At 40.3% G+C, this 72,089-nt stretch overlaps 4 protein-coding genes, 1 long non-coding RNA gene and 1 pseudogene across 16 annotated transcripts; 3 read left to right on the forward strand and 3 right to left on the reverse strand.

The window, feature by feature from the left end:
• Nucleotides 1–5,926: 5,926 nt before the first annotated feature.
• On the forward strand, nucleotides 5,927–32,890 carry LOC126634311 (protein STABILIZED1-like). 12 transcript variants are annotated; one of them, XR_007627285.1, is made up of 3 exons: nucleotides 5,927–9,115; nucleotides 14,211–14,991; nucleotides 32,637–32,890. XR_007627285.1 is itself a non-coding variant. In XM_050304806.1 (2 exons), the coding sequence occupies exon 1, from the start codon at nucleotides 6,015–6,017 to the stop codon at nucleotides 9,093–9,095; it is 3,081 nt and encodes a 1,026-aa protein (XP_050160763.1). In that variant the 5' UTR covers nucleotides 5,927–6,014; the 3' UTR covers nucleotides 9,096–9,115; nucleotides 30,795–31,750. The 12 variants fall into 12 exon arrangements, 3 of the variants coding, with proteins under 3 accessions (XP_050160763.1, XP_050160762.1, XP_050160761.1); XR_007627284.1 differs by lacking the exon at nucleotides 14,211–14,991 and adding an exon at nucleotides 30,802–31,582; XR_007627287.1 differs by lacking the exon at nucleotides 32,637–32,890 and adding an exon at nucleotides 30,991–31,750 and having other exon boundaries at nucleotides 14,211–14,317.
• LOC126634315 (ethylene-responsive transcription factor ERF054-like) lies at nucleotides 24,316–26,953 on the reverse strand. The gene has a single exon (XM_050304808.1). It carries the CDS (start codon nucleotides 26,417–26,419, stop codon nucleotides 25,067–25,069), a length of 1,353 nt encoding a protein of 450 aa, XP_050160765.1. The 5' UTR covers nucleotides 26,420–26,953; the 3' UTR covers nucleotides 24,316–25,066.
• Nucleotides 27,623–29,208, forward strand: LOC126634312 (protein STABILIZED1-like). The gene has a single exon (XM_050304807.1). It carries the CDS (start codon nucleotides 27,681–27,683, stop codon nucleotides 29,085–29,087), a length of 1,407 nt encoding a protein of 468 aa, XP_050160764.1. The 5' UTR covers nucleotides 27,623–27,680; the 3' UTR covers nucleotides 29,088–29,208.
• An 8,401-nt stretch (nucleotides 32,891–41,291) lies between the features above and the next one.
• On the reverse strand, nucleotides 41,292–43,932 carry LOC126634314 (ethylene-responsive transcription factor ERF054-like; annotated as a pseudogene).
• Nucleotides 43,933–50,691: 6,759 nt separating this feature from the next.
• On the forward strand, nucleotides 50,692–51,731 carry LOC126583820 (uncharacterized). Its single transcript, XM_050248342.1, has 2 exons — nucleotides 50,692–51,060; nucleotides 51,098–51,731. Exons 1-2 carry the CDS (start codon nucleotides 50,770–50,772, stop codon nucleotides 51,716–51,718), a joined length of 912 nt encoding a protein of 303 aa, XP_050104299.1. The 5' UTR covers nucleotides 50,692–50,769; the 3' UTR covers nucleotides 51,719–51,731.
• Nucleotides 51,732–63,962: 12,231 nt separating this feature from the next.
• On the reverse strand, nucleotides 63,963–64,501 carry LOC126583821 (uncharacterized). The gene is made up of 2 exons (XR_007609835.1): nucleotides 64,170–64,501; nucleotides 63,963–64,123 (listed from the first exon to the last, which is right to left on the reverse strand). It is a non-coding gene; the product is annotated as an uncharacterized LOC126583821 (long non-coding RNA).
• Nucleotides 64,502–72,089: the final 7,588 nt, after the last annotated feature.

Here is a 72,089-nt window from a genome sequence, read left to right on the forward strand (position 1 = left end):
TAGATCAAGGAATCGGGTCAGGTGGAGAAACCGGGTTGGCTGGTTCTCTCTTTCTCCTTCCCCTTCTTTCCCTCATTTCCTTCCTTTGTGATTGGTCTTTTCCCCTCCCCCCCCTCTTTTTTTCCCTCCTTTCTCTCATTTTCTCCCCTTTTCTTTAAATCCCCACCATCCATCTCTTTCCTTCCTCCATCACAACCATCCACGTGGCGTTTCTAGATTACCTGGAACTTTCCAGATTATGGTCAAATGACCATTTCACCCCTAACTTTACTCGTTCATATCTTATTTGTTATAACTCCGTTTCACAAACGATATGCGCCTACGTGTTCGTGAGATCGAGCTCTATCCAAATATGCCAAAAAAATACAATAGAATATATGAGGATAAAATACGTCCTCTTATAATTACGTTAACCAAAAAGGGCCATTTTTGTCATTTTCCACTTAACAAAAAATTATACGGCATAAATACTAATAGAATCCGGATGCGGAATTTCACATTTTCTCCCTTCGAAATTTCATAACCATGAATTGATTTGTTTTTTATTTCCTCCACATATTCATAATTATGAATATTAATTTCATATACTTAAATTTTCCAGGGTATTACAAGGACCCTACTGCATTGTAGTTGTAACTGAATAGGTTCTTCAACTACTTTTACTTAGCTTGGGTAGCTATCAAAATACTGTTGGGTATTACTCATGGTTTGTGGAAGCCCTAAAGATTATCAATCATTAATCTTCTTCATAGGGAGAATTAAAAGTAAGTTTTAATTCACAATCAATTAGTAAGAGTTACATGACCACTATCTCGATACCTAGAACCTGATGGATTTTACATTAAATAATGAAGAGTATGAAATATTGTTGGGCATAGTCAAGATGATTGAATTGGACTTTGAGTTAGTTTCATGTTTCATGGTCTAAATGGGTTTCGGTATTGTTTGGACCCAAATTTACACCATCGGCCCGTGTAATCAAGGCCGTTGAGTAAGCATAGTTCTCAACCGTCGGATGAAAAAGTGAAGATATTTTTTTTAAAGGATAATATTATGGTTTTTATCATAATTATCTTTTAAAATGAGTTATCTTGACATATTCTTAAGCGGGGATAGATAAGATGCAAATTATATTTCCAAGCAAGCAGAACAGTCCAAATTAATTTGGAGTTGTTAGTAGTGCATCGGATTAGAGCAGCTTGGATTTATCTTCCAAGTTTGATATCAAGTTCGTTGCATGCACCTGGCCTGAAAGCATAGGGTAATGCTAAGATAAAGATAAAAGATCTTTGATAATGAAGACATTTAAGAAGCCTAAGGAGGCTAGGTCTTTTTGATGATGATGGATGTTGTCAGACATTATCAAATCAAAAGATTAATCTGAAGATGAGATTGCATGCACGTGGCCACAAACTAAGCCCAAATAACATGATTTTAACCAAGTTTGAATAGTAATCCGTGGGAATATTTGAAGATATTCTTAGGAATATTATTGGCAATTTACACAGCGAATAGTTTTACAAAGCCATCAAATAGACTGCACTGCTATAGATATATGAAGGTTGTGCAGCATTCAGGAGACCTCTAATTCAACACACAAAACTGCCATGTGCAAACTCTCTCAACAACTTTGAGATTTTTTTTTTATTTTCTTTTTGGCCGACACATCTTCAGTTGGTATAAACAGCACTATGGAGGCAACTGGTGATATCTTCAGTTGGCATAAATAGCACTGTCGCCATAGAATCAACCGATCTCACAACATCTTCAGTTGACATAAATAGCATTGCGTCGAGGCCGACTGGTTACCTATCCAAGTCTCGGTCGAGAGGGATTTCCGAATCCTTGTTGGTCAAGGTCATCTCATCAGCCTTCTCGGCGAAGTGAGGTGTTACGAGTTACTACATTCGGCACATTGGAAGCCGAATTTGATATTGAACTTATCTAAGTTAGCAGCTTTGTCTTCAGGCTCTAGAACCCGAAGGCCGAGACAAGTTCCTTCCTCGGCCGCAGTCGCAAGATCAAGAAGTCAGTAGTGCACCCAATGCAACATCAACATATTTTACTCATCGACCGAGCTCGACCGACGAGTTGGCACGCTCCACACACAACCGAATGACGTAGTTAGCTCATAGATTACTCGGCCTACGCGCCACATAAGCCTAGTAGTTTTTAGGGTCAACATTTTGGCACGCTCGGTGGGACCCAGTGCTAATACTACGAAGTTCATATGATATATCAAGATTCCAATCTGGCTCAACGTAGCCGATTGTACGAGCTCCTAGAGGAATTGAAAAAACACAATGAGGAATGTAAAAATCTTTGGAAGTGGAAAAAGTTCTTCGTGGCCATAGAGAGATGCAAAAGTCCTTTGCTTACATGTTGAGAATAAAAGCTTCTGTTACCCTGCAAGAGCAATGGGTAAATGAAGACAGGGCTCGATTTAATACCTGGCTAGATGATGACCATTTTCCTTACGTTTCTGATTACAGATCAATTCAATTTGAAAAATGGTTAAGTACAAAGGCCGGGGGGCAATTTTTTGCTTCGGCAACAAACAACATTCAGCCTAAGAAAATTGTCATGATGGTCGAAGAAGAACCTAGGCCACCTGTTTTGTTGGTCGAGACTGAAAATGTGGAAGGCTTAGAAGAAAAAGTTCAAGTTTCTGAGCCAAAAATTGACTCAGAAAATAATTCGTCAAATGAAGGTTCCAATGATGAACGAGGCCGATACACGGCTTCAAACCATAAAATCACATCAATTGATATGGTAATTGAAGACATAGGCCTAGCCGAAAAAATCATGCCAATTGATATAATTATTGGTGATAAATCCGATATGGAGAAATCCCGTTCGGCTAAGTTGTTCGAGTTAAAAGTCGAAATTGGCGAAATTATTATGCCTGGGGGGCATAATAATTGTTCAACACCTTCGGCGGTTGATAAAAAGTATTCCTTCAAGCCGAACATATTTGGAGATGATCTTTTCTTCGGCTTTGGAAAATCTCAAAGTGAAAATTTTAATGTAAAAAGATCTAGGCTCGGAATAAAACATCGTTGGCCCCCTCCACTTTATAGTTCGGCCACTTTTGTTAAATAAATAATTTATTTTCTTAACCATTCGGCTGCTCGGGCCGATACTTAAGAAAATGGGGGGCAGACAAGCAGAGATTTGATTGCATTATATATATAACAGATGAATAAACATTTTCTTTGCCATTCGACCTCTTGGCCGATGCATAAGAAAATAAGGATAAAAATGTGGGAGTTCCTGCTTAAGCGATTTGTCTAAAAACAGCCGAGTGCAACAACCAAGGATAAAATCCTTGGTCATTACTCAGCTTCCCAATTTTTCGATTAGTCCTGATCACTAAGTCAACAGTTCCTGTCCTCGGCCATAGCTGTCCTTGACCACATGTTTCTTCGACCATGGCTTTAGTAGTCCTGATCACTAAGTCAGCAGTTCCTGTCCTCAACCATAACTGTCCTCGACCACATGTTTCTTCGACCATGACTTTAGTCATCACATGTTTCTTCGACTATAGTTTTAGTCATCAAGTTAGAAAGGAGTGTGATAAAGGCATGTATGGTAGACAACATCATTTCAAGCCTTGGTTTTAACAAAAAGCCATTTGTTGGCATTTGTTTGAAATTTTATAGTCATGGGCGACATATCATTTCATGGGATTAATATACACACACATATATATATATATAAATGTATATATGTGTGTATGTCTTGTCATATCAGGATGCCATAGATATATATACTAGCCGGTCAAGGGGTTATATATATATCGCTTTTCAGGATGCCATTACCAAGAAGTGATCAAAGCATTCATGATTTATGGCAGGCCCATCTACTAAGAATAAATGATTTATGGCAGGGCCAACAACCAAGAATCAGGTTTTTTTTTTCTTGGCCTTTAAAATAGACGGCCGATGATAATAGTAGCCAAATGACGGTAGTGGATGGTTGAATGACAGGCCAAACTTGGCCGAATGTAATTGTTTCAGAAAAGTGATTGCAACATCTTTGATGGATGATAAGCCGAGCTGCTAGGAGTGGTTTGTCTCGGCCTCTATTTTTTCTTGACTCTCCAAAATTTTCTCGACCTTGGCAGTCGAGAGCTATGGCAAATTTTAATCGGCTGGAGAAACTTAATTTCCTTAACCATTCGGCTTACGGGCCGAAGCTCAAGGAAACTGGGGGCAATGTTTGGACCCAAATTTACACCATCGGCTCGTGTAATCAAGGCCGTTGACTAAGCATAGTTCTCAACCATCGGATGAAAAACTGAAGATATTTTTGTTAAAGGATATTATGGTTTTTGTCATAATTATCTTTTAAAATGAGTTATCTTGACATATTCTTAAGCGGGGATAAATAAGATGCAAATTATATTTCCAAGCAAGCGGAACACTCTAAATTAATTTGGAGTTGTTAGCAGTGCATCGGATTCGAACAGCTTGGATTTATATTCCAAGTTTGATATCAAGTTCGTTGCATGCACCTGGACTGAAAGCATAGGGTAATGCTAAGATAAAGATAAAAGATCTTGGATAATGAAGACATTTAAGAAGCCTAAGGAGGCTAGGTCTTTAAGGAGGCTAGGTCTTTTTGATGATGGATGTTGTCAGACATTATCAAATCAAAAGACTAATTTGAAGATGAGATTGCATGCACGTGGCCACAAACTAAGCCCAAATAGCATGATTTTAACCAAGTTTGAATAGTAATCCGTGGGAATATTTGAAGATATTCTTAGGAATATTATTGGCAATTTACACGGCAAAATAGTTTTACAAAGCCATCAAATAGATTGCACCGCTATAAATACTGAAGGTTGTGCAGCATTCAGGAGACCTCCAATTCAACACACAAAACTGCCATGCGCAAACCCTTTCAATAACTTTGAGATTTTTTTTTATTTTCTTTTTGGCCGACACATCTTGAGTTGGCATAAACAGCACTGTGGAGGCAACCGGTAATATCTTCAATTGGCATAAATAGCATTGTTGCCGTAGAATCAGCCGATCTCACAGCATCTTCAATTGGCATAAACAGCACTGCGTCGAGGCCGATTGGTTACCTATCCAAGTCTCGGTTGAGAAGGATTTCTGAATCCTTGTTGGTCGAGGTCATCTCATCAACCTTCTCGGCGAAGTAAGGTGTTACGAGTTACTACATTCGGCACATGGGAAGCCGAATTTGATATTGAACTTATCTAAGTTAGCAGCCTTGTCTTTAGGCTTTAGAACTCGAAAGCCGAGACAAGTTCCTTCCTCGGCCATAGTCGCAAGATCAATAAGTCAGCAGTGCACCCAACGCGACATCAACATATTTTACTCATCGGCCGAGCTCAGCCAACGAGTTGGCACGCCACGCACACAACCGAAGGACATAGTTAACTCATAGATTACTCGGCCTGCACGCCACGTAGGCCTGGTAGTTTTTAGGGTCAACAAGTATATAAGGCTCATTGAACTTAAAATGTTTGACAACTTAAATAAAAATGGGCAATTAGCCGGCCTAGCCTTGGGCGTAAACACAAATCACACTCACATCTTTTTTATGAATGTAAGCCGAAAGGTGACACACTTGCGCATCTAAACAAAAGAAAGACGTAAATACAAATTACAGTCACATATTTTTTACGAATCTAAGCTAAATGATGGCACGCTTGTGCATCTAAACAAAACAAAGACCAGAAATTCTTCTAGGCGGCCAAGTACCTCCGAAAAGAGTGAAACAATTTGATCTCTAGGATTAGCCATAGGTTAACATTTAAATTCTTTGTCAACCACAGTTGAAGAGTAGGCACGTTAAAAAAAAAATAATTAGACTAAACCGACTTTCTATAAAAATCTCGTCCCATCCGACCTGAACCCGCTTTGTAGCCCGCCCATATATAATCGACTCGGCCTCACGCTTGACCCGTATTCATATTCCCCCAACTTCTCCCAAATAGTAATCGTGTCTCGCGCATAGGATCACACATCGATCTCGCCATGGTGTTCATCACATCGCCCAATCACAAAACCCTAACCCTAAATCTAAACCCTAAGACCACCACCCTCCAAGCCCTAAAGCTCCAAATCGAGCAAAATTCCCACATACCCATTCCTCTGCAGCGCCTATTCATCTCGCAAAGCCTCCAATTACTCACCCAATCCGACTCCGCCCTCCTCTCCGACCTCGGAATCCTACCCCTCTCAACCCTAACTCTTCACATCCCCTTATTCGGTGGCACCCAACCTCCCGCCGTCCCTAAACCCCGCCTCGAGTTCCTCAACTCCAAGCCTCCCCCGAATTATGTCGCAGGGCTCGGCCGTGGTGCCACTGGCTTCACCACCAGGTCTGATATCGGGCCCGCACGTGCCGCGCCCGACCTGCCTGATAGGTCGGCCACCACAATCGGAGGCGCTACTGCTCCTGCTGCGCCGCCTGGGGTCGGCCGAGGGCGCGGGAAGCCCGACGAAGAGGAGGAGGATGAAGGGGAGGATAAAGGGTACGATGAGAATCAGAAGTTTGATGAATTCGAAGGGAATGATGTTGGGTTGTTTGCATCGGCGGAATACGATGATGAGGACAAGGAGGCTGATGCGGTGTGGGAAGCCATTGAGCAAAGAATGGACTCTCGGAGGAAGGACAGGAGAGAAGCACGGTTGAAAGAAGAGATTGAAAAGTACAGAGCTTCGAACCCAAAGATCACGGAGCAGTTTGCCACTCTGAAGAGGAAGTTGTACACTGTGTCTGCTCAGGAATGGGAGAGCATACCGGAAATTGGAGACTATTCGTCGAGGAACAAGAAGAAGAGATTCGAGAGCTTTGTACCGGTGCCCGATACACTTTTAGAGAAAGCAAGACAGGAAAAGGAGCATGTTACGGCATTGGACCCCAAGAGTAGGGGAGCTGGTGGTACGGAGACTCCGTGGTCTCAAACTCCGGTTACGGATTTGACTGCTGTAGGTGAGGGTAGAGGTACTGTTTTGTCATTGAAATTAGATAGGCTTTCTGATTCTGTTTCTGGATTGACGGTTGTGGACCCGAAAGGGTACCTTACTGATCTTAAGAGCATGAAGATTACTAGTGATGCAGAGATTTCAGATATTAAAAAGGCTAGGTTGTTGCTTAAGAGTGTTATACAGACGAATCCAAAGCACCCACCTGGTTGGATTGCGGCTGCAAGGCTGGAGGAGGTGGCTGGGAAGATTCAGGCAGCTAGACAATTGATTCAGAAAGGGTGTGAAGAATGTCCTAAGAGTGAGGATGTGTGGTTAGAGGCGTGTAGGCTTTCAAGCCCTGATGAAGCTAAGTCTGTGATTTCTAAGGGTGTGAAGTCGATTCCCAATTCGGTGAAGTTGTGGATGCAGGCTGCGAAATTGGAGCGTGATGATTTGAATAGGAGCAGGGTATTGAGGAAAGGTTTGGAACACATTCCCGATTCTGTTAGGCTATGGAAGGCAGTGGTGGAGCTTGCCAATGAGGAGGATGCAAGACTTTTGCTTCATAGGGCTGTGGAGTGTTGTCCCTTGCACATTGAGTTATGGCTTGCACTTGCAAGATTAGAAACTTATGATAATGCGAGGAAGGTCCTTAATAGGGCGAGAGAGAAGTTATCAAAAGAGCCTGCCATTTGGATCACAGCAGCGAAGTTGGAGGAAGCTAATGGGAACACGGCCATGGTTGGGAAGATTATTGAAAGGGGTATAAGGGCTTTGCAAAGAGAAGGGTTGGCGATTGATAGAGAGGCATGGATGAAGGAGGCTGAAGCTGCTGAGCGTGCAGGATCTGTTGCAACTTGCCAAGCAATCATTCGGAACACAATTGGGATTGGTGTGGAGGAAGAGGATAGGAAGAGGACATGGGTTGCTGATGCTGAGGAATGCAAGAAAAGGGGTTCCATTGAAACAGCCAGAGCTATTTATGCACACGCACTTACTGTCTTTTTAACCAAGAAGAGCATATGGCTCAAAGCCGCACAGCTTGAAAAGAGCCATGGGACTAGGGAATCTCTTGATGCTTTACTTCGTAAAGCGGTGACATACCGACCACAGGCTGAAGTCTTGTGGCTTATGGGTGCTAAGGAGAAGTGGCTTGCTGGGGATGTGCCCGCTGCTCGTGCCATCCTTCAAGAAGCTTATGCTGCCATTCCCAATTCTGAAGAAATTTGGCTTGCTGCATTTAAACTTGAATTTGAGAACCATGAACCAGAGAGAGCTAGAATGCTTCTTGCCAAAGCCCGAGAAAAGGGAGGCACTGAAAGAGTGTGGATGAAATCAGCAATTGTTGAGAGAGAATTAGGGAACATTAATGCAGAGAGGAAGTTGCTTGATGATGGGTTGAAGCGCTTCCCTTCCTTTTATAAATTATGGTTGATGCTTGGACAGCTAGAGGAACGCCTTGGTCATTTGGAGAAAGCCAAGGAGGCCTATGATTCGGGTCTGAAGTACTGCTCCAGTTCTATTCCACTGTGGCTTTCTCTTGCTAATCTTGAAGAGAAGATGACTGGTCTGAGTAAAGCTCGTGCAATTCTGACGATGGCCAGGAAGAAGAATCCTCAGAACCCTGAATTGTGGCTTGCTGCTGTTCGAGCTGAATTAAGGCATGGAAATAAGAAGGAAGCTGATATCTTGATGGCAAAGGCCTTGCAGGAGTGTCCCAATAGTGGTATATTGTGGGCTGCGTCCATTGAGATGGTACCCCGTCCACAACGGAAGACGAAGAGTATGGATGCCCTCAAGAAATGTGATCATGATCCCCATGTCATTGCTGCTGTGTCTAAGTTATTTTGGCATGACAGGAAGGTTGACAAAGCTAGGACTTGGCTTAACAGGGCAGTGACACTAGCGCCAGATATTGGGGATTTCTGGGCTTTATACTACAAATTTGAACTTCAACATGGGACCGATGAGAACCAGAAAGATGTACTTAAAAGGTGCATAGCTGCAGAACCAAAGCATGGTGAGAAATGGCAACCTATTTCAAAGGCCGTGGAGAACTCCCACCAACCAACTGAAGCCATCTTGAAGAAAGTGGTGGTTGCTCTTGGGAAGGAAGAGAGTGCAGCTGAAAATAATAAACAGTAGTTCAAGCTCTTCTGTTCCAGGTCTGCTGTAAAACTTTGTAATACAGAAATAATTTTGATATTGAAGCATGCATCGCTGTAATTCTAGTTTTGCTCCTTTTATTGATAGTTCATTGCATAAATTCTCAGTATCAACAATGGTGTAGCATGTCTATATTTATTGTTCGATTTACGATGGTATGCGGCAACATATTTTTATTTATTGTTTGAATTACAATGGTTGTGCGTTTTTCTTTGGGAGTGAGAAGATTCCTGGCCACTACCGCAGCGGTCATATCATTCTTCATCACGGAATCCCCAACGGTAAGAGGACCAGTAGGGGAGACGAAGGATGGGCGCCATATGTTGTCTGGAGAAGGCGGGGCTGCCTCTTCAACAAGGTTCAAGTCAAAACGACGGTCGGAGGGGCAAGACATTTTCAAAGGTGTTGAAGAGAGAAGAGGTCGGACAAATCAAGATCTTAGAAGTGCAAGAATGGAGCTTCTACTGGTGGATATTCAAGTGTGCTTTGGAACTTAATGTCAGCCCCTATAAAAATCTGCACTCGACGAAGCTTCAGAAATCGAAGAGGCGCCTTCTCAGAAATCGAAGAGGCGTTTGCTTTCTCAAAAGCTGGGCTACTCAGAGATTCTCAAAAGCTGGGCTGCTCAAAGACCACAAAGGCCGATCTCAGAAATCGAAGAGGCTTGCTTTCTCAAAAGCTGGGCTGCTCAGAGACCACGAGGGCCAATTTCAGAAATCGAAGAGGCACCTACTTTTCCAGCCTTGTCAGCACCTGTCACACGCACACTCAGCTTTGCGGAAATTATGGGCATTCTGTCGAAGATTTCTGGTGAAGTAGAAAGCACATGAATCGTACTGTTCAATCACCCACTTCCCACACGCAACAGTAGCTCATGGGTACCACAAATAATTTTGCCAAAGTTCTCTGACAAAGTTGAGACACGTGAAGCTTGCAGCTCCCACTACATCGCTCTGACCAAGAAGGGTAAAAGAATTGCAAAGAAACAACACTAACAAAGTTTAGACACATAAATTTTGAAGGTCTAGCTACCATATTATTACCCGTAAAGGAACAGTACCACTGTTGGATAATTGGAAAGTCCCGGTGTGTCAACCTCTGTGCTTCGTGGCAAGGTAGACTAGCAAACATGCCCAACCTTTACTCACATTCGAGAAAACACTCCTAACAAGATTGCTTGCTCCAAAATAGAAGAGGCACCGCCCTCCGAATCTCGAGAGCCAGACTCCCAACATGATTACTTTCTCAAAAATCGAAGAGAGGGTAAAGGAACAGTACCACTGCTGGATAATTGGAAAGTCCCTGTGTGTCAACCTCTGTGCTTCGTGGCAAGGTAGACTAGCAAACATGCCCAACCTTTACTCTCATTCGAGAAAACACTCCCAACAAGATTGCTTGCTCCAAAATCGAAGAGGCACCGCCCTCCGAATCTCGAGAGCCAGACTCCCAACATGATTACTTTCTCAAAAATCGAAGAGACCGCTCTCCGAATCTCGGGAGCCAGACCCCCAGCAGGATTGCTTTCTCAAAAATCGAAGAAGCATCGTTCTCCGAATCTCGAGAGCCAGACCCCCGACAGGTCTGTAATCTTCACACGCAACATCAGCTTTCCAGATACCATAAACCACTTTTTCAAAGTGCTCTGACAGAGTTAAAACATGTGAAGCTGGCAGCTCCCACTACCGTGCTATAACCAAGCAGGGTAAAGGAATATCATTATTACTTGATGTTAGGGAGACTCCTATATATGTCGACTTCCATCCCTAACGGACAGGCAGACCTGCAAAAATGCTCAACCCTTTCTCTTATCTGAGAGGGCACTCCCAACAAAGCCTTTCGAAATATTCAGCTTTTTTTCCCCCCGATAATACCTCTGTAAACAAGCTATACTAGAGCAAGAATATCTCATATCATCAGGGTTAAAAGCAAGAGTATCCCATATCATGCTTTTTCCCTGTCTTTTCCTTTGGCCTTGTTCTTACCTGCAAGACAAGGAGAAAGAGAGCAATCAGTCAGCACTTGGAATCAAGCTTCCAGCCAGGAACTGACTGCCTGGAACCCCTTACCTGATTACTTACCTGGCATTGCTCTCGAGTACTCATCTTCAACATCTTATGCTTCCAGGGAAGATACCGCATCTGCCTGAGGAACAGATAGGGCAAGTGAGAATGATACAAGGAAGCATGTGGAGACAAGCGTAACAGCACACGTGCCGATACATCCACTACTCTATCAAAAGCAAAAGTATCCCATATCAGCAGGGTCGAACGTACTCTAGATTTGATGGACTTGTTTTGACCCTCAAATTCTTCAGTCGGCCTTATACTCTGGAGGAAACCAGAAAACCCTCCAGCCCAGTTCAAGAATAAGCCTGTGGAAAGTTACTTCTTCAAAAGCAAAAGTATCCCATATCATCTCTCCTCATTTTTCTTCTCTTTATCCTTCATGCTGCCTGCAAGATAGGGAGAATGTGAACAATCAGCCGGAGCTCTGATTGCTTACCTTGTCTGTCACCTCTTTCAGCAGATCCCCCAGCTCGGCGACTTGGGGGACTCCTACTACATGGTTTGTATCTCGCTTGACCAAGCATGAAACTACAAGTAAGCTTCAAGTGAAATTGATACATTACCTTGTGCATCTCCACCAGTTACAGATACCACCCCTGGATGGAGGAAGAGTACTTCCAGATAAGATGCCACATCTACCTATGAGACAGATAAGGCAAGTCAAGACGATACCACACTCCGGTACTTAGAAGTTTCGTGGCTACGAGATCATTCTCCCACAATTTTTCCTAATGTCATTTGTACTAAATCATTCACTTGTACTCACTAAAGGAGAGCTTGAACCTATGTACTTGTGTAAACCCTTCACAATTAATGAGAACTCCTCTATTCCGTGGACGTAGCCAATCTGGGTGAACCACGTACATCTTGTGTTTGCTTTCCTATCTCTATCCATTTATATACTTATCCACACTAATGACCGGAGCAATCTAGCGAAGATCACAAAAAGAGACCGTTTTCGCTACCTAGGATCTATCTTGCAAGAGAACGGAGAATTAGATGGAGATCTCAACCATAGAATACAAGCTGGATGGATGAAGTGTAAGAGTGCATCCGGCGTGTTGTGTGACCGTCGTAGGCCACTGAAGCTCAAGGGAAAATTTTATAGGACGGCAATAAGGCCAGCGATGTTGTATGGCACAGAATGTTGGGCGGTGAAGCATCAACGTACACAAAATGGGTGTCGCGGAGATGAGGATGCTTCGTGGGATGTATGGGCACACGAGAAAGGATAAGATTGGGAATTAGGATATCCGAGGTAAAGTAGGAGTAGCCAAAATTGAAGGAAAGATGAGAGAAAATCGGTCCCGGTGGTTTGGACATGTGCAAAGAAGGCCTACTGACGCTCCGGTTCGAAAATGTGACTACGGGACAGAGGTTCGGGGCCGAAGGAGTAGAGGAAGACCTAGGAAAACTTTGGAATAGACCCTAAGAAAAGACTTGAGTACTTGGATCTAACGGAGGACATGATACAAATGAGCGCAATGGCGTTCTAGGATTCATATAGCCGACCCCACTTAGTGGGAAAAGACTTTGTTGTTGTTGTTGTTGTTGTGTGTTCAGGTGTTCCCTTGTAGATTTTTTTTGAAATCTGAGTGTGCTTGATGCTCTAGCTTTCTTATTCACTTTTCTCGTGTAAATTCAAGTGTTGTAGGTTCTGTTGCATTTTTTTTTCTGATTACAGCAGCTCTTATGGTTTCCCCTCTGTGGTTGTATCCAATGGTGTCACGCTGTGTTCTGTCTTATCGTCATTTTCCGCTCTTTTGCTAGTTTATCTTGAATCTTCTTGCGCATTGATTGACTTAAACCTTGTAATCCAAGATTCAGTTGGTATAGTTGATCTTGAATCTTCTTGTGTATTGATTGACTTAAACCTTGTAATCCAAGATTCAGTTGGTATAGTTTTTCTTGAATCTCTTGTGCATTGATTGACTTAAACCTTGTAATCCAAGATTCAGTTGGTACTGTGCTTCTTAGATTCCGTACCTGAATTTTGTATGCAAATGAACAGTTGCTTGTAAGAATGTATTTCTCATATTGGATCACCTCGTTATTTAACCCTGGATTTGGCACTGAAATGAATGACTATACCTACTGCTACTTTTCTTTCTGTATTACTGCCATGCCAATTAACAGGAGCTTCTTCCATTGTTGGGAAATAACTGTCTTTGACGTACTAAGGTCTGCTATCATATTATAAGCATTTTCTATTGTGTTGTGTCTTATTGTTTGGTTTTTGGCTTGAGTTTATAGAAGGGAGTTCCCAGTTCCCTCTGGTAGGGGTTTTCTGAAAGGTTAAACTGCTGTTTTGCCCCTCCATTGTGTTTTGCAGCTCACCCCTCCTCCCTTTCCCTTTCTCACGGTTTGAATATATGCCAAGTGAACTGTATCGTACCAAATTTCTCATTCTGACATAGTTGTAGGTACTTTGTGAAGTTAGTGAAATCAGGGTGGCTTGTATTATCGTCTTCGTTTGGAGTAGGAGGAGATTGATTTCAAATAGAATTCCTCCAATCAGACTAGGGGTATGGAAGAGGACTAGAACGAGTAGGAGTATGTACAACAAAAGAGGCCTCATCGACCTGTAAGATTGATGATCGACGTGCATTTGTTTGAGTATGTACAATGAAAGAGGCCTCATCGACCTGTAAGATTGATGATCGACATGCATTTGTTTGAGTTTGAAAGGCTTGAAGGAATAGGATAGTGATATGTTAAACATTGTCAAGGAAACGCCTTGTGTAACTGATTATCCTTTTAAGATCCGAATCCATTAACCTGTTAGAAGCGGTTTAAGCAAACAGAAAGTATTAAAGAAAAGCCTTTCGCATGCGCAGTACTGTTTCCTTTATTGTAATGGATTCCTAGATTATTAGGATTCCCCATGATTGTAGGAGATTGTCTTTCCGTTAAATTCAAGTAACATAGCTAGCAGCCCAACCCTTGTAATATATACACATACTTGATATGTATCCTTGTAATGTTCATATCCAGTCGTTCAATAACAAATACCATTCAAAGTTTACAGATTCTGTTTCTGGGTTGGCGGTTGAGGAACAAGAAGACATTCAAGAGCTTTCTGGTGGTGGCCGCTGCGCTTTCAAACAAGGCAAGACAGGAACTGGAGTCGAAAGGGTACCTTACTGATCTTAAGAATATGAATACTACTAGTGATGCTGAGATTTCAGATAATGAAAATGCGAGGTTGCTGGCACAGACGAATCCGACGCACCAACGTGGTTGGATTGCTGCTGCCAGGCTGGAGGTGGTGGCTGGGAACATTCAGGTAGCTAGGTGATTGATTCGGAAAGGTTGTGAGGATGTGTGGTTAGAGGCGTGTAGGCTTGCGAGCCCTGATGAAACAAAGGCCTTGATTTCGAAGGGAGTGAAATCGATTCCCAATTCGGACAAACTGTGGAGGGAGGCTGCGGAATTGGAGCATGATGATTTGAGTAGGAGCAGGGTGTTGAGGAAAGGTTTGGAACACATTCCCGATTCTGTTAGGCTGTGGGAGGCTGTCGTGGAGCTTGCCGGTGAGGAAGATAAGAGACTTTTGCTTCATAGGGCTATGAAGTGTTGTCCCTTGCACGTTGAGTTGTGGCTTCAACATGGTGCATTGGAAACTAATGAGAATATGTGGATGTCTTTACCAAGGCAAGAGAGAAGGTATTGTGTTGTCTATATCTGACCGCTACTGTCATGCCGGGGTTTATAACCTACAGACAGTCATGGAAAACATAGGTTGGCATGTCAATGGAGTGGAGCTTCGTCCTTTGAGCAAGGGAAATAACTGTCTTTTGCTTACTCAGGTCAGCTCTCAAATTGATGTTGGTTTTCGATCAATTTGCCTATAACTATTTCAGTGAATCTTGTGTCTCATATAGTTTTCGATTTTCTCTGCTCAAACTCAAGATTACAGAATAGAGGGAGGAAGAAATGATGCAAGTATGCAAGCGGAACAGATTTATTTACTTGTATCCTATGTATGGCCTCTAAGTCGATTGTTTGAAATTGGCAATTTCAACCGTGTAGCGAGGTGCATGTGCAATTTTTTTTTTTTTTTTTTGAGTGCATCGATATTTTTACACTAGGGGGAGGGGGAGGTCGGTTAAGCCACATAATGGGCAATTTAATTTGGTATCATTTCGTTGTTTACGAGATTCGAATCTAAGATTTTTCATTTCCCAGTGCATCGATATTTTTACACTAGGGGGAGGGGGAGGTCGGTTAAGCCACACAATGGGCAATTTAATTTGGTATCATTTCATTGTTTACGAGATTCGAATCTAAGATCTTTCATTTTTCAGTGGAGGAATACCATCAAATCGTAGTACTGAAGTACATGTGCAATTTTTTAACAAAAATTTTGGTTTCAACTCCAAGCATGGGTTCATCATATGTGTTTAATTAGTGTTTTTTTTCACCACATGGACCACCAACAAAACTTGGCCTAACTTCCCTTTTGTATTTACCAATTTCAGAATAACTAGCGGCGGGAGGAAGCTATATATAGTAAAAAGGATGTGCTATCCATACATCTCATTTTACTTCTTACACATTTTTTGTTAATTTCTACCTGTTGATTTTCCTCAATTCATCCAATTCGACGGCCGAAAATTAGAAGGGTGTGAAAAGTAAAATAGGGTGTGTGAATATCACACCCCATAGTAAAACTTCTACATACTCATAAAGTTAGAACTAAATCAATTTTATCACTATAAGGTGGTTATTACAAGACAGATGTGCGGTTAAATATGTAACTTAATGAAAGTCGTACTGATACGAAAAACAATAATAGTAGTGGGGCATTTCAATTTTATGTGAAGAACTTTTGAACTCAATCACTTGCTACCATTACTTTTTAATTTTATGCTAAAGTCTGTCATGTAAAGGTAATCAAGTTGGATATCAAAAGTTCATGCCGTTAAGTTGTACACATACTTGAGAAACTATAAACATTTTTTCCTTCAACAAAGAGGAATCCATGTTGACAAGGTATTACATGTAATACTTGCAAGCTCAAAGACGTGAAATGAACTCTAAGAATTAAAGGTATTGTCCCGAATAACTTTAGAGAAATATTCTAGTTCATATATCAATAGTTTAAAAGCATTGTCCCAAAGAACCATAACCCATAATTTTCCTTGACAGTACACACTGACCGAGCTCGCATTGGTGAAGCAAGGCTCTAATGAATCCTCGAGGGGATTCCATTTCAACAACGAGTATGCAAGGTGTAAGGGATGCAAGGAGGGACTGGGTCACAATGCCTTCATGGGAGGATTTTTCGGGCGCAATTTTTATTTCCATATGACCAGGAATTCCCCCAAAACCTTCAAAGATTGCTTCGCGAATTAATCAGCTACTCCTGAGCCGATCGAGGGTTAATTGCTTTAGTTTTTTAACCTACAAATTTTGAGCATTAACACAGCGGAAGGTGTTTCGACCCACCATAAGATATAAACTCAAAAAGAGAATGTAGAGGAGGACTTGGGATTAGGGATGGGCAAATAACCATCGGTTATGAGTAACAACGGTTACCCGCCCATTTAAATTTCACGATGCCAGTTATAGGTAACCATTTAGATAAATAAACAGTTATAGGTATAACCGTTTACCCGCGAAATTTAAATGGACGGTTATGGGTATTAACCGCGGTTATAAACGAGTAATCATTTACCTATTTATTTTATATATGTAAAATTAACACAAACCATGTTTCCTTTCGGACAAAACTTAGATCAATGCTATTGACTATAGTGCATGATTTCTATAGCTAATATGCTATAGTTTTCCTTAACTACTTTAAATTTCATGGTCCATTATATATATTATGTTAATATTTCACATTCTGAGTTAAATAACCCAAAAATACTGTCGTTTAACAATTTTCATAACCCAAGAATACTTAGCATATTTTATATTACCTTCATTACTAATAGTTAAAAATATTGTCTGTAAACTATTATTTTAATTATTGGAATGGTATAAGGACTTAAAAAATTAAAATGAGAAAATGTATGATTAATGTACCTATAACGGTGTTTAATTGTTAGAAAAAGAAAATTATGACAATTTTTTTTTTTAATTTTCAAGTTGTTAAAAAAACATGTAGACGGGTGAAAAATGAGTAAATGGTAAAAAAGAAAGGATAAACAGGTTTAAAAATGATAAATGGATAAACGGGTACTAAATAGTTACGGTTAAATGGGTACATGGTTATGGGTATGGTTAACCGTTTATAAACATTTATGGGTATGGGTATAACAGTTTATGTCACGCCCCGATCCCCACATACGTCCAGGATCGACACGTGACGTTACCAAATACCCGTATCACTCACATACCCCGCCTCCGGGATATGGACAATGCACAAATCAAGATTCGAATTTCGTGATAATTTTTCTTATACTTTATGGCTGCATCTAACCTCCTCGTTAGACTGCCTACGTACCCTCAAAAGGGATCAAGCCATTTGTAGTTCACCAATCGTCAACTCTATTCTTTCCGTAAAATACTTCTAACAGAAAAATCATAATGCACCATATTACACATCAACCTTACGTCAAACAACAATTATCATCTTTCATACATGCATGTAACCCATTCTCACACAAATACATTCCAATTCCTCCATAATATAAATCACTTTGTTTCACTTAATACCGCAAATCATAGTATGTAACATATCAAAGAACCAACGAAGCACAATGTTATTCTCAAGTCACATTAATCAATTACTCTAATCATAATAATCTCAATCATACCCAACATCATTCCACAATCACATCAATTAATTAATCATGAATCAAAGATACGTGATCTTAGCATTTAATTGTTTAATCAATGAATGCAGTAACATATCATTTTATAAATTTAACCAAGGAACTTTAACAACTCCGAATGAGTCACCCAGACATCCAACGGTTCGTCTGAAACAAATCACAACAGCTCATAATCATAATCTCATACAACACCATGAAAAGTAAGGCTAGAGCGACACAGTTCGACCGAAGCCTACATCTCTGAAGCTGAAAACAAATCCAAGGGACCAAAGACAAGACACCAAAGGGATTCCAAACCACTCAACGAAATCCAGACCAAGATACGATTTCGGACCATTACTCAACGGAATCTCGAAGTACCATGCATATATAATCGAACCACTCGATGAGATACAAGCTGGATACGATTCTGGACCATCACTCAACGGAATCCGAAACAGGATACGATTTCGGAACATCACTAAACGGAATCCAAACAAGCATATGATTCCCCCATCAAATGTACCCAGTACAACTAATCCTCCTCACTTCTAGAATGCATATGGTCCCCCAACGCGAATATACCAAGCATGACCATCAATGTACAAGTACTACATAGTGTAGTAAATTCAACACCTCAACTTATCCACATCTCAACCGCTATGAGTTACAACGTAATCATATACACCATCAACTTCTCAAGGTCACCACTAATATGTCACCCAAGCATATAAGTGCTACAATACACTTCTAATAGGATTCTAGGATCACATTATCATAAAAATAATCATACACATGAATCACATTACTAAAAAGATAATTTAACTCACATATGTCACAACCATCATCAGTACCAAGCCAAATCATGTTTAATAATCATAGGCCTTTGGCTAAATATATAAAAATCACATTTATAAAACCACTTCATCTTCACAAAGGATACTAACATAGGAAATTAAGGTAATAACCATATCACATATATTCAAGTCATTTTCTAACCAATCTAGGCCCACTAGACTTCACTTAGTCCCCCGTAGTACTAATTTTAGTAATTAGGACGTTTCGAGACATGTTGACCAAAAGTCAACTCTCGGTCGAAGGTAGGGTCCACAATTCAATCCGGAAGATCCACACATTGGATTTGGGATCCGTAACTTTCCAAAGTCCACATTATGCTCAAATAACAACATACTAAAATCTCAACACGATCCGACGGTCGGATCTCCGCCAATTTCAAAATTCAAGTGGCGGTCGACATTTAATTTTACCAACTTAGAAATCTAATTAGGGAGATCCGTACGTCGGATTATCGATCCATAAGTTTCTATGATCAAAAAATATTATGTTCTATCACGCATTAAGGTTTGATGACGATCCAACGGTCAGATTGTCGAATCATATTTTGACCTAACCACGTATCGTAATGAAATTAAGTTCAAACAATCAAACCATATCATAAGGATATCAATTATCAAATCAGGGCATCTAATTGAACTTAAAAGGACATCGTCGGCCCACTGGCCAGGCCATAGCCGCACTCGCTGCCGCGGGTGATGGTTGGCCACTCCAACTTGCCGGAAAATTCAACTACTTTTAAAAATTACCAAAAATTACAGAAATGAATATCTCAAAGAGTAAAACAAACTTTATACCTGTGGCCAAGTCCAATTTGGCCGGAAAACACCTCAATTTCACTTAAACCCGCCGAAACCCTAGAAAAGGGTGTGCTTTGATTCGGCTTCCAATCGAACTCCGACGCCTCCAACACTGCTTGGGCTTTGTTCCTGGGGTTGAGGGAAGTCTTTTGGTGGTGGTCATGGATGGTGAAACTTGCCAGAACCACCGGGAAAAGGGATAAAGCCGCCGGAACACCCGTGGGTTTGTGGCTTCGAACTAGAAAAATGGGAAAGAAATTGGGAAATATAACACTACGAGGATGTAGGGCTCATCAAGGGCTTTCCATGGACACCAAGATCACCCAAAACGGAGTTCGTATGAAGGAGATATGGCCGGGTCAAAAATGGTGGTTCGCGGGTCAAAAATGACCCATTTCGGGTCCCTCCTTTCCCCTCCTTCCCCTCCTCCTGATTGGGCAGCTCCTAACCTTTTAAAAATATGATTGGTTCTCTTTCCCACAAAGTGGGAGTCTAAATAATTTTTAAAATCTATAGTATCACAACTTCAAACGCCTGTAACTATACCGTTATAACTCGGACTTGTAAACGACTTTCGCCTATGCTCTCGTGGCTTCGAGACCTATTCGAAAATGTTACTTGTGACCTCAAAGGTCAACGAATTTTAAATAATTATTTTCTAAAATTCACTTTTCGTAACTAGTTTAATTAAAATCTAAATCCAAACAATTTAAAATAAATTCTCGAGAAATAATATAAAATCTCAATAGTACAAATACGTAGATTATAACAGTGAAATCCGGAAACGAGATTTCACAGTTTAGACAATTATCCAACCGGTAAACGGTTATGCGGGTATGAGAATAAACGATTATAGATAAATAATTGCGGCTACCCGACCGTCATAACCGTTCTCCATCCCTACTTGGGATGGAGCTCTATTAAACTATGGAGGGTTGCTCCAAAACATAAGGTGAAGATATGGGGAAGGGGGAGGCCTGGATAAGGCAGGCATGAAAGAGAAAGAAAAAAAAACGTAGAAAAGGGGTCTACCACTGACCCGAAGCCATAGCAAGGGGCCGACAACTGAAGGAGAAAAAGTTGTAGAGTTTTTTTTTGGGACGAACTGGAAGAGAGACGGTGTAAGAAACTTATTATTGGCGCTTGAAACATATTTTATTTAGCTAAAAAGGAATACACTTGTGAAAAAAGCATGAAGAAATTTTTAGTGTCAACTCTTATTTTTGTTTTCAAAAGGTTTTCTAAATCTTAATTTAGTTCTCTGTCATTGTCGATCTTCCACAAACATTTGGAGAAGTACATAATTTTGGAATAAAAAAGTTTCAAAGACATGTGTAAGCTACACACTCATGGGCAACATAATCATCATTATCTTGAAGCAGTCCCTGTGACATAATTAAATTAAAATATTTAGATTATGGTTAAATGAAACGGTTTGTTTATCAAACAATGGAACCGGATCCCTTTCGAATTCTTTAAAATTAAGTCCACTAATCTGATTGGTTCTCTTTCCCACAAAGTGGGAGTCTAAATAATTTTTAAAATCTATAGTATCACAACTTCAAACGTCTGTAACTATACCGTTATAACTCGGACTCGTAAACGACTTTCGCCTATGCTCTCGTGGCTTCGAGACCTATTCGAAAACGTTACTTGTGACCTCAAAGGTCAACGAATTTTAAATAATTATTTTCTAAAATTCACTTTTCGTAACTAGTTTAATTAAAATCTAAATCCAAACAATTTAAAATAAATTCTCGAGAAATAATATAAAATCTCAATAGTACAAATACGTAGATTATAACAGTGAAATCCAGAAACGAGATTTCACAGTTTAGACAATTATCCAACCGGTAAACGGTTATGCGGGTATGAGAATAAACGATTATAGATAAATAACTGCGGCTACCCGCCCGTCATAACCGTTCTCCATCCCTACTTGGGATGGAGCTCTATTAAACTATGGAGGGTTGCTCCAAAACATAAGGTGAAGAGATGGGGAAGGGGGAATCAGGATTCTCTCCTGAGCATTTCCCTAGGGATCTTAGGGATCCCGCAATCTTGTCCGTTCATTTTATATCGTGCGGTCAGTTTTCGTTAGGTACTATTCATATTTGAATTTTAAAATTTAAATTTTAAATGATTTCTGACCGCACGATACACGATGAACGGACAAGATTGCGGGATTCCTAGGGAAATGCTCAGGAGAGAATCTTGGTTCGGGAAGGGGGAGGCCTGGATAAGGCAAGCATGAAGGAGAAAGAAAAAAAAACGTAGAAAAGGGGTCTACCACTGACCTGAAGCCATAGCAAGGGGCCGACAACTGGAGGAGAAAAAGTTGTAGAGTTTTTTTTTGGGACGAACTGGAAGAGACACGGTGTAAGAAACTTATTATTGGCGCTTGAAACATATTTTATTTAGCTAAAAAGGAATACACTTGTGAGAAAAGCATGAAGAAATTTTTAAAGTGTCAACTCTTATTTTTGTTTTCAAAAGGTTTTCTAAATCTTAATTTAGTTCTCTGTCATTGTCGATCTTCCACAAACATTTGGAGAAGTACATAATTTTGGAATAAAAAAGTTTCAAAGACATGTGTAAGCTACACACTCATGGGCAACATAATCATCATTATCTTGAAGCAGTCCCTGTGACATAATTAAATTAAAATATTTAGATTATGGTTGAATGAAACGGTTTGTTTATCAAACAATGGAACCGGATCCCTGTCGTATTCTTTAAAATTAAGTCCACTAATCAATGAATTTGGATCGTTGAAATTTGATCCAACAGATACAAATAGGAAAACCATCCCCCTAAAGTTATAATAATTGTAACCGTTGGATCAAATTTCAGCGATTCGAATTCATTGATTAGTGGACTTAATTTTGATGGATCCGGAGAGGATCCGATTCCTCAAACAATGGCTGGCTCTGGCTCACTCTCACCACTATTTCAGAAATTTTGATTTTTTCATATTAATTTAAGGGTAACTTTCATTGATTTAAATAGGGAAATAGCCATATGATTTGTAATTAAATCATGTTTTCTGTCACTACTTGATCGTTATCTTGCCGTCACAAGTAAGAAATTTGGATTCATCTCATGGGACGGCGACGACCGGCCCCACCTCCCACCATCATTCACTCAGTCACTCCTCTCAAAAGATCAAAACAATTAATGTCGAAAGTGCTCTTCGTTTTCTAACATTTTTTATTTATTTATGGAATTTCTCTAATATTTTTATCAATTGTATTATTTTCGTTCTCATTCAAGTTAATCATTAGTCATTAACACTACGGTCTAAAGATTTTTTTATTATTTGTAAGTGAGAGGTTTTAGTTTCGAATCTCACCAAATACGAAGTTGAACCACATTAGCGTGTCAAGCTCATTGTAAAGCTTATCTCACTCTCTCATTTTTTTTAGTATAAATAATACCGTTTGTTAACTAATAATAATAATAATAATAATAATAAATAACTTATATAAAATTAACGTCATTCATTATCGCGTTTTAGTAAACAACTTTAATAAGAAAATTATTCTCACTCTTTCTCATTTCAACTATTCCTCAATTCAATTTATCTCATTCAAATTTTGAATTAATAAAAAGTCAATGAAATGTTATGAGATATCTTATACATTTTGTCCTCCAATATTGGATAAGGATCCAATGAGAAGATTCTAACTACTAAAAATCCCAATACGTAAAGATATTCTAAAACATATTAAAAAAATTTGATACCTAAAAGCTGAAAGTTACAAATGTATTCGAAATAAATTAGGTAGGTGATTGGACGACCGTCGTGCAGGTGCGGGTGCTGACGAGGTCCTTTTGTTCATAGTGCTTAAAGGTCAAATGTTAGACGAATTCCCAAAATATCAAGTGCATCTGCAATTATGCAATATAACCGAAAAACGGTGCTGGTAAAGAGTAGGCCATATTCTTTTTTGAAAGGAAGAATTGGTCACATTCATCGCAAGGGAGGAGTTTTAAGGAAATTTTGGGGTAGATCCTTGCTAGTTGTGTCATTAACAATAGCGGATTTAGAATTTTAACTTAGGCGTGTGAGGTATATAAGCTTAATGAGGTGTTCCTAGTTCTTACCTTAGTTTCCTTGTTGGTAGGTGGGTTGGTCTTAGCGATGTGGCGTCACGTAATTGAGGAGGGAAGTTAGATGAAGAAATATGACTAAAGTGATGAATTTGGGTGAAATGATTTTGAAATGGAGGAGAAAATCCAAAAGTAGCCACTTGTTTTGGGTAGAAAAAGGGAGATGCAAGCTAGTGCCACAATGTCTTACCCAGTTGTTAATTGGAAAAAGCTGGTGCTTCTTATAAAAAGTACTTTAAATATTTTTGGAATTCAAAAATATATTTTTTTTCTAAAAATACTTTTAATCATTTAATAGCACTTCATCAGCTGTCATATTTACCATACAAACCTATCATTCATAGTCTTAATTCACTATAGTTTGAATGCCTTTTTTTTTTTATTTAATTTGGTTTATTTATATTTTGTTGAGGAAACTCCACTTTGAATTTTAAACTAATATTTCTAGTGTGTTGACATTGTCAAGTTAAAAGATTACCACCACTCATCCACACAATTATATTTGAAGCCTGCACACACATGCATTCTCAATGGCAATAAAATGAGAAAGAACAAGATAAATCAAGAGAAGCAGTAGAAACTGAAGGCTCACACACGATAATAATGCATAAAAGAGAGGAGTAGTCTTTGTATAAGTACAGCTACAAATACATAATATGACAAAGGATAATCACATCCAAAACGTACAAATCCTATATATAATTTGGCTTTTCCATCCCAGGAGCTGAAAGACGAGAGCTCGTGATGGTCGGACCGATAGAGAAGGAGATCACAAAACCGTCTCTCTCTACTGCGGTCCAGCCTTTACTAATCTACTACATCGACACACCCAAAATAAAAACTAAAAACATGCTCGTGAACAATACACAGCGGTGACCCTTCCTACCTACGCATACTATATTATTTACTTTACAAGATGATTGACTATAGTTCTACTCTCTAGCAACAAAAACTAAGGCATGGCCCAAAAAAAAGCATGAACCAGATTGCCACCACTGCTGAAAGGCCTGAAAAAAAAAGACAAAAAAAGCAGCCTTTGTGCAGCAGATTGGTACGAAACTTAAAGCTTCAAAGATCCCTTGTAATAAAAAGTCACAAGGCTTCTAGGATCATAGGTTGCTTTTTGAAAATCGGCAACCAGCTGTGATGACAAAGTAGGAGGGGGGATGACGACTAAACTGATGTCTAAGATGCATAAGGGAGGAGTTTGAAATGCAATTTCTGACAGGGTTCCGGAAAAATGGAACGAGTGAGAAATGATGAGCGAAATGGGCTAAAACTAGTTCTACAACCTAGAGGAGTGACCGTGTGAGTGTGAAGTGCAAAGCTCAAATTTAAAATAAATGAACTTTTCAATCCTGGTCCTTCCAAAAGAGGTTCTTCGTGGGATGTGAAGAGGAAGAAGAGGAACCAGATCCCGAACCCGAACCTGAATTCTGAATCGCTTGTTGAGGATTAATGTTAATGTTATAGTCCTGCTGGTTTGGATTGGTAAAAGGGAGATGTGATTGCAGCAAAAGATTGTTGTCCAAATCATCCCACACAGGACTACCTGGACCCCAACCTGCAGGAATTGCATTAAGCCAATCTTCTGCCATATCCCCCCAAACAATTTCCTTTTGCTGTGAACTCCCTCCTCCAGCACCATCGATATTCACCTCAACTTCGTCAATCGCTTTAGCCTCGTTCGACTCCAGTCCTGAATCATTGTCAGTACTATTCTCTTCTTGGGCATGTGGAATTGGTGGCGGTGGCATTGCCTCTATATTCGAAGCGCTGCTCTTGATTTTTTGAGGTTGCTTGCGGTTCCTGGTTGGTTTTGAACCCTCATGCCTTGGAGGCGAAGTAGCAGCTGAACTCGGAGCTGATGAAACTGAAACATCTGATTTGTCTTTGTTGAGAAAAAGCTCAGGGAAATTGAGCCTGGCATTCTCTCCTCTCAACTTGAAGGCCTCGCGGTCGTAAGCCATGGCGGCATCTTCAGCTGTGTCGAAGGTGCCAAGCCAGAGGCGAGTCCTGTTTCGAGGAAGGCGGATTTCAGCTACCCATTTGCCCCAATGCCGTTGCCTCACTCCCCTGTAAAGTTTTGTAGTATTGTAAGGCATTGCCGGGGGTCGAAACATTGGCCTGCCATCTGGTCCCAACCTGTTCATCATCACCCTCCCTCTTGGACTCAAATTTAAAGCGTCACTCCAATGCTGAAGCATTTTCTGGTGCTGCTGCCAACTCACCGACTCTCCGACAAAAGGCGGTGGATAACTCATCCCCTGCTGCTGCTGCGGCTGCTGCTGCTGGGATTCAAAAGAAATCATTTGCTGAGGATTTTGTTGCAGTTGCTGTTGAATTGGTGGGGGAAACATAGGCAAATTTGTGGGGTTGAACTGGTGGGGGAATTGCATCATAGGCTGTTGAGACCCGTCGAAAGAAAAAGGAAAAACTATTTTTGAAGAGGAAGAAGATGGATGGGGAGCAATGATTGGCGAAGGTGTTTGATGATAATCTAAAGAAGGTGAAGCTTGAATTGGGTCTTGCCTTTCAGGGCTCTTGACTTTCTTGAGAGGCCTATTCGACGCCGTTGAAGCCTCACTAAAACCGGGCTTCCATGGCGGTCTCTCGAAGGAAAAATCAAGCTCCTTGTCTTTGTTCGCCTCCCATTCTCCGCTTGTCTCCATCTTAGACTTACCACTCTTTTTTGGTGAAGACATTGTTGCTCGCTTGCTTGCTTTACCTGCTCGCTTTCTCTTTGAAACTCTCAAATATAGGAAATTCAAGAAACAAATTGAGATGGGTCACGCAAGAAAAAGGGAAATCGAATCCGATGATTCGAGAATTCAAATCAGAAAAACAGAAGAGATGAAAATTTAAGTACCAGATGAAAGTTTTGGCCTAAGGAAAAAATAAACAAAAAACAAATAAAAAATAAAAGATTGAATTTTTGGAATCTGGGTTTCGATTTCAATAGCTGATCCGATCGAACAAAAAACAGAATCGGATGCCGAAAGCGCAGATTCTTGAAGAACCCATCTGAATTATCTGAATGCAGAAACTTGAAATCAACAAAGAGAGCGAGCAGGAGACGGCAAGTAACGAATATCCGCGCCGACGAAGTGTAGGGTGTATTGTTTGCGTGCGGATATGAAGTTCTTGGGTGGCAGAAGAAGAAGAAGAAGCAGGGGAGCTAGGACAGAGGACTTTTGTGAGGAGAGGCAGAGGAGGAAGAAGGGTTTATAAGGCTCGGGATAAAAGATTTGAATCGGGACTTTTTGAGGAAAGAGAGAGAATTTGTACAAGGCTCGGGATTGGTTATATTTTTTTGGGACCCACACGGCTTTGGTATTTCTGGGTTTCCTTGCTTCCACTCCAATTTCTCCACCCACCTTCCCCCAAGGGGAAGGCACATCTACATCTCTCTCCATGTCTTTTTAACTGCATTAAAAGCAGAAGTTGTTATTGGTATTTTAAAATTTTATCTTACATTTTATATTTTTTATAATTTGAAAGAAAAATACATTTGTAAAGAGTGTAAAATAAAATTTTAAGAGAGCTAATAACATTTTCTTTAAAAGCTAATACACTATTTTGTTTCGAGAAATAATAAGAAGCTTTCCGATTTTGAACTTCCGTGTTTCCTTTAAACTCTTTTTTTATTTTTTTTATATTATTTTCTTCTATTGAGAGAAATTCTAGGATGGGCACTTGAGCTAAAAACCAAAACCAAAACTCAAACCGAACTGAACTGCATCGAACAATTACTAATAATCTAAAACCGAACCGAACAACATATATAACAAAATAAATTTAGACTTTTTAAAGTTTATAACAACTAATGTAAGTTATATTTTTATGTTTTAGTATTGTGTAGAGTTGACCAATTCAAATTCAAGCATCGCCTTTCTTACTTCTCCAAAAGAGCCTGCCATTTGGATCACAGCAGCGAAGTTGGAGGAAGCTAATGGGAACACGGCCATGGTTGGGAAGATTATTGAAAGGGGTATAAGGGCTTTGCAAAGAGAAGGGTTGGCGATTGATAGAGAGGCATGGATGAAGGAGGCTGAAGCTGCTGAGCGTGCAGGATCTGTTGCAACTTGCCAAGCAATCATTCGGAACACAATTGGGATTGGTGTGGAGGAAGAGGATAGGAAGAGGACATGGGTTGCTGATGCTGAGGAATGCAAGAAAAGGGGTTCCATTGAAACAGCCAGAGCTATTTATGCACACGCACTTACTGTCTTTTTAACCAAGAAGAGCATATGGCTCAAAGCCGCACAGCTTGAAAAGAGCCATGGGACTAGGGAATCTCTTGATGCTTTACTTCGTAAAGCGGTGACATACCGACCACAGGCTGAAGTCTTGTGGCTTATGGGTGCTAAGGAGAAGTGGCTTGCTGGGGATGTGCCCGCTGCTCGTGCCATCCTTCAAGAAGCTTATGCTGCCATTCCCAATTCTGAAGAAATTTGGCTTGCTGCATTTAAACTTGAATTTGAGAACCATGAACCAGAGAGAGCTAGAATGCTTCTTGCCAAAGCCCGAGAAAAGGGAGGCACTGAAAGAGTGTGGATGAAATCAGCAATTGTTGAGAGAGAATTAGGGAACATTAATGCAGAGAGGAAGTTGCTTGATGATGGGTTGAAGCGCTTCCCTTCCTTTTATAAATTATGGTTGATGCTTGGACAGCTAGAGGAACGCCTTGGTCATTTGGAGAAAGCCAAGGAGGCCTATGATTCGGGTCTGAAGTACTGCTCCAGTTCTATTCCACTGTGGCTTTCTCTTGCTAATCTTGAAGAGAAGATGACTGGTCTGAGTAAAGCTCGTGCAATTCTGACGATGGCCAGGAAGAAGAATCCTCAGAACCCTGAATTGTGGCTTGCTGCTGTTCGAGCTGAATTAAGGCATGGAAATAAGAAGGAAGCTGATATCTTGATGGCAAAGGCCTTGCAGGAGTGTCCCAATAGTGGTATATTGTGGGCTGCGTCCATTGAGATGGTACCCCGTCCACAACGGAAGACGAAGAGTATGGATGCCCTCAAGAAATGTGATCATGATCCCCATGTCATTGCTGCTGTGTCTAAGTTATTTTGGCATGACAGGAAGGTTGACAAAGCTAGGACTTGGCTTAACAGGGCAGTGACACTAGCGCCAGATATTGGGGATTTCTGGGCTTTATACTACAAATTTGAACTTCAACATGGGACCGATGAGAACCAGAAAGATGTACTTAAAAGGTGCATAGCTGCAGAACCAAAGCATGGTGAGAAATGGCAACCTATTTCAAAGGCCGTGGAGAACTCCCACCAACCAACTGAAGCCATCTTGAAGAAAGTGGTGGTTGCTCTTGGGAAGGAAGAGAGTGCAGCTGAAAATAATAAACAGTAGTTCAAGCTCTTCTGTTCCAGGTCTGCTGTAAAACTTTGTAATACAGAAATAATTTTGATATTGAAGCATGCATCGCTGTAATTCTAGTTTTGCTCCTTTTATTGATAGTTCATTGCATAAATTCTCAGTATCAACAATGGTGTAGCATGTCTATATTTATTGTTCGATTTACGATGGTATGCGGCAACATATTTTTATTTATTGTTTGAATTACAATGGTTGTGCGTTTTTCTTCCTTTGTGTGTTCAGGTGTTCCCTTGTAGATTTTTTTTGAAATCTGAGTGTGCTTGATGCTCTAGCTTTCTTATTCACTTTTCTCGTGTAAATTCAAGTGTTGTAGGTTCTGTTGCATTTTTTTTTCTGATTACAGCAGCTCTTATGGTTTCCCCTCTGTGGTTGTATCCAATGGTGTCACGCTGTGTTCTGTCTTATCGTCATTTTCCGCTCTTTTGCTAGTTTATCTTGAATCTTCTTGCGCATTGATTGACTTAAACCTTGTAATCCAAGATTCAGTTGGTATAGTTGATCTTGAATCTTCTTGTGTATTGATTGACTTAAACCTTGTAATCCAAGATTCAGTTGGTATAGTTTTTCTTGAATCTCTTGTGCATTGATTGACTTAAACCTTGTAATCCAAGATTCAGTTGGTACTGTGCTTCTTAGATTCCGTACCTGAATTTTGTATGCAAATGAACAGTTGCTTGTAAGAATGTATTTCTCATATTGGATCACCTCGTTATTTAACCCTGGATTTGGCACTGAAATGAATGACTATACCTACTGCTACTTTTCTTTCTGTATTACTGCCATGCCAATTAACAGGAGCTTCTTCCATTGTTGGGAAATAACTGTCTTTGACGTACTAAGGTCTGCTATCATATTATAAGCATTTTCTATTGTGTTGTGTCTTATTGTTTGGTTTTTGGCTTGAGTTTATAGAAGGGAGTTCCCGGTTCCCTCTGGTAGGGGTTTTCTGAAAGGTTAAACTGCTGTTTTGCCCCTCCATTGTGTTTTGCAGCTCACCCCTCCTCCCTTTCCCTTTCTCACGGTTTGAATATATGCCAAGTGAACTGTATCGTACCAAATTTCTCATTCTGACATAGTTGTAGGTACTTTGTGAAGTTAGTGAAATCAGGGTGGCTTGTATTATCGTCTTCGTTTGGAGTAGGAGGAGATTGATTTCAAATAGAATTCCTCCAATCAGACTAGGGGTATGGAAGAGGACTAGAACGAGTAGGAGTATGTACAACAAAAGAGGCCTCATCGACCTGTAAGATTGATGATCGACGTGCATTTGTTTGAGTATGTACAATGAAAGAGGCCTCATCGACCTGTAAGATTGATGATCGACATGCATTTGTTTGAGTTTGAAAGGCTTGAAGGAATAGGATAGTGATATGTTAAACATTGTCAAGGAAACGCCTTGTGTAACTGATTATCCTTTTAAGATCCGAATCCATTAACCTGTTAGAAGCGGTTTAAGCAAACAGAAAGTATTAAAGAAAAGCCTTTCGCATGCGCAGTACTGTTTCCTTTATTGTAATGGATTCCTAGATTATTAGGATTCCCCATGATTGTAGGAGATTGTCTTTCCGTTAAATTCAAGTAACATAGCTAGCAGCCCAACCCTTGTAATATATACACATACTTGATATGTATCCTTGTAATGTTCATATCCAGTCGTTCAATAACAAATACCATTCAAAGTTTACAGATTCTGTTTCTGGGTTGGCGGTTGAGGAACAAGAAGACATTCAAGAGCTTTCTGGTGGTGGCCGCTGCGCTTTCAAACAAGGCAAGACAGGAACTGGAGTCGAAAGGGTACCTTACTGATCTTAAGAATATGAATACTACTAGTGATGCTGAGATTTCAGATAATGAAAATGCGAGGTTGCTGGCACAGACGAATCCGACGCACCAACGTGGTTGGATTGCTGCTGCCAGGCTGGAGGTGGTGGCTGGGAACATTCAGGTAGCTAGGTGATTGATTCGGAAAGGTTGTGAGGATGTGTGGTTAGAGGCGTGTAGGCTTGCGAGCCCTGATGAAACAAAGGCCTTGATTTCGAAGGGAGTGAAATCGATTCCCAATTCGGACAAACTGTGGAGGGAGGCTGCGGAATTGGAGCATGATGATTTGAGTAGGAGCAGGGTGTTGAGGAAAGGTTTGGAACACATTCCCGATTCTGTTAGGCTGTGGGAGGCTGTCGTGGAGCTTGCCGGTGAGGAAGATAAGAGACTTTTGCTTCATAGGGCTATGAAGTGTTGTCCCTTGCACGTTGAGTTGTGGCTTCAACATGGTGCATTGGAAACTAATGAGAATATGTGGATGTCTTTACCAAGGCAAGAGAGAAGGTATTGTGTTGTCTATATCTGACCGCTACTGTCATGCCGGGGTTTATAACCTACAGACAGTCATGGAAAACATAGGTTGGCATGTCAATGGAGTGGAGCTTCGTCCTTTGAGCAAGGGAAATAACTGTCTTTTGCTTACTCAGGTCAGCTCTCAAATTGATGTTGGTTTTCGATCAATTTGCCTATAACTATTTCAGTGAATCTTGTGTCTCATATAGTTTTCGATTTTCTCTGCTCAAACTCAAGATTACAGAATAGAGGGAGGAAGAAATGATGCAAGTATGCAAGCGGAACAGATTTATTTACTTGTATCCTATGTATGGCCTCTAAGGGCTGGTTTGGTATTGCTGTGCTTTGAAAAAAAGCTGCTGTGAGAATAAGCGGCTGTGCTGTGAGAATAAGCGGCTGTGAAATAAAGCCAGTAGAGTGTTTGGTAAACTTTTTTGTGAAAGTGCTTTTGGAAAAAAAAACAGGATGATAGTGTGTCTTTTCATTAAAGGAGCACTGTAGCTCCGTGTGCTTTGAAAAAAATGGCTTTTTTTCAAAGCAGCAAATAGCAGCTTCAGCTTTTCCTTTGATTTTCAGCTTATTCTCACAGCAGCTTCCAAAATAAGCCCTTTTTTTTCAGTTTACCAAACACAAAAATGACCCTCAGCTTTTTTTCACAGTGGCTTTTTTTAAAATCACCTCAATCCCAAACGGGGCCTAAGTCGATTGTTTGAAATTGGCAATTTCAACCGTGTAGCGAGGTGCATGTGCAATTTTTTTTTTTTTTTTTTTTTGAGTGCATCGATATTTTTACACTAGGGGGAGGGGGAGGTCGGTTAAGCCACATAATGGGCAATTTAATTTGGTATCATTTCGTTGTTTACGAGATTCGAATCTAAGATTTTTCATTTCCCAGTGCATCGATATTTTTACACTAGGGGGAGGGGGAGGTCGGTTAAGCCACACAATGGGCAATTTAATTTGGTATCATTTCATTGTTTACGAGATTCGAATCTAAGATCTTTCATTTTTCAGTGGAGGAATACCATCAAATCGTAGTACTGAAGTACATGTGCAATTTTTTAACAAAAATTTTGGTTTCAACTCCAAGCATGGGTTCATCATATGTGTTTAATTAGTGTTTTTTTTCACCACATGGACCACCAACAAAACTTGGCCTAACTTCCCTTTTGTATTTACCAATTTCAGAATAACTAGCGGCGGGAGGAAGCTATATATAGTAAAAAGGATGTGCTATCCACACATCTCATTTTACTTCTTACACATTTTTTGTTAATTTCTACCTGTTGATTTTCCTCAATTCATCCAATTCGACGGCCGAAAATTAGAAGGGTGTGAAAAGTAAAATAGGGTGTGTGAATATCACACCCCATAGTAAAACTTCTATATACTCATAAAGTTAGAACTAAATCAATTTTATCACTATAAGGTGGTTATTACAAGACAGATGTGCGGTTAAATATGTAACTTAATGAAAGTCGTACTGATACGAAAAACAATAATAGTAGTGGGGCATTTCAATTTTATGTGAAGAACTTCTGAACTCAATCACTTGCTACCATTACTTTTTAATTTTATGCTAAAGTCTGTCATGTAAAGGTAATCAAGTTGGATATCAAAAGTTCATGCCGTTAAGTTGTACACATACTTGAGAAACTATAAACATTTTTTCCTTCAACAAAGAGGAATCCATGTTGACAAGGTATTACATGTAATACTTGCAAGCTCAAAGACGTGAAATGAACTCTAAGAATTAAAGGTATTGTCCCAAATAACTTTAGAGAAATATTCTAGTTCATATATCAATAGTTTAAAAGCATTGTCCCAAAGAACCATAACCCATAATTTTCCTTGACAGTACACACTGACCGAGCTCGCATTGGTGAAGCAAGGCTCTAATGAATCCTCGAGGGGATTCCATTTCAACAACGAGTATGCAAGGTGTAAGGGATGCAAGGAGGGACTGGGTCACAATGCCTTCATGGGAGGATTTTTCGGGCGCAATTTTTATTTCCATATGACCAGGAATTCCCCCAAAACCTTCAAAGATTGCTTCGCGAATTAATCAGCTACTCCTGAGCCGATCGAGGGTTAATTGCTTTAGTTTTTTAACCTACAAATTTTGAGCATTAACACAGCGGAAGGTGTTTCGACCCACCATAAGATATAAACTCAAAAAGAGAATGTAGAGGAGGACTTGGGATTAGGGATGGGCAAATAACCATCGGTTATGAGTAACAACGGTTACCCGCCCATTTAAATTTCACGATGCCAGTTATAGGTAACCATTTAGATAAATAAACAGTTATAGGTATAACCGTTTACCCGCGAAATTTAAATGGGCGGTTATGGGTATTAACCGCGGTTATAAACGAGTAATCATTTACCTATTTATTTTATATATGTAAAATTAACACAAACCATGTTTCCTTTCGGACAAAACTTAGATCAATGCTATTGACTATAGTGCATGATTTCTATAGCTAATATGCTATAGTTTTCCTTAACTACTTTAAATTTCATGGTCCATTATATATATTATGTTAATATTTTACATTCTGAGTTAAATAACCCAAAAATACTGTCGTTTAACAATTTTCATAACCCAAGAATACTTAGCATATTTTATATTACCTTCATTACTAATAGTTAAAAATATTGTCTGTAAACTATTATTTTAATTATTGGAATGGTATAAGGACTTAAAAAATTAAAATGAGAAAATGTATGATTAATGTACCTATAACGGTGTTTAATTGTTAGAAAAAGAAAATTATGACAAATTTTTCTTTTTTAATTTTCAAGTTGTTAAAAAAACATGTAGACAGGTGAAAAATGAGTAAATGGTAAAAAAGAAAGGATAAACATGTTTAAAAATGATAAATGGATAAACGGGTACTAAATAGTTACGGTTAAATGGGTACATGGTTATGGGTATGGTTAACCGTTTATAAACATTTATGGGTATGGGTATAACAGTTTATGTCACGCCCCGATCCCCACATACGTCCAGGATCGACACGTGACGTTACCAAATACCCGTATCACTCACATACCCCGGCTCCGGGATATGGACAATGCACAAATCAAGATTCGAATTTCGTGATAATTTTTCTTATACTTTATGGATGCATCTAACCTCCTCGTTAGACTGCCTACGTACCCTCAAAAGGGATCAAGCCATTTGTAGTTCACCAATCGTCAACTCTATTCTTTCCGTAAAATACTTCTAACAGAAAAATCATAATGCACCATATTACACATCAACCTTACGTCAAACAACAATTATCATCTTTCATACACGCATGTAACCCATTCTCACACAAATACATTCCAATTCCTCCATCATATAAATCACTTTGTTTCACTTAATACCGCAAATCATAGTATGTAACATATCAAAGAACCAACGAAGCACAATGTTATTCTCAAGTCACATTAATCAATTACTCTAATCATAATAATCTCAATCATACCCAACATCATTCCACAATCACATCAATTAATTAATCATGAATCAAAGATACGTGATCTTAGCATTTAATTGTTTAATCAATGAATGCAGTAACATATCATTTTATAAATTTAACCAAGGAACTTTAACAACTCCGAAGGAGTCACCCAGACATCCAACGGTTCGTCTGAAACAAATCACAACAGCTCATAATCATAATCTCATACAACACCATGAAAAGTAAGGCTAGAGCGACACAGTTCGACCGAAGCCTACATCTCTGAAGCTGAAAACAAATCCAAGGGACCAAAGACAAGACACCAAAGGGATTCCAAACCACTCAACGAAATCCAGACCAAGATACGATTTCGGACCATTACTCAACGGAATCTCGAAGTACCATGCATATATAATCGAACCACTCGATGAGATACAAGCTGGATACGATTCTGGACCATCACTCAACGGAATCCGAAACAGGATACGATTTCGGAACATCACTAAACGGAATCCAAACAAGCATATGATTCCCCCATCAAATGTACCCAGTACAACTAATCCTCCTCACTTCTAGAATGCATATGGTCCCCCAACGCGAATATACCAAGCAGGACCATCAATGTACAAGTACTACATAGTGTAGTAAATTCAACACCTCAACTTATCCACATCTCAACCGCTATGAGTTACAACGTAATCATATACACCATCAACTTCTCAAGGTCACCACTAATATGTCACCCAAGCATATAAGTGCTACAATACACTTCTAATAGGATTCTAGGATCACATTATCATAAAAATAATCATACACATGAATCACATTACTAAAAAGATAATTTAACTCACATATGTCACAACCATCATCAGTACCAAGCCAAATCATGTTTAATAATCATAGGCCTTTGGCTAAATATATAAAAATCACATTTATAAAACCACTTCATCTTCACAAAGGATACTAACATAGGAAATTAAGGTAATAACCATATCACATATATTCAAGTCATTTTCTAACCAATCTAGGCCCACTAGACTTCACTTAGTCCCCCGTAGTACTAATTTTAGTAATTAGGACGTTTCGAGACATGTTGACCAAAAGTCAACTCTCGGTCGAAGGTAGGGTCCACAATTCAATCCGGAAGATCCACACATTGGATTTGGGATCCGTAACTTTCCAAAGTCCACATTATGCTCAAATAACAACATACTAAAATCTCAACACGATCCGACGGTCGGATCTCCGCCAATTTCAAAATTCAAGTGGCGGTCGACATTTAATTTTACCAACTTAGAAATCCAATTAGGGAGATCCGTACGTCGGATTATCGATCCATAAGTTTCTATGATAAAAAAATATTATGTTCTATCACGCATTAAGGTTTGATGACGATCCAACGGTCAGATTGTCGAATCATATTTTGACCTAACCACGTATCGTAATGAAATTAAGTTCAAACAATCAAACCATATCATAAGGATATCAATTATCAAATCAGGGCATCTAATTGAACTTAAAAGGACATCGTCGGCCCACTGGCCAGGCCATAGCCGCACTCGCTGCTGCGGGTGATGGTTGGCCACTCCAACTTGCCGGAAAATTCAACTACTTTTAAAAATAACCAAAAATTACAGAAATGAATATCTCAAAGAGTAAAACAAACTTTATACCTGTGGCCAAGTCCAATTTGGCCGGAAAACATCTCAATTTCACTTAAACCCGCCGAAACCCTAGAAAAGGGTGTGCTTTGATTCGGCTTCCAATCGAACTCCGACGCCTCCAACACTGCTTGGGCTTTGTTCCTGGGGTTGAGGGAAGTCTTTTGGTGGTGGTCATGGATGGTGAAACTTGCCAGAACCACCGGGAAAAGGGATAAAGCCGCCGGAACACCCGTGGGTTTGTGGCTTCGAACTAGAAAAATGGGAAAGAAATTGGGAAATATAACACTACCAGGATGTAGGGCTCATCAAGGGCTTTCCATGGACACCAAGATCACCCAAAACGGAGTTCGTATGAAGGAGATATGGCCGGGTCAAAAATGGTGGTTCGCGGGTCAAAAATGACCCATTTCGGGTCCCTCCTTTCCCCTCCTTCCCCTCCTCCTGATTGGGCAGCTCCTAACCTTTTAAAAATATGATTGGTTCTCTTTCCCACAAAGTGGGAGTCTAAATAATTTTTAAAATCTATAGTATCACAACTTCAAACGCCTGTAACTATACCGTTATAACTCGGACTTGTAAACGACTTTCGCCTATGCTCTCGTGGCTTCGAGACCTATTCGAAAATGTTACTTGTGACCTCAAAGGTCAACGAATTTTAAATAATTATTTTCTAAAATTCACTTTTCGTAACTAGTTTAATTAAAATCTAAATCCAAACAATTTAAAATAAATTCTCGAGAAATAATATAAAATCTCAATAGTACAAATACGTAGATTATAACAGTGAAATCCGGAAACGAGATTTCACAGTTTAGACAATTATCCAACCGGTAAACGGTTATGCGGGTATGAGAATAAACGATTATAGATAAATAATTGCGGCTACCCGACCGTCATAACCGTTCTCCATCCCTACTTGGGATGGAGCTCTATTAAACTATGGAGGGTTGCTCCAAAACATAAGGTGAAGATATGGGGAAGGGGGAGGCCTGGATAAGGCAGGCATGAAAGAGAAAGAAAAAAAAACGTAGAAAAGGGGTCTACCACTGACCCGAAGCCATAGCAAGGGGCCGACAACTGAAGGAGAAAAAGTTGTAGAGTTTTTTTTTGGGACGAACTGGAAGAGAGACGGTGTAAGAAACTTATTATTGGCGCTTGAAACATATTTTATTTAGCTAAAAAGGAATACACTTGTGAGAAAAGCATGAAGAAATTTTTAAAGTGTCAACTCTTATTTTTGTTTTCAAAAGGTTTTCTAAATCTTAATTTAGTTCTCTGTCATTGTCGATCTTCCACAAACATTTGGAGAAGTACATAATTTTGGAATAAAAAAGTTTCAAAGACATGTGTAAGCTACACACTCATGGGCAACATAATCATCATTATCTTGAAGCAGTCCCTGTGACATAATTAAATTAAAATATTTAGATTATGGTTGAATGAAACGGTTTGTTTATCAAACAATGGAACCGGATCCCTTTCGAATTCTTTAAAATTAAGTCCACTAATCTGATTGGTTCTCTTTCCCACAAAGTGGGAGTCTAAATAATTTTTAAAATCTATAGTATCACAACTTCAAACGTCTGTAACTATACCGCTATAACTCGGACTCGTAAACGACTTTCGCCTATGCTCTCGTGGCTTCGAGACCTATTCGAAAACGTTACTTGTGACCTCAAAGGTCAACGAATTTTAAATAATTATTTTCTAAAATTCACTTTTCGTAACTAGTTTAATTAAAATCTAAATCCAAACAATTTAAAATAAATTCTCGAGAAATAATATAAAATCTCAATAGTACAAATACGTAGATTATAACAGTGAAATCCAGGAACGAGATTTCACAGTTTAGACAATTATCCAACCGGTAAACGGTTATGCGGGTATGAGAATAAACGATTATAGATAAATAACTGCGGCAACCCGCCCGTCATAACCGTTCTCCATCCCTACTTGGGATGGAGCTCTATTAAACTATGGAGGGTTGCTCCAAAACATAAGGTGAAGAGATGGGGAAGGGGGAATCAGGATTCTCTCCTGAGCATTTCCCTAGGGATCTTAGGGATCCCGCAATCTTGTCCGTTCATTTTATATCGTGCGGTCAGTTTTCGTTAGGTACTATTCATATTTGAATTTTAAAATTTAAATTTTAAATGATTTCTGACCGCACGATACACGATGAACGGACAAGATTGCGGGATTCCTAGGGAAATGCTCAGGAGAGAATCTTGGTTCGGGAAGGGGAAGGCCTGGATAAGGCAAGCATGAAGGAGAAAGAAAAAAAAACGTAGAAAAGGGGTCTACCACTGACCCGAAGCCATAGCAAGGGGCCGACAACTGGAGGAGAAAAAGTTGTAGAGTTTTTTTTTGGGACGAACTGGAAGAGACACGATGTAAGAAACTTATTATTGGCGCTTGAAACATATTTTATTTAGCTAAAAAGGAATACACTTGTGAGAAAAGCATGAAGAAATTTTTAAAGTGTCAACTCTTATTTTTGTTTTCAAAAGGTTTTCTAAATCTTAATTTAGTTCTCTGTCATTGTCGATCTTCCACAAACATTTGGAGAAGTACATAATTTTGGAATAAAAAAGTTTCAAAGACATGTGTAAGCTACACACTCATGGGCAACATAATCATCATTATCTTGAAGCAGTCCCTGTGACATAATTAAATTAAAATATTTAGATTATGGTTGAATGAAACGGTTTGTTTATCAAACAATGGAACCGGATCCCTTTCGTATTCTTTAAAATTAAGTCCACTAATCAATGAATTTGAATCGTTGAAATTTGATCCAACAGATACAAATAGGAAAACCATCCCCCTAAAGTTATAATAATTGTAACCGTTGGATCAAATTTCAGCGGTTCGAATTTATTGATTAGTGGACTTAATTTTGATGGATCCGGAGAGGATCCGATTCCTCAAACAATGGCTGGCTCTGGCTCACTCTCACCACTATTTCAGAAATTTTGATTTTTTCATATTAATTTAAGGGTAACTTTCATTGATTTAAATAGGGAAATAGCCATATGATTTGTAATTAAATCATGTTTTCTGTCACTACTTGATCGTTATCTTGCCGTCACAAGTAAGAAATTTGGATTCATCTCATGGGACGGCGACGACCGGCCCCACCTCCCACCATCATTCACTCAGTCACTCCTCTCAAAAGATCAAAACAATTAATGTCGAAAGTGCTCTTCGTTTTCTAACATTTTTTATTTATTTATGGAATTTCTCTAATATTTTTATCAATTGTATTATTTTCGTTCTCATTCAAGTTAATCATTAGTCATTAACACTACGGTCTAAAGATTTTTTTATTATTTGTAAGTGAGAGGTTTTAGTTTCGAATCTCACCAAATACGAAGTTGAACCACATTAGCGTGTCAAGCTCATTGTAAAGCTTATCTCACTCTCTCATTTTTTTTAGTATAAATAATACCGTTTGTTAACTAATAATAATAATAATAATAATAATAAATAACTTATATAAAATTAACGTCATTCATTATCGCGCTTTAGTAAACAACTTTAATAAGAAAATTATTCTCACTCTTTCTCATTTCAACTATTCCTCAATTCAATTTATCTCATTCAAATTTTGAATTAATAAAAAGTCAATGAAATGTTATGAGATATCTTATACATTTTGTCCTCCAATATTGGATAAGGATCCAATGAGAAGATTCTAACTACTAAAAATCCCAATACGTAAAGATATTCTAAAACATATTAAAAAAATTTGATACCTAAAAGCTGAAAGTTACAAATGTATTCGAAATAAATTAGGTAGGTGATTGGACGACCGTCGTGCAGGTGCGGGTGCTGACGAGGTCCTTTTGTTCATAGTGCTTAAAGGTCAAATGTTAGACGAATTCCCAAAATATCAAGTGCATCTGCAATTATGCAATATAACCGAAAAACGGTGCTGGTAAAGAGTAGGCCATATTCTGTTTTGAAAGGAAGAATTGGTCACATTCATCGCAAGGGAGGAGTTTTAAGGAAATTTTGGGGCAGATCCTTGCTAGTTGTGTCATTAACAGTGGCGGATTTAGAATTTTAACTTAGGCGTGTGAGGTATATAAGCTTAATGAGGTGTTCCTAGTTCTTACCTTAGTTTCCTTGTTGGTAGGTGGGTGGGTCTTAGCGATGTGGCGTCACGTAATTGAGGAGGGAAGTTGGATGAAGAAATATGACTAAAGTGATGAATTTGGGTGAAATGATTTTGAAATGGAGGAGAAAATCCAAAAGTAGCCGCTTGTTTTGGGTAGAAAAAGGGAGATACAAGCTAGTGCCACAATGTCTTACCCAGTTGTTAATTGGAAAAAACTGATGCTTCTTGTAAAAAGTACTTTAAGTATTTTTGGAATTCAAAAATATATTTTTTTCTAAAAATACTTTCAATCATTTAATAGCACTTCATCAGCTGTCATATTTACCATACAAACCTATCATTCATAGTCTTAATTCACTATAGTTTGAATGCCTTTTTTTTTATATTTAATTTGGTTTATTTATATTTTGTTGAGGAAACTCCACTTTGAATTTTAAACTAATATTTCTAGTGTGTTGACATTGACAAGTTAAAAGATTACCACCACTCATCCACACAATTATATTTGAAGCCTGCACACACATGCAATCTCAATGGCAATAAAATGAGAAAGAACAAGATAAATCAAGAGAAGCAGTAGAAACTGAAGGCTCACACACGATAATAATGCATAAAAGAGAGGAGTAGTCTTTGTATAAGTACAGCTACAAATACATAATATGACAAAGGATAATCACATCCAAAACGTACAAATCCTATATATAATTTGGCTTTTCCATCCCAGGAGCTGAAAGACGAGAGCTCGTGATGGTCGGACCGATAGAGAAGGAGATCACAAAACCGTCTCTCTCTACTGCGGTCCAGCCTTTACTAATCTACTACATCGACACACCCAAAATAAAAACTAAAAACATGCTCGTGAACAATACACAGCGGTGACCCTTCCTACCTACGCATACTATATTATTTACTTTACAAGATGATTGACTATAGTTCTACTCTCTAGCAACAAAAACTAAGGCATGGCCCAAAAAAAAGCATGAACCAGATTGCCACCACTGCTGAAAGGCCTGAAAAAAAAAGACAAAAAAAGCAGCCTTTGTGCAGCAGATTGGTACGAAACTTAAAGCTTCAAAGATCCCTTGGAATAAAAAGTCACAAGGCTTCTAGGATCATAGGTTGCTTTTCGAAAATCGGCAACCAGCTGTGATGACAAAGTAGGAGGGGGGATGACGACTAAACTGATGTCTAAGATGCATAAGGGAGGAGTTTGAAATGCAATTTCTGACAGGGTTCCGGAAAAATGGAACGAGTGAGAAATGATGAGCGAAATGGGCTAAAACTAGTTCTACAACCTAGAGGAGTGACCGTGTGAGTGTGAAGTGCAAAGCTCAAATTTAAAATAAATGAACTTTTCAATCCTGGTCCTTCCAAAAGAGGTTCTTCGTGGGATGTGAAGAGGAAGAAGAGGAACCAGATCCCGAACCCGAACCTGAATTCTGAATCGCTTGTTGAGGATTAATGTTAATGTTATAGTCCTGCTGGTTTGGATTGGTAAAAGGGAGATGTGATTGCAGCAAAAGATTGTTGTCCAAATCATCCCACACAGGACTACCTGGACCCCAACCTGCAGGAATTGCATTAAGCCAATCTTCTGCCATATCCCCCCAAACAATTTCCTTTTGCTGTGAACTCCCTCCTCCAGCACCATCGATATTCACCTCAACTTCGTCAATCGCTTTAGCCTCGTTCGACTCCAGTCCTGAATCATTGTCAGTACTATTCTCTTCTTGGGTATGTGGAATTGGTGGCGGTGGCATTGCCTCTATATTCGAAGCGCTGCTCTTGATTTTTTGAGGTTGCTTGCGGTTCCTGGTTGGTTTTGAACCCTCATGCCTTGGAGGCGAAGTAGCAGCTGAACTCGGAGCTGATGAAACTGAAACATCTGATTTGTCTTTGTTGAGAAAAAGCTCAGGGAAATTGAGCCTGGCATTCTCTCCTCTCAACTTGAAGGCCTCGCGGTCGTAAGCCATGGCGGCATCTTCAGCTGTGTCGAAGGTGCCAAGCCAGAGGCGAGTCCTGTTTCGAGGAAGGCGGATTTCAGCTACCCATTTGCCCCAATGCCGTTGCCTCACTCCCCTGTAAAGTTTTGTAGTATTATAAGGCATTGCCGGGGGTCGAAACATTGGCCTGCCATCTGGTCCCAACCTGTTCATCATCACCCTCCCTCTTGGACTCAAATTTAAAGCGTCACTCCAATGCTGAAGCATTTTCTGGTGCTGCTGCCAACTCACCGACTCTCCGACAAAAGGCGGTGGATAACTCATCCCCTGCTGCTGCTGCTGCTGCTGCTGCTGCTGGGATTCAAAAGAAATCATTTGCTGAGGATTTTATTGCAGTTGCTGTTGAATTGGTGAGGGAAACATAGGCAAATTTGTGGGGTTGAACTGGTGGGGGAATTGCATCATAGGCTGTTGAGACCCGTCGAAAGAAAAAGGAAAAACTATTTTTGAAGAGGAAGAAGATGGATGGGGAGCAATGATTGGCGAAGGTGTTTGATGATGATCTAAAGAAGGTGAAGCTTGAATTGGGTCTTGCCTTTCAGGGCTCTTGACTTTCTTGAGAGGCCTATTCGACGCCGTTGAAGCCTCACTAAAACCGGGCTTCCATGGCGGTCTCTCGAAGGAAAAATCAAGCTCCTTGTCTTTGTTCGCCTCCCATTCTCCGCTTGTCTCCATCTTAGACTTACCACTCTTTTTTGGTGAAGACATTGTTGCTCGCTTGCTTGCTTTACCTGCTCGCTTTCTCTTTGAAACTCTCAAATATAGGAAATTCAAGAAACAAATTGAGATGGGTCACGCAAGAAAAAGGGAAATCGAATCCGATGATTCGAGAATTCAAATCAGAAAAACAGAAGAGATGAAAATTTAAGTACCAGATGAAAGTTTTGGCCTAAGGAAAAAATAAACAAAAAACAAATAAAAAATAAAAGATTGAATTTTTGGAATCTGGGTTTCGATTTCAATAGCTGATCCGATCGAACAAAAAACAGAATCGGATGCCGAAAGCGCAGATTCTTGAAGAACCCATCTGAATTATCTGAATGCAGAAACTTGAAATCAACAAAGAGAGCGAGCAGGAGACGGCAAGTAACGAATATCCGCGCCGACGAAGTGTAGGGTGTATTGTTTGCGTGCGGATATGAAGTTCTTGGGTGGCAGAAGAAGAAGAAGAAGCAGGGGAGCTAGGACAGAGGACTTTTGTGAGGAGAGGCAGAGGAGGAAGAAGGGTTTATAAGGCTCGGGATAAAAGATTTGAATCGGGACTTTTTGAGGAAAGAGAGAGAATTTGTACAAGGCTCGGGATTGGTTATATTTTTTTGGGACCCACACGGCTTTGGTATTTCTGGGTTTCCTTGCTTCCACTCCAATTTCTCCACCCACCTTCCCCCAAGGGGAAGGCACATCTACATCTCTCTCCATGTCTTTTTAACTGCATTAAAAGCAGAAGTTGTTATTGGTATTTTAAAATTTTATCTTACATTTTATATTTTTTATAATTTGAAAGAAAAATACATTTGTAAAGAGTGTAAAATAAAATTTTAAGAGTGCTAATAACATTTTCTTTAAAAGCTAATACACTATTTTGTTTCGAGAAATAATAAGAAGCTTTCCGATTTTGAACTTCCGTGTTTCCTTTAAACTCTTTTTTTATTTTTTTTATATTATTTTCTTCTATTGAGAGAAATTCTAGGATGGGCACTTGAGCTAAAAACCAAAACCAAAACTCAAACCGAACTGAACTGCATCGAACAATTACTAATAATCTAAAACCGAACCGAACAACATATATAACAAAATAAATTTAGACTTTTTAAAGTTTATAACAACTAATGTAAGTTATATTTTTATGTTTTAGTATTGTGTAGAGTTGACCAATTCAAATTCAAGCATCGCCTTTCTTACTTCTCCAAAACAATATCAAGCTTTTAGTTCACAATATTCCATGACTTCTCATCAATTGCTTTCGCTTTCACAACGTCTAGGGTCTATCCAAGTATTGCATTCTCAAGCTCATATATCTTCTCAAGCCAGTTCACATGCTCAATGGCCTCCTAAACCTTCAAAGAATAAGTGTCCAAAAAAGGGGGAGGAAAAGGGTTGGATGATTCAAAATTTCAAAGTAGCGATTTTTTTTTTTTGAAAAAATGATAATGGATTTGGCTAGTCGAGCTACGCGTAAGACTTGGCTGTCAAACTACAAAAGTAGAAACCTTACTCTCTAAACCCACACAATGTTGGAAGAAAGAACCAATACACCAGGATTAGTCATCAACTACAAGTAGGCTACTTCCTTCCCTTTCATAGCAATTAGAAATGGCTAACTCCCTGAAAAAATGACCCCCCCCCACCTTCCCCTATCTCCAAATTTATTAAATAAAGAAAAGTGAAAATAAAAGAATACAAGCGGAGAGTCGGAGCCAAAACCCGCTAAGAGAAAAACAAAGAAACACACCAAAACTTTTTTGTTGAATTGCATGAAACCAAAACCAAAGTAGTGACTTGCTACAAGTGAGGCACAAGCCGAAACCAAAACCGAAGTAGTGACTTGCTACAAGTGAGGCACAAGCCGAAACCAAAACTGTTTGAAATCGAACCAAACAAAAATCAAATAATAATCCATTACGGTTCTTACCCCAAAACCGTTCCGAACTGAACCGAAATAAGTTTCAGTTTTACACTAAAACCACATCGTCTAAATTGTGGCTACTCCTAATACGACCAAATTATGGCTACTCCCAAATAAATTAAAAAAAAATCAATGAACAAAAACAAGAAATGATCACAAAAGCAGAAATTGCGATGCGAGTGTGAAATATGTCAGTCTAATTAAACAAATCAAGAAACATATTTTATTGTATTAGCTTATGTACGGTTAAGTGACATATTCTTTTAGGATACAAATATTGCTAAAATACATCGTTTTATATGAAAAAAATAATAATGCTACTTGGACTAAACTCGTATTGAAGATAATTACTCAACTAGAAAATTAATGGATCAAAATAGTTGCTCGCAAGTATTCACAAAATTCTTCTTTTATTTAACTCAACCCTAAAAATTCATATTCTTCACCTTGAAAAAATATTCTTATATTGACAAACTAATTTGGATCATCAATCGTCACATCAGTAGCAGTTGGAGCATTAAAATACTGCTTAATTTGTTGATGATAATATGAAATTGAGGAAATTTCCTTTCTACACAAATTGTAAAAAAGAGCGGTGGGTAAATATGTGACCAAGAAATTGAAGAAATCATTTTTAAAGATTTAAGTCATAATTTGTATGAAGATTGAACAACAACGGTGAAAAGAATTAGGTCATTGAAAAAAATTGAAATCATCTAGAAAAACACCAACGGTGAAAAAATTAGGTCATTGGAGAAAATTGAATTCATCTAGATTATTATGTTCTGATCCTTCTCGTACAAAACATTGAAGGCCGGATTTGGAATAGTGGTCAATCTTTCAAAAGAATTAGAAAGAAATTAAGAAGGCATTGGTTTAGATATATCAACAGCGCCAACCAATTTGTATAGACAAAAGATCAATGCGAAAAGCTGTGGGACCATGAGTTTTGGGCCTCGACTGCTGTTGACCTTAAAAACTACCTATCCAATGTGGGACGCAGTCCGAATAGCTAATAAGCTAATTACGTCATTCAGTTGAATGCAGGGCATGCCAACTAGTCGGCCGAGCTCAGCCGGGGAGTGAATGAATGTTGATGTGGCATTTGGCGCGCTGCTGACTTTTGATCTTGCCACTACCGCCGAGGAAGGAACATGTCTCAGCTTTCGAGTTCTAGAGCCTAAAGACAAAGCTGCTAGTTTTGCGAAGTTCAAGAATCGTCGGCGTCGGGTTTAGTGACTATAATTATATTCGTGAGAATATAAGTGCGTCGAATCAATACCAGACTATAGGGACATAAGTACTCGAAAGAGATGTGTGTTTTGATTGTACATATGGTTTGGCCGTCTAAATGTTGAACTCTGAAATGCACTTGTGAGTATCCAATCATAAAATATCAAATTCGGCTTTCCTGGTAACATCACACTTCGCCAAGAAGGCTAATGAGATGACCTCTTCCAATAAGGACTCAAAGATTCCTTGTTGACCAAGACTTAGATAGATAACCAGTCAGTTTCAAAGCAATGTTGTTTATCCAAACTGAAGGTGCTCATTGGTCAGCTAATTCTACACCTCTAGTGCTGTTTATCCAAATTGAAGATGTTGTCGGTTGCCAACACACTATTGTTTATCCAAACTGAAGATGTGTTGGCGGAAAAAGGTAAAATAAAAATATCTCAAGGTGCTTGAGAGGTTTCGTGTAGAGTGAGAATTTGCACAAGGCAGATTTGTGTGTTGATTTGAAGAGCCTTGAATGATGCCCTCCCCTCTCTATTTATAGTAGCAGTTCCGCATGGCCAAAGTAGAGTCTCATTCGGACTATAATTCCTTGATCAAACCCAAATAGGTTTCAGCCAACCCTAGTTCATGTAGGATTCTAAATTCAACCCTATTATCCTCCAGATTCAACTCTTGATTATTGGAATCTTTTCTTATTCGAAGCATAACTGGCCTTTGAGGACTCCTTGTTATACTAGGACTCGGCCGACCATTCTATTCAGATAAGGCTGTGTTCTTATAGGATTCGTTTGAACCTCATTGGGCTGGGCTTTCTTGAGAATATTCTAAGATACCTAATGTCCTATATATTGGGTCGAGCCTATAATCACCCTCGGCCAAAAATGTCGTTTTGGATCCAAACAACCGTGTAGTGGCCGAAATGGCTATGGGGCACCAAACCTAGTGGCTCAGATCAGGCCAGGGTTCTCAATTGGACCTTGGGATTGGAGATTCCGAATCTCTTAGATTGGAAGGTGGGATTTGTTCCGTCAAGAAAGACCTGTTTATCCCTTAAGTAATCAACTCCTAATGGTATTCCAATTAGGATAGTATCCTGGGAATCTCTGTAATCAAGGAATTAGTTTGCACCGCAAATAATCATATTCCAAAAGGAACAAAATTATTTCCTTGATTTCCTCAAGGATTCTCCTGGCTTAAGAGGGATTACCATCCTTATATGATGTGTCACCAATATGAAATAAGCGCATTAATCAACACTTAAGTAATAATCTAATCATCAACATCAACAACATTTCGTTTAGAATTGTAATTGTATTGAGTGAATAAACATTTCTTACAGCAGTCATTCCTTATTCTCCGATCACAAGTCGTTTGGGTTTGAAGTTCTCCCGAATATTATCCACGATACCCTACTACTATTATACTTTTCAATTATTAATAGAACTCGCTATCGTTTATTCTCAATTAAGAAAACTTTTGCACCTTTAAAACTGTAACTAATCTTTGATTTTGACTAGACTTATTGATCTCTTACTATATTAGGTTATTGCTACCTTAGAACTGAATTCATTGGATGTTTATCGGATGTGCATAAGAAACCCCCGAAGGAGTAAAGCAAAATTTTTGGGGTGGCAAAAAGGTCAAACAAGTAACCATTTCGAACAAAGATACGTCACTAAAATTCCAACCCCAGCCGGCCATGCATGATTTATTAAAATTAAATTACATAACTTAATAGTTTATTTATTTATTTAGATATATGTTTTTGGTCTATATTCTTATATTTTTTTATTGAAAGAAGATTTAGTCAGCATTTTATGATTTATCCATGGAACAAATCCAATACAGGAAAGTCAGCCTCAACACTAAACCAATTAAGGCCACTGTTAATTATGTGCAGTGATTAAAGTATTCAGGTTAAATTACATGAAATGCTCACTTGTAATTTCGTCCACTCGTCACACAAGTTCTTACCGTTAAACGTTTACAAAATTTCACCATCTTAATTGTTTAGATATAGTCACTTAGTACTATGATCTAGTAGTATTCTTCTTCATTTGTGAGTGAGAGGTCTTAAGTTCGATTCTAGTCAAAAGCGAATTTGAACCACATTATTGCGAGCTTATTGTGAGGTTAAGCTCAACCCCTCTGGTTAGTGTGAATAATATCGTTTGTTAAAAAAAAATTTCTAGATACAATTACCACGGGGAGGTCCAATAGTTGGGACGAATTCAAGCCCGTATTTACACGGCACGTCTTAAGTTTAATTCCTGGCGCTGATAAATCACATGATTGTGACCAAGGGGAGGCTAAAATACATCTGTGAACCTTCTTGACCCTGAAAAAGTGGATTGTTGTGTCAAAATCACAACTGGTTCCCATTTTAATCTTCAAAATGTCGAAATACAATGAGGAATTATTTCTGTTACATATAGTCAAATATTTACACTTGCTTAACTAAATGCCTATGTATTTGCAATGCAAGGACGTTGTTTTTTTTATTTTTCTTATACAAGAGATAGTGAAGAAGAAGAATTGAACTCGAAATTTTTAGTAAAATAATAAAATACTCATAGTTAACTGAACTACAGACTTTTAGAGAAAGGTAACGAGGATTAGTGGCAATCATATTTATGGGGGAGTTGTACTTGCGCATGCAATACAAGTGATCCACGACTCCACGTTAGGGTCTCTCACTTTCGGTGGAAGCATTAGAAAATAGCCCGTTTGTCTTTGCACAGGTCAACAACCACAAAACAGTTTCTTCCGAGGGTCGGTGGAGAATCGGCACGTGTCGGTGGTTTACCCCTGATCTCTCTAATCATTCTCTTCTTTTTTTTCTATGAATATTTGTCCAAGTCCACTAAATAAAGTTGTTCATCTTTTTATACATATCATGTTCTTAAAGATTTTTATTTTGTAGAGTCAAATAGGAAAAAACAATAATAAAAGAGGCAGCATATTAAGGAAGAGGGGAGGATAACAATGACGTTCCGTCCAAAAAGAAAAAGAAAAAAGTTATTCCGTTTCTTTAATTAACATTATGTTTTTCGTGTTTCTGATATATCAGTAACACTACTGCTAAAGTAATGTTTGGATGAACAATTTCCAATTAAGCCAAATTAGTTAAGTTTGTGATTAGAAACGCAGTTTATGAATGGTGCAACGACATATATATGAGACTTACAAATGTATATTTTCAAATAGTTATTTATAATTTTTCTCACGTATCTTTGTATTATTCATGAATTGCACTTCTAACTTCCAATAAACAGCATTTTACAGCACATTTCTCACTAATTTGGCCTCAATCTCTTCAATAATCTCACCAAAACATAGCTCAAAATAAAACAAAAACTATCATAGCTCAAAATAAAACAAAAACTATCCATCTTAATTATTACACGTATATGCATAAGCATAACCAAAAGAAGCTTTTCTCTGTCGAATTTTGGAATGAGATCTGACCTAAGAGCAAGTCCACCCCTAAGGACTTTGCGCCAGCACCCAACGCATTTATCCACTCAAATGAACAGTAATAGACTAGAGTGAACAGTAATAGGCCAAGGCATCTCCACCCCTAAAAAAATGCGCTGGCACCCAGCGCATTTTTTTGGTGTGTTTTTTTTTTTTAAGTTTATTTCGGATAAGATTTTTAACCAATTTCAGATAAAATTTCAAATAAACTTAAAAAAAATACACACTAAAATAAAATTACATACTCATCAAATAAACTATAAAAAAAAACACACTAAAATGAAATTACATAAACTCATCAAATACACTTTATTCTTCAACCACAAGTTTTTTGGTATTTTTTTTTCACACAAAAAGTATATGAAAGCTTTGGTAGAAAGTGTAGAAAATATTGAAATGTGGTGTAAGGTGGAAGATGAGAGTTAGGTATTTATAGAAAAAATAAATAATTTTTTTTTTAAATTTTATGTATTTTTTAATATTTTTTCTGTATGTTTTAATAAATTTTAATTAGTTAATTAACGTGGACCGTTGATCTGTGATCGGACGGTATATTTTAAAAGTAAAATTTAAATTTTTTTTACCGTTGGAAATCCAACGGTCTAGAAAAACTAGCCGTTGGAAATCCAACGGATATAAGCATGCCACGTCGCTGTAGACATTGAAATTTCGTTGAAATAAATGTTAGCCATCACATTAAAATTACATTTGTAAACATTGAAATTTTAGTGAAATAAATGTTGACCATTGCATTAAAACTACAACCTTCACCCAAATTCACCTACAACATACACCCAAATTCACCTACAACAATCCATCCAAATTCACCTACAACCTTCACCCAAATTCACCTACAACCTTCACCCAAATTCACCTACAACATACACCCAAATTCACCTACAACAATCCATCCAAATTCACCTACAACCTCCACCCAAATTCACCTACCCAAATTCACCTACAACATACACCCAAATTCACCTACAACAATCCATCCAAATTCACCTACAACCTCCACCCAAATTCACCTACCCAAATTCACCTACAACATACACCCAAATTCACCTACAACAATCCATCCAAATTCACCTACAACCTCCACCCAAATTCACCTACAACAATCCACCAATTCACCTACAACATCCACCAAAACAAATGGATGGTGGTGGTTCATTCCCAAAGCCTATAAATAGGCTCCTCCATCAAAGAATCAAGGGAGGATTTTTTTACATACACTTTCTCTACTCCCAAATTGGAAGAGAAGTCACACCACACCAAAGCCTTGAAGCCTCGAAACTTAGAAGCTCTCAAGCAAATCCCGAAGGATCAAGAAAGCCCTATTTGTTCTTCGTGAAATCCTCCTTCAAGATCAAGCCCCAACGCCCCTTGAAGAACTTCCACCCATTCAAGATCAAGCCTCGACGGCCCTTGAAGAAGGTGTTCATCGTTCATCATCTGTTCGTCCAAGATCAAGCCTCGACGGCCCCTGGATCAACAACACTACATCTACATGTTTCAAAGATAGAATCAGAGGCCAAATTCGTAGAAGAGATTGTAACCCCTAAATCATTAATACAAATATTATTTTGTGCACGTTGTTCTTGTCTCATTCATTGCAGGAATTCCGTGTTTACAAATTTGGCACGCCCGGTGGGACTAGTCTCTACCTCTCATCTCTATCTTTGAATCCGCAACAAGCACAAATGGCGTCAAGGAAGGCCCAAGTTGTTCTCGCTGCCAATGCAAGAAACAAGAGTGTCATCACGGCAGGGGGCATCACTTCAGGCATCATAACTCGAAGCAAGGCAAAAGCTCTTTCCGCCGCCTCTTTCGCCCCTTCGTCAACTCCGCCGAAGGCACAAGAGCACCCGAGGTTCGAACCGGTGATCACCCTGGCCTCGCTCAGGGCGCCAAGAGAGGAAAGCCAGAGGAAGTACTCTGAATCCTTACTTTCCGATGCCGACTCAAGCAGCGGCATAGCTATGCAAGTCATGGTTACTGGAACAACTTCAATTGAGGAGCAGCTGGCTCAGATGAATGAAGCAATTGCAAAGCTCACAAGGACTGTGGAGGAAAAAGACCTGCAAATCACAGCACTCGTTAACCAGCTAGATGCAAAGCCCGATGAGAAAGTCAGGCAAGGGGATAATCCAGTAAAGAAGGAAAACGACGAGGATGAGGAACCTCCATTGGAGAACGTCGAAGAGACGCTGAAGCCAGACCAAGCGGCGACACTCATGGGGTCTCTCTCTATCCAGCAGCTGCAGGAGATGATCGCCAACACCATCAAGACGCAGTATGAAGGAAGCTCACATGATTCCGTACTATACTCAAAGCCCTACTCCAAAAAGATTGACGCTTTGAAGATGCCGAGGGGTTATCAACCACCAAAGTTTATGCAGTTCGATGGAAAGGGGAACCCGAAGCAACATATCGCCCACTTCATTGAAACCTGTAGCAATGCTGGAACAGAGGGAGACTACCTCGTCAAGCAGTTTGTGCGCTCGCTGAAAAGCAACGCCTTTGACTGGTACACCGACCTCGAGCCTGAGTCTATCAACAGTTGGGATCAGCTGGAAAAGGAATTCCTCAACCGCTTCTACAGCACGCGCCGCACCGTAAGCATGCTGGAGCTGACCAGTACGAAACAGTGGAAGGAGGAACCCGTCGTCGACTACATAAATAGATGGCGTTCATTAAGTCTGGATTGCAAAGATCGGCTCTCTGAAACCTCTGCCATTGAGATGTGTGTTCAAGGCATGCACTGGGGGTTACATTACATTCTCCAAGGCATAAAACCAAGAACGTTTGAGGAGCTGGCAACGCGTTCCCACGACATGGAGCTGAGTATCGCCAATCACGGAAAGAATGAGCCGATCACCCACTTCAAGAAGGATAAGGTGTTCGCCCCGAGTGTGGACAAGGCCGGAAAAAAGCCTGCCAAGGAAACTTTTACTGTCAACACTACCCCCATCAAAACCCCATCCATGCCTATCAAAACCCCATCCGCGCCTGTCAAGATTTCCTCCAAGACTAAGGCAAAGGAGACAAAGAGAAGTGAGCCTCCTCGCACCCAAGACAAGTATAAAAACACCTTGAGAGAGTTGGAGCAAAAGACGTACCCTTTTCCTGACTCAGACGTGGATGCAATGTTAGATGACTTGCTGGAAAAGAAGGTAATTGAGTTACCAGAGTGCAAGCGCCCTGAAGAAATGAATCGAACGAACGATCCTAGATACTGCAAATACCATCGTATCGTAAGCCATCATGTGGGCAAATGCTTCGTCCTTAAAGAACTCATCATGAAGCTAGCGCAACAAGGGAGAATCGAATTAGACCTTGAGGACACAGCCGCAACACATACTACTACAGTGGCGTTCGGATCTTTCGATCCTGTGCCTCTCCAAACAACACCCGACCATTCCTATCAATGTGCAAGCTACACGGCGCCTTCTACACAACCATCGCCGGGGGCAAACGAACAAGATGCGTATACCGATGATGATGAAGGATGGACATTGGTGACCTACAAAAAAACAAGGAAACCAAAACCACAAGCCACAAGACCAAAGGTGGAACAAGTGAGAAAACACCGTCGCCGCAACAGTAGGAAGCCTAAAAGAAACGTAAAAGTCGATAAGCCAACGTATGCTGGGGAACCCGTGGAGCAAGAGCCACGCATTCCTGTCTCCTTGCGCGAGTACTTCCCGAATGACTTCTTCCAACAGTGCACTATCGCTGCATGCCATATGGTCGAAGTAGAAACGGAAGAACCTTCAAAAAGCAAAGATACCACCACTGAGGGAGAAAAAACTCTCACGCTCGAAGAAGGTCTGCCAACACACTTTAGCATTGAGGAAGCGCTACGATTACCAAAGAAGATGCGAATAGCATTAGCAGCGGCCTTGGAAAGTCCCAATGAACATGAAGTGCAAGAAAGCAAGAACGAAGACTTGAAGCTTCGGCCACATGAATGTGCCACATGTTGTGCCATAGAGGACGCAATCCATTTCACCGACGAAGACTTGCTGCTAGGATCCAAGCCTCACAACCGTCCTCTCTTCGTCTCTGGGTATGTAAAGGGGCACAAAGTCAACCGCATGCTTGTGGATGGTGGATCAGCCATAAACATCATGCCAAAGTCAACAATGACTACAATCGGCATCAAGGCGGATGAGCTGTCCCTAAGTCGTCTACTAATCCAAGGTTTTAATCAAGGAGGACAAAGAGCGATGGGCATGATCCGAGTGGAGATGACTATTGGTGAACTCAAGTCGAGCACGATATTCCACGTGATTGATGCAAGAACTTCCTACGGCTTACTCTTAGGAAGGCCTTGGATCCATGCGAATGGAGTGGTACCGTCCACCCTTCACCAATGCTTAAAATTCCACCGAGAAGGAGTGAAGGTGATCTATGGCGACACCAAACCATTCACTGAAGCCGAATCACATTTCGCGGACGCCAAGTTCTACATGGACGAAGACGTGGTGCCCGAAGCTCTTCCAAAAGAGATCAAATCCACGGGCAAGGCAACACCTAAAAAGCAGGAGCGACAAGCCATGCCCAAGAAGCAAGAAGAAGAAATTATGCCGTCTTCGAGCAAGAACGATAATGAGCTGGCTAGACGTGCAACAACAAAGGGGAGTATGACGCCCTCAAATGGACCAAACACACCCGTCTTCCGATACATCCCGATGTCGAGAAGAAAGAATGGTCAATCTCCGTTCGAATTTGGAGCACACAAAGCCGATGCACAGCGGCATATGGATAATGTAAAGTTGCTCAAGACGAAGGCAGTTTTGCCTCTGACACAGCTAGGCAGCACTAAGGTTGCAAGACTACCACAAGGCTTCATAAGAGCTCTACCGAAGGGGGTGGAACCAAGCTTTCTCCCAACCCAGAGGACCGAAGAAGGTTTTGATCCAAACGCCTATAAACTCATGTCGAAAGCTGGCTACGACTTCGCTTCTTCTTCGGATCATGGAAAAAATATTTCAGACACCGTTAACAATAAAGAACGTGACCTCACCGAGACTCAAAAGAGGTTGAAGAAGCATGGTTACGGAGTTGATAACAACAAAGCTGGACTTGGCTTCACACCAACTGCACCCGTGAAGATCTCAAGCAAAGCGAAAAATGCTAGCACTCAACACATCAGCGTGAGTATTGAACAAGATCATGATGAGCCTAAATCCACCCCTTGGACGTCAGTATTCGATAGGATGAATCGTTCAAGACCCAGAATGTCAGCACTTAATCGCATTGGTGGTCAAAACCGAACCTCCGTCTTCAAGAGACTTAACATGCCAGCATCCCAAAGCTCTGTTTTTGAAAGGTTGTCAAAACCTAAGAGGCAAAGCAACACGACTAGCTCTCTTCCTCGTCAGTCAGCTTTGGAAAGACTTGAAGACAACAAGAAGTTTTTTAGAAATAGGAGGACAGTGTCAAAGGAAGAAAAGCTCGACATGATAGCAGAAAAATGTGATATTCGAAGCTCAATTCCTTCAAGGATGAAGCGCCAAGCAATCTTGGAGGTGGACACAAACGGACCACTGAAAGTAAGAAGGCGCACCATCATCCACACTGGACAATCTTCATGCCAACAAGCCCAAGAGAATGTCATTGAAGAGGAGATCCAAGGCATCTTCCTCGGCACGATCCATAAAGACAAAGAAGATGAAATCCCTAAGGAAGACGTCGCTTCTGGCTCTTTCGACTCAAAATCGCCACCTCGATCGCTGGGGGCATGCTCCAAGTCAAGCGAAGTTGAAGGAATAACTCATGTCACTTCAAAGAAATTACACATGAAACCTACGTCGCATTCACAAATGCACCAGTCGAAAAGGGGGCAAGAAACTATTGGTAGCACACTTTTAAGCATAGATGAAGCTGAGATTGATAACATAAACGAAGCCGATTTAATTCAAGAGGTCATGGATGCAGGACGGAACTTAAATGTTGCCTTTAAAAAATCAGGGGAACTCCGCGCTTACATAGATTTTCGTAACCACAACACCCGAAAGGATGACACCGAAGAGGAATTCCAAGATGTCTTCCACATCACGATCCAAGAAGGCAAAGAAGATGAGATCCCCGAAGAAGATGTCACTGCTGCGCCACCGCAACTTGAGGATGGGGGGCAATCCACGGTCGATGATCTCAAGGAGCTCAACTTAGGCACAAAAGAGGAGCAGAAACCTATCTTCGTGAGTGCGCTGCTAAGTGCAGATGAGGTAGATGAGTATTACCAACTGTTATCAGAGTACAAAGACGTCTTTGCTTGGACTTACAAGGAAATGCCCGGCCTTGACCCTGTCATCGCTGTACATCATCTTGCAGTTAAGCCTGGAACGAGACCAATAAAGCAAACTCAAATGTGTTATCGATCCGAGCTCATTCCACAAATCGAGGTAGAGATTGACAAGCTAATCGAAGCAGGCTTCATTCGAGAGGTGCAATACCCCAAGTGGATCTCCAACATCGTCATCGTCCTTAAGAAATCTGGACAAATACGTGTTTGTGTAGACTTTCGGGACCTCAATGACGCTTGCCCAAAAGATGACTTTCCCTTGCCGATCATCGAAATCATGGTGGACGCAACCACTGGCCATGAGGCACTGTCATTTATGGACGGCTCTTCTGGATACAATCAAATTCGTATGGCTCTCGAAGATGAGGAACTAACAGCATTCCGCACTCCAAAAGGTATCTACTGCTACAAGGTGATGCCCTTTGGTCTAAAGAACGCTGGAGCCACATATCAGCGAGCAATGCAGAAAATCTTCAATGACATGCTACACAAAAACGTAGAATGTTATGTAGACGATGTGGTGGTCAAAACAAAGAAAAGATCAGATCACTTGAAGGATTTGCGAGTAGTGTTCGAAAGGCTGCGAAAATACAACCTCAAGATGAACCCGTTAAAATGTGCATTTGGCGTCACCTCTGGAAAGTTTCTCGGCTTCGTTGTCAAGCACCGTGGCATTGAAGTGGACCAATCAAAGATCAAGGCCATTCAAAACATGCCCGAGCCAAGAAACCTGCACGAGCTGAAAAGTCTACAAGGACGACTAGCCTTCATCAGACGCTTCATCTCCAACCTTGCAGGGCGTTGTCAACCGTTTAGTCGACTCATGAAAAAGGATGTCCCGTTCGTATGGGACGAAGCGTGCCACAACGCTTTTGAAAGCATAAAAAAATATTTATCAAGTCCACCTGTCCTGGGGGCGCCTGTGCCCGGGAAACCACTCATATTGTACATCGCCGCTCAGGAAAGTTCAGTGGGAGCACTCTTGGCACAAGAAAACGAATTCCAGAAAGAAGGAGCGCTTTACTACCTGAGTCGAACACTCACCGGCGCTGAGTTGAACTACTCCCCAATAGAAAAAATGTGCCTTGCCTTGGTGTTTGCCATCCAGAAGCTCAGACATTACATGCATGCTTACACCATCCACTTGGTTGCTAAAGCTGACCCGGTTAAATACGTCATGTCCAAGCCAGTTTTGACAGGGCGACTAGCTAAATGGGCGTTGATTCTCAATCAATACGAGATCATTTACGTCCCAGCTAAAGCCGTCAAGGGACAAGCATTAGCAGACTTCCTTGCCGATCATCCAATCCCAGCCGATTGGAAAATCTCAGACGACTTGCCTGACGAGGAGGTATTCTACATTGACATATTCCCGAGATGGACGATGTTCTTCGACGGATCTGCACGAGCAGACGGAGCGGGGGCAGGAGTAGTATTCATGTCGCCACAAAGGCAAATACTACCTTATTCATTCCAACTAAGCGAATTGTGCTCCAACAACGTCGCTGAGTACCAAGCACTAATCATCGGGCTCCAAATGGCGATCAACATGGAAATCACAACCCTCGAGGTATATGGCGACTCCAAGCTCATAATTAGTCAACTCTTGACTGAATATGAGGTGAGAAAAGACGATCTCGTCCCGTACTTCCGACTGGCAACTCAGCTGCTACAAAAGTTCGAGGCCGTAACACTAGAACATGTGCCGAGAAAAGAAAATCAAATGGCAGACGCTCTCGCTAACCTAGCCTCGAGTATGACACTAGGAGAAGACGAAGCGGCAGACGTGCCAGTTTGCCAAAGATGGGTCATCCCCCTCACCACCGAAATGCTACTAGATGATACAAATGTCATCTCGGTACTTCCAGTCGATGTTAAAGAATGGAGACAACCATTGATTGACTACTTAGAGTATGGAAAACTTCCAAATGATCCTAGACACCGCTCTGAAATACGTCGACGAGCACCTCGCTTCCTCTACTACAAAGAAACACTCTACCGGCGCTCTTTCGAAGGAGTACTTCTGAGATGCCTAGGTGAGGAAGAAGCCAATCAAGCCATGGAAGAAGCGCACTCAGGCGTGTGCGGGGCGCATCAATCTGGACCAAAGCTACATTTCCAGCTCAAAAGAATGGGTTACTACTGGCCAAGTATGGTGAAGGATTGCCTGGAACATGCCAAAAGGTGCCAAGCTTGCCAATTCCACGCCAACTTCATACATCAACCACCTGAACCATTACACCCTACAACTGCTTCGTGGCCATTCGATGCATGGGGACTGGACGTCGTGGGACCAATTACTCCAAAGTCATCTGCAGGAGAAGCCTACATCCTAGCTGCAACAGATTACTTTTCCAAGTGGGCTGAAGCCATACCCCTAAGGGAAGTAAAAAAGGAAACTGTTGTCCGTTTCATCAAAGAACATATCATCCACAGATATGGTGTGCCTCGCTACATTATCACGGACAATGGAAAACAGTTCTCCAACCGACTTGTAGACGAGCTCTGTGAGAAATACAAGTTCAAGCAGCACAAGTCTTCCATGTATCATGCTCCGGCCAACGGTCTCGCGGAAGCATTCAACAAAACATTGTGCAACCTCTTAAAGAAGGTGATCGGCCGAACAAAGAGGGACTGGCATGAAAGAATAAGCGAAGCACTTTGGGCATATAGGACGACGCATAGGACTCCTACCCAAGCTACCCCTTATTCTCTCGTATATGGCGTGGAAGCTGTTTTACCGCTAGAAAGTCAAATCCCCTCACTTAGGATGGCTATACAAGAAGGTTTGACTGATGAAGAGAATGCAAAGTTGCGCCTTCAAGAGTTGGAATCACTTGACGAAAGAAGGCTCGAAGCTCAACAACACCTGGAATGCTACCAAGCACGGCTATCCAAAGCATTCAACAAGAAGGTCCGCCCAAGGTCTTTCCAAACTGGAGATCTCGTCCTTGCATTACGAAGGCCTATCATCACAACTCACAAGACAAAAAGCAAGTTCACATCAAAGTGGGATGGACCGTACGTAATACAAGAGGTCTACATAAGCGGCGCCTACTTAATCATGGCAGAGGACGGCTTGAAGATCGGTCCCATCAATGGCAGATTCTTGAAGCGTTACTACCCCTAAAAGGCGACGACCAGACTCCTAGCCTGCATGAGCCTAAACTGCACACGGCACAAGGCTCCTGGCCCGCAAGAGCATAAACTGTGTACGGCAAAATCATCATCAAAATCACTATAAAAAAAAAAAAAATCATCGTTCATTCGAACTACGTTATGACTTGATCCCTCATCAACCGGGGGTACGTAGGCAACTTGAAACTTCAAAACTTCAAGTACAGTCACATCACCAACAAAAACACAAACACTTTGAAGAATAAATAGCAATTCAAGATATGAATATTTTATTTCTTTAAAGAAATGATTTGGTTACAAAGCCATATTACAAAGGTGAGCACTACGCCGACGTCACCACCAAGGGAAAACTGTGACCAAAAGGCATTACACATCAAAACCCCACCTGCAACACATGGTGCGCACACCCGAAGCAAGTGGACCTCCAAGTCAGCCACGCGACCTCGTCCGCAAACACCTTCTTTTCCGTTGACTCTTCTTCTTCCTCTCATAAAAGTTGCACAGTCACCCACAAACGAAAGGAAGACCTGCAGATGCACAAAATCTGAATCCAGATGTGGTGTTTCTCTCTCTCTCCTTTGCAGCGACGTCTCTCTCTCCAAGCCACAGCAAAGACGAACCTGTAGCAACAAGAATGAAGCTGCAGCGGTTGAAGACGGGGAAAGCAACTCGGCCTTGTCATTCGAACCTGCACTCGCATTCACTTTCTCTGACCGAGTCAAGCAGAGCAGACTTTTGATGCCTTCCTAGGTTCTTCGCCGGTTTAGCAACCTCAGCCTGACAGAGCACTATATAAAAAATAAAAATAAAAAAATATATATATATATTTATATATGCGGCAAACCGTCCTCAGCAATAAAACATACCTCATAGAGTGAAGGCAGCGCCCTCCTTCCTCTTCTCCATTGGTGGAAACATTTGCAGCGCCGTCGAGGACGATAAACGGAAGCCCGAGCGGTTGTAGCAACCATGCTGCAGTCCTTCATCCTTCCGTCCTCATACTCTCATGCAACTCTCCCTGAAGCTTGCAGGATAATGAAGTTTGTTGTTGCTGCCCTAATTTTGATGATGGTGAGCTTTTCCTCTGCCGCAGTGAAGACTTCGGATGAACACGATGAACATAGACGTGACCGACTGCAGGGTGATGGGGTTGAAGAAGCTGCACCACTTTTTGTCCAACACCGAGCTCACCACACGGCAGACGAGAAGAGCACGTCGCAGCAAAGAAACAGGAGAGTGCATTTAAGATTCAGGGCAGTAAGCTGGTGCAGTGTCTATGTAAAGACTACGCAATGCCCTATGTATGTATGCATGTGTGTATGAATGCGTGTGTATATATATATTGGTCTCAACAGGCTGCAAATAAAACCGGTTTGCATGTAGTGCAGTGACTGTGCAAACAGTGATCCGCATGCGATACAGTGACTGTGTAAAAAAGCAATCCGCATCCAATGAAGATTGTGATAAGGTGATTGTGCAAGTGAAAAGATGGTCCGCATGCGAGAAGAACGCAATGCAGTGAGGAAGGCCACAAAAAAAAAACCAACTGTGCTATCGTCAAGCCACTCACGAGTGTGTATTACTATTCGCAAGTCAATAATGGAAAAGGAAATGGGTGGTGATGACAAAATGATGCTTCCAGTCACCATCTAAAAGAAATGGGTGCACTAGTCACCATCTAAAAGGAAGTGGGTGCATAGGGAAGTAATGCATCTTAGTCAGATATGCGTTTTGTTTGCGTTTCAACACAACATACTGAATAAAATAAGGCATGTCCATTAATATCTCCGAGAAATTACACGAAAAAAAAAAAAAAAAAAAAAAAAAAAAAAAGCCTTCACGAATGTCACTTGTGTGAAGCCTCAGTACTTGGAGCCTTGGTACTCGGTGGAACCCTAAAGGAGGGAGGCACTGAAGATAGCTTATTCGGAGCCTCAATACTTGGTCGAATTCCAGATGACGAAGGCAAAAAGTGCCTCCGGAATACATCCACAAACTTCCGATGGTCACTTTGAATTCGACCTTCGGAGTTCGTCAGCTGATCAAGCTTCCTCTTCATGCTCGTCGAATAACTATTTGCAAGCACATGCAACTCTCCATTCTCACGCTTGAGCTGCCTAATCTCTTGACTAAGAGCCGCCACCTCGGCTGTCAATGATTCAACCTGGCGAGTTCGAGCAAGTAAGCGTTGGCCCATGTTGGAAACAGAGTTCGCACACTGGACACTGAGAGCCTGGGACTCTTGAACAGCTAACTCATCGGACCGTCGTGAAAGTATCCTATTATCTTTAGGAGTGATGAGGTTTCTAGCTACAACCGTAGCCGTGGTTGCATCCCTCATCACAGAGTCCTCAACTGTAAGAGGGCCATTAGAAGAAAAAAAAGACGGGCGCCATACATTACCCTGACGCGGTGCACCTGTGTCACTGCTAAGACTCAAATCTAAGCAAATGTTAAAAGGGGAAGCCATTTTCAAAAAATACTAAAAGAAAAAGGTTGGATGAAGCAAAGAGTAGCAGAGATAATTTTTCACGGGCAGGCAATCTTCAAATTTTGCGTGTTGAATACAATTGACACCTCTTAAAAATGAGAGGCAGCACAACCATTTGTTCGTAAATCGAAGAGACACCACTCTCCGAATTTCAAAACCCGGATTTTCCTGCGTAAAGTCCGTCGACACTTTTCAGACACAATCTCAGCTTTCGGCTATCACGTGCAACTTTGTCAGATATCACTGACAAAGTTGAAAACGCGTGAGGTCCATTATGCCAACTACCACACTTCTGCCGACAAGCGTGGGTGACAAGGCCACGCTCGCCCTGCCACTTGATGTTGAGAGCTCACCATATAATTCGACCTCCATCCCATAGCAAGACACGCATCCAGCCTGACCCCTTTCTTCCTTGCCGAAGACATCTGCAACCAAAACTCAGTTTCTTCCTCCCTGAAAACACATCCAGCCTGACCTTTCTTCCTCGCCGAGGGCATCTGCAACCAAAACTCAGTTTTCTTCCTCCCTAGAAACGCCTCTTCAACCAAGCCACACTAGAGTAAAGGTATCTCATATCATTGGGGTTGAGAGCAAGAGTATCTCATAGCATGCTTTCTCCCTATCCTTTTCTTTGTCCTCCCTCTTCACTGCGAAGACAAGGATAAAGAAAGCAATATGTCGGAACCTCCACTCAAGCTCCTGATGATGCAGGTGAAGATGATGCAGATGAAGATGATGCATCGAAGCATATGGAGACAAGCACGACGAATGCATGTGCTGATCGTCCGCTACTTCTTCAAAAGCAAAAGTATCTCATATCACTGGGGTCGAAAGCAAAGGTATCTCATATCATGCTCTTCCCCCATCTTCTCCTTTGCCCTTGCTCTTGCCTGCTGAACAAGGAGAAAGGATGCAATCAGTCGGAACCTGAAATTAAATGTCCGACCAGGAACTGATTGCCCGGAACCTTTGCCTGGTTACTTACCTAGCGTTGCTCTCGAGTGCTCATCTTCAACTGCTGATATGTCTCGAATCCCCTCAGCAAATGCTTCAGGAGTGTGGATCTGTTAACATCGGCGCTTTGCACTGAAGCTGCCAAGCATGGGTGAGTCGCTGAGAGATTGTGCTCCGAAGAACCATTTAAAGGCAAAAGGTTGCACACCGCTTCAGCTATGCAAAAGAAACAAGCAGAGAAGAATGCAATACAACGAGCTGGAATAAATCATGAAGCATGAAGCCCTTCCCTGCATAACCACACAATCCAGACGGATGAGTTCAAGTAAAGATCCAAGCTGGACAGCGTTGCTCTAACCAAAAGGCTCGAGAAGCTTTAACAACCCTTCGCTGGCACCGTCACCGAAGAGCAAAGCCTCGATAATCCTTAAAGATCAAGTCACCAACTGGAAGAAGAGCCCATCAATCTTGAAGATCATACTGTTGACCAAACTGCTCAGGGTTCATATGAAAATGCTGCGAACTTCCTTGATCTTTCAAAGCATGCATGTCCTGAAACTGCTCGTGGTCATGTTTAAGTTCGAAATCAAGCCTCAACGACCCTGACTCAAGATCAAGTGTCCACCACCCTTGAGTCAAATCCAGTTCAAGATTAAGTCTGTGGAAAGTCCGTTGGAGGAAACCAGAAAACTCCTCCAGCCTAGTTCAAGATCAAAGCTGTGGAAAGTCAACAAGCACAACAAAATACGTGCCGATTCATCCATTATCAAAGCCAAGGATCGTCTACTACGTGAGGCTCCTTGTGGTCCAATTTCATCCAAGATCAAGCCTCAACGGCCCTTGAAGAAATTTCAAACAAAATTCAAGAACAAGCCTTAACGGCACTTGAAGAAACTCCCAGACCAGTTCAAGATCAAGCCTCAACGGCCCTTGGATCGACATCTACATTAAGGGACTTCAAAACGCATCTTCTACACGTGGCAAGCACATGTATACTACGCGCCTTGAAGTGGGGGCATTTGTAGACATTGAAATTTCGTTGAAATAAATGTTAGCCATCACATTAAAATTACATTTGTAAACATTGAAATTTTAGTGAAATAAATGTTGACCATTGCATTAAAACTACAACCTTCACCCAAATTCACCTACAACATACACCCAAATTCACCTACAACAATCCATCCAAATTCACCTACAACCTTCACCCAAATTCACCTACAACCTTCACCCAAATTCACCTACAACATACACCCAAATTCACCTACAACAATCCATCCAAATTCACCTACAACCTCCACCCAAATTCACCTACCCAAATTCACCTACAACATACACCCAAATTCACCTACAACAATCCATCCAAATTCACCTACAACCTCCACCCAAATTCACCTACCCAAATTCACCTACAACATACACCCAAATTCACCTACAACAATCCATCCAAATTCACCTACAACCTCCACCCAAATTCACCTACAACAATCCACCAATTCACCTACAACATCCACCAAAACAAATGGATGGTGGTGGTTCATTCCCAAAGCCTATAAATAGGCTCCTCCATCAAAGAATCAAGGGAGGATTTTTTTACATACACTTTCTCTACTCCCAAATTGGAAGAGAAGTCACACCACACCAAAGCCTTGAAGCCTCGAAACTTAGAAGCTCTCAAGCAAATCCCGAAGGATCAAGAAAGCCCTATTTGTTCTTCGTGAAATCCTCCTTCAAGATCAAGCCCCAACGCCCCTTGAAGAACTTCCACCCATTCAAGATCAAGCCTCGACGGCCCTTGAAGAAGGTGTTCATCGTTCATCATCTGTTCGTCCAAGATCAAGCCTCGACGGCCCCTGGATCAACAACACTACATCTACATGTTTCAAAGATAGAATCAGAGGCCAAATTCGTAGAAGAGATTGTAACCCCTAAATCATTAATACAAATATTATTTTGTGCACGTTGTTCTTGTCTCATTCATTGCAGGAATTCCGTGTTTACAGTCGCTAATGGGATCCGGAGCACAAGTGGGCTGACAGCCCTGTCGGCTACTCGCGGCAGCGCCTGCGTGAAGCGCACGCGCCAGGCAAACTGCCCAGCTTCTTGCTCAGTCTGTTTTGGGCTGGTCCATTGCCCAGCTCGGGCTGGGTACCAGTCAAAATGAGGGGTGGACTTGGTTGACAGGGTGCTGGCCCTGTTTTTGTGCTGGGTCCTGGGCAAAATCCACTGGGGTGGAATTGCTCTAAAGGAAAGGAAAGGAAATAACTTGGGAATGAAACGTGGCGTTCATTCGAGCATGCATTGTGGTTGCTTTCAGATCTCTTCTTCTCCTCCTCCTCCTCCTCAAAACCACCATTAATGATTTAGGGTCCAATAAAAAGGCCAGTCTTTTTCTTTGACTGCGTACCTCGCAAATAATAGAGAGTTTAGCAATCGTAAAGCATTAGGCATGCATTGTATGCGCATTGTCATGGAGTGGGCTGACGATATTCCTACGTACAGTTGTAAGCAAAAACCACGCATTATTATTTGGCATACAAAGAAGTCACATATATGCCCAAATGTATAAACTTAACTATATATGAAACTATTCATTAGACAAAATGAGAGAAAATCTTTGCCAGAAATCTATTTTTATTATTAAAAAAGAAAGCGGGACGGAAATGATGAATTTCTCTGTTTATTTTATTTGTACTGATTTTAGTCGAGAAAATGAGGAGAGAAAAGCGTAGCAGAAAGGCCCCCGAGATAAGGTCACATTACTTATCTGCACTGAAAGTTAAAAGCATGCAAAGTAAAAATCCAACAGCCTTTGAAACTCATGCAAGTCAATACGAAAGAAGAGAAAGTATTCTGCAACTACTGATGGTTGAATAATAATCAAATTAAGGTGGTGTTATCGTCTACTGATTTGAGTTAGAACACGTTTTTGTTTTGATTTATCAGCAGACAAGATTATATCATCCTTAGTGAAGGTGTATAGAAGAAATCCAAACAGCAAATGAAAGAGCAGCTACATATATACTTGAGGTAAGATAGATCATCAATTATTTATTTTTATTTTTTTATTTTTGGTCAAGAGAATACAAAATGTAAAACCAATTGGCATGGATGCCCTATATTTCAGCACGCAATTTCATCACGAGCCAAACACGTGAATAATGTCCATAACGGTAGATGTGGATATCACTTGTTTTCTCTTATAGCAATAGCATAAAAAATTACATGGATAGCATGGTTAAGTGGCAGCGGGACTTTGGTGACTGCTGTCGCGCTAATTTTTGTTTTTCACTATTCATATTTTAATATATTAAAACCTAAATGGAGTAAGAATAAAGTTAAGTAGTATGACATGTATTGGTAAATCAGAAAAGAGTTGCAAATGAGATACGAATTTTGGGACAGCAAACACATACGTGTGACCTGTACGATGTTAATCTTTTGCATAAATAATCTCCAAAGGATAATCTAAAACATAAATAGTTTCGATTATCAAGTAGCATAGCTGGGTGAGAGAGAGTAAAGAAAACAAAATAAAAAGATTGAAATGAAAAGGTTATTAGCATTCCTCAACATGATAGTCATGATCACTTAATAAATACTTATGTTAGACTTTCTTTGATATGGGATATTATGATAGTTATATATTTGATTGATGCATATTATAGTTTGCAATCCGGGTAAAATTTGTTTTATATTAATTATTAGAGTCAATCAATATAATACTCATGAGTGGTGAGTGCATGAAATCGTTCACATAAACGAGAAATTTTTCAGTATGTAGGAACACGGTTAGTAAATCACGTATTACTAACAAGTGATGAGATATTTGTGTTAAAAAAATTAACAACTTAAAAAATAAAACCTTCTTCCACATATATATATATATATATAGTGTACCATCCATGTGAGTCCTCATGGTGGAAAAGCATGCTATATAAGCCAAATTTTACAAGAAGACCCAAGCTAATATGTATGATTAACAATCATTTTCCTTTAGTTCGTGTGAGTCCTCATGGTGGAAAAGCATGCTATAGAAGCCAAATTTTACAAGAAGACTCAAGCTAATATATATGTTTAACAATCATTTACCTTTAGTTAATTCCTTCCCGAATTATTAACTATATCTCTTCTCCAAAAACTTTGGTGCAAGCAATGTCTGACACAATGTAGGCTGCACACGTATTATCTAACAATGGCGATTGATGGAGAATGCAGGAAGCTGTGTTCTGCTGCCATTGGCTAGTTAATTGCAAAGCATAGGTTTCCTCGAATCCATTTGATCAAGTCCATTCCATATATACATATACATATAATATATATTTATAATTATATACTATTTTATCAATCTAGAGCTCAATTATGAGGTTTATAAAGTCAACTCTGGCTAATCGGCCAATTAGGGGATGTGTTTTGCACTAATCCGAAAGAAGCCATAATCATCCTTGTTGGACCATTAATTCTGGTAATGGCCTCAATTTTGAATAAAATATGCATAATTAATCAAGTTCTTGATGCTGATGAGTTGAGGATTGGCTATGGCTGACTGATCAATAGCAATGGTGGTCTGGTCTCCACACGCTTCCCTTGCAAGAGTTTTGAGTGTATGCATGGTAAACATAATTCTGAGTGTCAATTTAATGAACAGTTCTTCCCGCCAGAGGTTTGTTGATAATTATATTACACACACACACACACACACACACATATATTACTGTTGTCACATATGTTCTTATCAATATGTGATTGTGTAAATCCTAAGTAGAGATATAATAGGAATCTTTTGGGATATATAAGATCTTTCCTAATAGACTTTGTATTCCGTGGAAAGCAAGTTTCTCTTCTCCTTATTACTATAAATAAAAGCATAAGGACTGGGGAATTAACACACAATTCCTCAAGTCTATTCTCCAATCTCTTTCTCTTCCCTTTGCCGCACCTCTCTATTAAATATAGGCCACAACATGTTATCAGTACACTCTTCACGTTGTGCTAAAGAGAATTTATTTGTCTTCAATCAGAGGAGTATTACGTTTCACTTATTTCAATTGATTAAACTTTGATTTTATTGAATTCATATACTTCTATTGATTCAATTTATTTATTTTTCTTATGTTGAACATGATACAAGCTTTGGAGATGGAACGCAGAAAGTGAAGAAATAATTTTCTCCATCAAACCATTTCATCAATATCATCATGCAATCAGGTTCTTCCAAAACAACGGTTTTTATCTCGATATTTTTGCAGCCCTGATAACCATGAGCATTCACCATAATGCATGATCCAACCTTACGTTTTTCAAATTTTAGATTCTACATAAATTGTGTATGCATTATAATCATAATCCTACTTAATTATGTGAATTGATATTGCTATGAATTATATTGATTATGCATGAATTGCATTATATATGCAAATAAATTGAAAAAAAATTAAACTAGGGTTTCAAAGAACCTAACCCAGCGAGTTGCAGCCTTTTTGACCCGTGCCACGATAAAGAGACACGGAGCTGTGATGCACCCAAGCATAGCCCATGCTGCGCTGAGAACCTAAGAAAATGACTCTGTTTTGACATTATCCCTAACCCAGAAAACCTACCCTTGCTGGAAGCCGAGACCATGGCTTTGCCATGTTATTTTTTCTGGACTTCACGACATGCAGTCATGTTAGTTTGGGTTTTCATCGTCGACTGCAACGATGTTCTTTGAATTTCCGTTGAAATTCAATATTGAAATCGAAGATTCCTAAATCGAATCCTCTGGGTTCGACACTTCCCCGACGTCGAGGACACTCCTCCATCGTTATGATTGGTTCTTGGATGAACCACCATGCCTCGAACACACTCCCAAGGTTTCCCGACGAAGACACCGTCGCCAGAAACGGAGGCGCTGACTTCCTTCTCCGGTGAATACACCTAGCGTTGCTGGGGTGTTTTTGGTCCAAACCCAAGCCCTACTGGGCTTGCTCATCTTCGGCCTGCAGCAAAAACCCTATGGGCTTCTCCTAGGGTCTGCTTGCAGCAGCCCAGCCCAGCCCACTGTCCTTGGTTTGTTTTTTCGTTTAGCCTGTGACGCCACAGAGCCCAACCATGGGCTTCTGTCCCATTGGTCTTACATTATGCAGCCCACGCACATGTAAAACTGGGCTTGTAGCCCTTACCCTTCCTACTCAGCCCGCATCTGTCCCAGCCCAATATTAGGTTTGGGCCTTTTTTTTTTTTAAAGCCCCATGAAGGCTTTGGTTCAATACCTTGGGCCACCAATTATATTGCCTATTTTTAGGCTTTATGGGTTTTCAATTTTTTTGCCTAACTTTTAATTTTGGCCCGAAGTCCAAATAATTAAATTATAAATTCTAGACATTTGCATAATTTCTTGTTGCATATTTTTTGCATATATTGTGTTTGTTTGCAGGTATTATGAACTTGAAGTTCATACTTCCAAACCCGAAGTTTCGGAAAAGTGTCATAGAAACTTGAAGTTTCTTAACGCGCAACACTCATGTTGAGACCCGAAGCTCTCCATGCTTAAATCCGTTTAAACCAAACCATGTCTTAGAACCTAAATATTCTAAATTTGATGTTTATGGAAATTTTATTTCCTAAAACACCAATCACATTATTGTTTCCGCCATTCAGCGTATTGTCGAATCGTAACAAGTTTGATTTCACTGATTTGGAAGTTTCGAATAAGAAACTACTGTATATGGATACAAGACGTGACACCCCGCTTGACTACGACTAGTTGCGAAATCATTGTAGCCAGTTATGGTGTGGAAAAGCTGAATAAGCCTCCGCCATGATCTTTATTCAAAGACTTATGCCTTGAAGCATATCAAATGGAAGTACCTCACTGCCGAGGACTGCATGGCTTTTTGACTCACTATGGACCTTTTCAAATCATGCAAAGATGCTTTCTTGCCCGAAGCAAAACATGATTGAAACCTTTACGTCTATGAATAGGTATAATTTTGAAGTTTATATCCGATCGAATTTTGACTGGAAGAAAAACTTTCTCGCCCTTCTATATCTAAATTGCTCCTGAAGTAGCGGTATAGAGAGTGGAAGTTTACCAAATTCTCGGATCTGATTATTACTAGACTTGTGAGAGAAAGGTACCCTAAAAATTTGGCTGGGAGGTACCGAACTGTATATACCCAGTTTCGGCTGGAGTCTACCAAATAGTGGTGTCCTGCTTTGGCAAGGATGCATCAAAAGGGCATGCTCTGAGAGGCACACCGAACGGTAATGCTCTGCTTCGGCAGAGGCCTACCGAACAAACCCCTTCAGTTTCAACTGGAGCCTACCAAACCCAAGTCTAGGTCTATCTTTCTCTCTCTCACAATCTCATTTCGAGTTTGTTTTACAACATATGGTAGAATCAGGCCTGCCAAAAGGTGGTATCATGCCCAAAGCATAATTCTTGGCACCTAAAACTTCAAGAATAAAGGATAGTATTCCCGAACCTCAACCTTTCAGAATCTAACTCCGTTTTGATGAAATAGATCATTGGTTATGCACTTTCCAGTGCTTCTACCAATGTTGTTAAGGAGTACCATTCCCGTAGTTAATCTATGAGACTAATCTTGCTCCACCTAACACATTTGGAAGAGCGAAATTTGACATGGAATGCCGTATTGGTCGAACCCCCTTGTATATTTGGTTTAATTTTTGAATAATTTATTTTGTTCTAGGATTTAAGATTGGTGTTTGGATGTCAATATTATTCTTGAATAAGAGTTAATTAACAAAAATTACCACATGTGACTACAATTAACTCATGCTTAGGTATGTTTTGTGGGGAAGTTAGCAGTCTGGTTCTATACTAACTTCATACCTAATCATCCCTCGACAACCTTTCAGGCTTATCCAACCTGATTATGGGGCATGTCACTATCCTATATTGTCAAGTGGTACTAATTTTACCATAAAGGGAAGCCTTATACTCATTCGTTCCGGAAGAACGCCCTTTTTAGAGCTTTAAGGACATTCGAGAGTATTATTACCATATTGAAACCAATGTAGAAAAATGGAGTAAAATTCATTGGCATATTGCACTTCCTACGACTATAGCCATATGCATATTCTAAAGAAGATGAAACACTTAATGAGTGGATTACACCCATTCAGGCCTACTATGTGGCCGGCCGGAAGCCTGCGATTCCAAAGGAATTTTTGCTATAGATGTATGTTTGGGATATCTAGGATGATCTGTGATGCGCCATTTTGGGCATCCTTTTACCAGAAGTAAAGACATTATACCTGGGCGCATACTATACCTTAGCACCCTCTATCTTTTTCTACAAAGGATTCAAAATGGGACATTTGTGGACTGATTCAACCACCTTATGGACCATTTAGATACTCTATAGTATTGGTTGATGCTTCTACACATTTGTCACACGTGTGGCTGCTGTCCACAAGCTGCATTCTCCACACTAGTGGCTCAAATTAACAAGCTCAGGGCTTACCACCCTGATTATCTGATCAAATTTATTTGATTTGATAAGTTGGAGAATTTACATCGAAAATTTTAACTTTTGATGGATATTGCATGTCGGTTAGGTTTTAAGGGAAGGATGGAAATCTATGTGCATCTTTGGTTGTGTTGTCTTTGGTTATGTTGTCTATGGGTCCCCAGGGAATGATGGAAATCTATGTCGGTTATGATTCTCCTTCTAATATTCGCTACTAAAAACCTTTGCCAGGCAATCTCTTTTCTACTCGTTTTGCAGTTTGTCACTTTTATAAGACAATCTTCCTGTCGTTAGGGGGAGATAAGAACATTAACGTTCCTAAAGAATGACGTGAATTATCGTGAACGGGACCACTATGTCTCATCTCGATCCCAATCTAGATTGTCAGAGTATAACCAGACACTCCCTTGGATCTAGCAAAAGTGAAAAGATCACATATACCAACTGCAAATGTACATGCAAAGATGTGTACCATATGTATGACAGACCTTCGTCCCGAAAGTAAGAACGCCGCTACTATGGCCGACCCTCATACATTGGCAGCTAGCCAATCAATCTGTCATATGCCAGAAGCTTGATAGATCACTTGGTTCGAGGATTCACTTCCCCAAAAGTGGAGGAACATGGCATGAACGAATCCACCCCTCATTCGCTGTCTCAATCCTTTTCATCTCATGAGATTAA

This window comes from Malus sylvestris, chromosome 9, assembly GCF_916048215.2.
Source record: "Malus sylvestris chromosome 9, drMalSylv7.2, whole genome shotgun sequence".
NCBI lineage: Eukaryota > Viridiplantae > Streptophyta > Magnoliopsida > Rosales > Rosaceae > Malus > Malus sylvestris.

Coding starts and splice junctions, on each gene's coding strand:
- LOC126634311 (XM_050304806.1), top strand. CDS start 6,015: ATGGTGTTCATCACATCGCCCAATCACAAAACCCTAACCCTAAATCTA.
- LOC126634312 (XM_050304807.1), top strand. CDS start 27,681: ATGGTTGGGAAGATTATTGAAAGGGGTATAAGGGCTTTGCAAAGAGAA.
- LOC126634315 (XM_050304808.1), bottom strand. CDS start 26,419: ATGTCTTCACCAAAAAAGAGTGGTAAGTCTAAGATGGAGACAAGCGGA.
- LOC126583820 (XM_050248342.1), top strand. CDS start 50,770: ATGTTGACCATTGCATTAAAACTACAACCTTCACCCAAATTCACCTAC. Junction 51,061..51,097: donor CAACCTCCACCCAAATTCAC/CTACCCAAATTC, acceptor ACCCAAATTCAC/CTACAACAATCCATCCAAAT.